This window comes from Bidens hawaiensis, unplaced genomic scaffold (assembly GCF_021521415.1).
Source record: "Bidens hawaiensis isolate Kalapana, Puna unplaced genomic scaffold, B.hawaiensis_p1.1 tig00046196_1, whole genome shotgun sequence".
Taxonomy (NCBI): Eukaryota; Viridiplantae; Streptophyta; class Magnoliopsida; order Asterales; family Asteraceae; genus Bidens; species Bidens hawaiensis.
Window position 1 is genome coordinate 1 of NW_027498243.1, and position 72,089 is coordinate 72,089.

At 39.2% G+C, this 72,089-nt stretch overlaps 2 pseudogenes across 1 annotated transcript; both read right to left on the reverse strand.

Moving 5' to 3' along the window:
- Positions 1–455: 455 nt before the first annotated feature.
- LOC143596273 (ethylene-responsive transcription factor ERF017 pseudogene) lies at positions 456–27,902 on the reverse strand (annotated as a pseudogene).
- Positions 27,903–38,714: 10,812 nt separating this feature from the next.
- On the reverse strand, positions 38,715–42,572 carry LOC143596276 (auxin response factor 19-like; annotated as a pseudogene). Its single transcript, XR_013146675.1, has 12 exons — positions 42,496–42,572; positions 42,213–42,325; positions 41,902–41,997; positions 41,761–41,817; positions 41,537–41,692; positions 41,382–41,466; positions 41,157–41,309; positions 40,924–41,113; positions 40,524–40,849; positions 39,232–40,382; positions 38,968–39,149; positions 38,715–38,886 (listed from the first exon to the last, which is right to left on the reverse strand). The product of XR_013146675.1 is annotated as an auxin response factor 19-like (transcript).
- Positions 42,573–72,089: the final 29,517 nt, after the last annotated feature.

Here is a 72,089-nt window from a genome sequence, read left to right on the forward strand (position 1 = left end):
TATCCGTATTACAAATGACAGATCCTAACATATTTAATCTGGTTCCATCCTTTGATTGATGGAACAGTTTAAATCCTCAAAATCAGTAGACAATCATTGATAGCATTTGTACATTTCATAGGATCCATTATTTCAAATAACAGATCGTTTAGAAACCAAAATCATTAATTCTCTCTCCCAAAAACATTTAAACCTTTTCCTTTTCTTGTTTTTTTCTTTTTTTTTTTTTTGGATTTTGAAAAACAAAATCTGTTTTCTAGCTCATCTAAATAGAGTTATGTTTTATATCCCATTGCGTTGATGAATAAGGAACACAAGGCAACAATCATATATCTATACTACTTATAACGACTCGATCTCGCTCTGTCCATCTCAAAATGTTTATGACCTACCCATGCAAATGCACATACAAAAAAGCACCTGCTGCATTCTTATATTATATACATATAAATATTTTAAAAACTCCACAGGAAGGACGGATCCTCTGAGTAAACCCCTTGATCATAAACCTCTTCTCCGTAATCAACCGTAAATGGCGGCTGAAGCGGCATGAAATAGTCATCAAACCCTGGAAATATCCATAATCTGGAATGTGGTTTACATGATCACCAGCATCCATGAGAAACGAGGATGGAGATGACACAACATCCATGGAGGTGGAAGCGTGTTGATTATCCGAAACTTCGGGATCTTGATCATGCAACTCGTGTGATGATGAGGATGAAGGAATGTAGGAGTTTGCGAAGCGAGCAGCGGCAGCTTGTATCTCAGAAGGGTGAAGGTCAGTGCCGCCAGGAATGTTTGGAGGTTGATGTGGGAAGTTGAAGTTGGCATTGTTTCCTCTTAGACAAAAGAGGGCGGCATCGAAAGCACGAGCGGCTTTTTCGGGTGAATCGTAGGAGCCTAACCAGATTCTTTCACGGCTGTTGGGTAGCCGGATTTCCGACACCCATTTTCCCCATTTCCTCTTCCGAACACCTCTATATTTTGCGTCATCGCTTGGGTTTCTTTTGCTTCCTTCACCCGCCCCCTGTAGCAGCTTTTTTCTCGGTGACGGACCTAGGATTTTTTTTCATGATAGACTATCGTGTTTTTTTAGCATATAAGTAAATAAGATTGCCGGTGTGGGTATGTTGTGTTTGTTTAAATGTTGTTGAGTTGGTATTTATAGTTTCCTCTTAAATTGGATACTGGATAGAAAGGTCAATGGGACGTGTTGATGGTCAATTCATCTAGAAGAACATTCAATGCCAGATGGCATATCAATTTGTGTTTAGGGTTACGCGGTGACATCATTACTAAAGAACCACCACTTTTGTTTTTACTAAATAAATTCTCACTCTAGGAGTCAATTTCAGACTTCACATCCAACATACTCCAAGTACAATCCCAACAACAAAAGCGTTATTTTTCAATAAGAGAATGTTAAAAATCTCTTTACAACGCTAAATTAAACAATGTGCATTGAGCGATAATTTAGAGCGACACGTGGGGACGTGGGCGAGAACGTCACCCCCGACGATAAGAGTGGTGACAAAGGTGGTGGGGACATGTATTTGTGCATGGTGTGTTTTTGGGTTTAATATTGTTATATTAAGTATGTGTGTAATATATGCATACATACATACATATATATATATATATATGTATACATGCATGCATGCATACATGTGTGTATGTATGTGTGTGATGGGACTACAAAACCACTACACCTCTAAATGAAAATCACCCTCTGCTAACTTGGCATCATGTATCAAAAATCGTCTTAATTTTGTAGTCCTCCACTACACATAGCCTTACTTTTATCGTTTGTGTTAAAACCCCACCACTAGTAGTCTAAATACCATTATAAGTTAGGAGTCACCTATACCTACTTTTTTAATTAAAAAAAATTACTATAACATGTCATGGATGGTTTTGAGATACATGTAAAATCTAGCTTTTATATGAACTAAAATTATTATTATTATTATTATTATTATTATTATTATAATGAGATCTTACCTATAACTATAAGACGGGATAAATGATATAAAAATGTCTTCATCTACAGGCACATAAGATGAGTTAACTAAAAGTATAAAATATGTTAGTATAAAATACTAATTGTGAGACGAAATCAAAATAAAGATAACGAGTGAATTTTAAATATTCTAAAGAATGACAATTATACTTTATATATACATTTATTAACCTTGATGTGCATAAGAGCTTGTACATCGTGAATATTTTAGATATTTTTCATTTTCTTTTTACTTGTAATCTTATACTTTTCATCTATCACTTTTAATTCTTACATTTTTCATTTTTTACAATTTTGTCAAACAAACATTTCTAATTTCTAACCCCAACACTTTTCTCGATTAATGACCCCGTCACAACGCGCTAGTCCTAAGTTGACTTAGTTAATATTTTCTACTTTTTACATTCCGGTCTAATATTTTTATATTAACGCGCCGTAAGGAATGGCTGTTGTTAAGTGTGGTTCCAACACCACCTTCAACAAGCGGTTCAATAAAGCGTCTTAACGTTACTTTCTTATTTGTTTACTAGTTTAGTATAGTAGCAATTAATATTATGATAAACATACTTATACATTATACATCATGTATTTTTAATAATAAATAATTTCTTAGTAATTAAAAAATAAATTTCTTAGTATTTTCAATTTTTATTGACAAATGTTAATATATAAATATCATAACATTTATATATTTAAAAAGGAAAATTACGTGACAATTGAAACTCAATGAGAAATATGCAAGGATGGACCTTATTAGGTGTGGGGAGGGGTCCTGTCCTCTAATTTTAGGCTTAGAACTTCTAATTTTAAGTTTTACCGATAACATGGTTGAAGTAAGGAGATATAAGTGTAGTAAGATCAATGTTGGTTTTTCTCGCCAAAAACCGATGGAGGAGGTGTTGGTCATTATCTTAGGTGAAGCTAGACAGGTCCAGCCCGGGGGGCAGGGTGGTCGACGGCCTTCGGCCCGACACCCCGTTAGGCCCGAAAATTTTTAAAAGAAATTTATATGTATTTTTAGGAATAAAAATACGTATATTCAATGTTTCAACTCAATTACATAACTACTTGCTTGCTCTAGTGGCAAATGGGTATAACTTCTAACCAAAAGGTTGTGGGTATTAGTCTCACTTGAGACATTCTTGAGCCTATTTTTATAAAAATAAAGTTTTTTTACACAACTTAAATCATAACCAAGTTAACATATTTATAAATTGAATTGTTTAGATCCAACAAAATGCTCATTTTACTTATAACCCAAAAAAAATTTCGTTTTCGGTCCAAAACTTTTTCGTCTTCTCAAAGCGGACGCTGATTTTTCTATTTCCTTGACTATACGGTGGAGAGATAAAACTAGTACAATCTAACATACTCTATCTATGTACAATAAATTTGTTCAAATCTTCATGAAACAATAATGTATTTTTAGTAAAGATTTTCTATTTTTAAAACCTTTTTGTGTTATATATAAATAATTTCTTGATATTATTTGATGATCGTTACTCTAAATTCAAGTCATTTTTACTTCTCATATACTGATATGGAAAAATTTTATTGGTGTATGGTAATGAATATAAAAATTTGCTGTTACGGCCATTCAAATGAAAACTTTTTGTTTTGTCACTGGAATCAGTCTATAATTTAAAAGTAAAGTTTCATCACTGGTAATAGACGTGTAAATCAATGAAGTCTTAATAACAACTAAAATGATATTTACTATTTTTTTAACATCCAACCAAACAAACTTTATTAATTTAATAAAATTATCGTTATAAACAAACTTAGAAGATTTACTGTGCGTTACACCGGGTTAATGTTATTGACAGTCGCACTCATACAACTTATCAAATCATTTTTCCGTTTGAGAGTCAATGTGAATTCAATCGGTGCTGGGTTACGTAACTAGTACTAACACCCCCCCCCCCCCAAAATAAATAAAGAAAAAATAACTTCGTTAACGCAAAAATGCGACAATTTAATATAACAAAACACGCGCTGTAATTACGAACCAATGACACTTCGGTTGATATATGGTTACGACGCCAAAGATAAAGCAAACCATGCATTCGTCCATACCCAAATACAACAAGTTAACAGATTTAATATATAAAAAATGTGGCGAAGAAAAAAATACGCACGTTGCACTTAAGAACTTATATCAACGGTAAAAAAAATCCCGTATTTTACGGCAGCGAATTTAACCGACGTAGATTTAAAAACGAAAAACAAATTGAAAGCAAATAAAAAGGTCGATCAACCACGTTAGGCCACGTAGACCAATCACGTGGTTGTGTCACCAAACTTCTTAAATATTACTGCATATGTCCAATTAAAAGTGTCATGATTTAAAAAATACAAAGTTTAAGGTATATTAAATGATTACTTTTTTTGCTTAACAAATAACAATAATGCCCTTGAAAATTTGGGCCATCAATATTATTTATTAAGTTTAAGGTATACTAAACATGAAAATTGGCTAATAAATTTTGAAAGTGAACAATTTGTAATGGGACAAATAAAAAAGAAAATATAGACACTTAAATGGGACGGATGGAGCATTATATATAATAATTAAGAAGTTTGGCGATGCAACAACGTGATTAGTCCACATGGCCTCACGTGGTAGATCGGCGTTTTTATTTGCTTTTAATTTTTTTTGTTTGATTTTATATTTGTGCTGGTTCGCCGTCGTAAATACGGGTTTTTCTTTACCGTTGATACCGTTAAATGATTTCGTCCAATTCGCGCCAGCTCGGGTTCGCAACCTAATGTTTTTTCTCCGTGGACGAATTCGCTTCAGGTAATGGCCACAGCGCGTGTATTGTTTTGGTTTTCGTCACGGTCTATTTTATGTATTATGTTAATTTGTTGTATTTGGAGTATGGACAAATTAACGTATTGCTTTAATTTCTGTGTCGTAACCTGATACCAGTGGAGCTCGTGTCAGTTCACCACCACAACACATGGTTTTCTGTGTACGATTTAGTGCCGACAACATTGATTCTGAATGAATTCACGTTAGTTTGCAAACACAGTGCGCGGGTTTTTGTATCACTTTTTTTCTCTTAATTCGAGAATCAATTAATTCGTATCAGTTCGCAACTGCAACGTGCGTGTTTTTTTTGTTCGCCACAATTTTTTTTGTATTTTAAATATGGTAAATTGTTGTATTTGGGTGTGGACGAATTTATGGTTTGCTTTATTTTTGGCCTCGTAACCAGATACAAACCGAAGTGTCATCGGTTCGCAACCCCAACGCATGTTTTCTTATGTTAATTTGTTGTATTTTTGTGTTAACAAAGTTTTTTTTTTGTGTGTGTGGGGGGGGGGGAGGGGTTATTACTGGTTTCGTTACCCACCCCCGATCCAATTCACCTCGACTCGAAGACGCACTACGTGATTTGATAAGGTGTACGAGTACGATTGTCAAAAAAATCAACCTGGCACAACTGCTGAGAATCTGGCGTTTTGGTGTGTTTTTTACCAGCGTTTAATACATAACATTAGTATGGCACGAATTTTGAAACCTTCTACAATTTGACAGTTGAAATCAACTGCTACATTAAATAGAAACAATTTTTTTCCTATACAATTCATCCACTCTCCAATCAAAACTCACACTTCACAAACTCTCTACAAAATCAAACCTATAGATCATCCACTTATAAATACAACCATTTTTTTGTCATCGACTGACAAGCCGATGACGACATGGAGGAAGACGCGATTACGAGTGCGGTTTTGCTAGCGACAAATTATATGGGTTCTCTTCATTCTCCTCCACTCTTGGTTAAAACACAAGCATATATTGAACGAGACCGTTTGGCCACGAACACTTGTTTGATGGAAGATTACTTCGCTGAGTCGCTGAGATACAAGAACTTTTTAGGGGTCGATTTCGGATGTCAAAACGTTTATTTTTGCATTTTTTCGAAGATTTGGAGCGCGAGCTTGATTACTATAAGAAAAAATCAGACGCTTCGAGGGACGCCTACTGAAACACGACCGACATCAACGACGAGTACTTAAAGATAGCCGATAAAACAACCCGAGACACCTTGTAGTATTTCTGCTACGATATATTTCAATTTTAAAATACATATATATCTCTTGTAGTTTTTTTTTTAAATTGACTTTAATTAATTATTTTATATATAAATAATAAAGATGTATGCTCTACATGATCTAAGAACGCCAAATTGTAACGACTTAGAACGAATTTACAAAGCGCATGCAAGAGTGTATAGTTTACCCGGCATGATCGGGAGTATAGATTGTATGCACTGGAAATAGGCTAACTGTCCAAACGCATGGCGAGGTCAGTACAAACGAGGTGACCAAAAATGATGTAACGATTCCGGCAAATCCAGCTATACCCTAACCGGAATATACTATTTACGTGTTATTTAATGATGATTATATGAGTTATAGCACATTGATACGAATATATATGGTTCACAGTATGAATCATACTCAATTATATAGTGAATCGTATTGGAATTACAATTAATCAATGATCGGTTATTGAAACCCGAACGAATCGGGAATTTCATCATAGACGAAGTATATAATGTTTAGTGATATTTACGAAGTATTAATGCTTCGGGATAGGTGAATTATAGCACAGAAAAAGGATTTCGATTTAATGGTACGTCGGTACGCTAAACGAAACCTTTAACACCAAACCAAGCAAGAGACGATCAATCAAGCCGAAAAAGATGCGTAATTATTAATAAAATGATGTTTTAATGTCATGGGCTAAGTTTTTAAAGTTTTTAAATCAGTTTTATGTAAATTTCATTTTGACCCGAAAAACAACCATTTTAGGCTCGTTTTAAGCCGAATTACGAGTTTAAACGAGAAACGAACTGAACCAGATTATCCACAACATTATCTGGATTGTGTAATCCAAATGTGTGGCTAATATTGAACTTGTGGGGCCCTCCCACCCCACCATCTTGGCCGGCCCCTTTATGCACACACAACACACACTTCTTTTCTTTTTCTAACACCAAAAAACTCACAAATTCCCTCAAATCTCTTCATATCTTTCAAGTATACAACCAAGGTCATCAAGTTTTAACCAAAATCTTCAAGGTATAACACTTGTTTTGAAGCTTGAATCTTGTTTTTAATTTCATAATTCTTGAGAAAAGGAAGTTTCATGTGAAAAATGGGTGAAAACCCGAGATGAAACCGATTCTCGTGTGATCAAAGGATGTATACAAGTTATACAAAGGATTTTGATCCAAGTAATTAGTTAAAAGTGTTTAGAATGAATTTTTACGGTTGAAATCTTGTCAAATGAGTTTTCCATGTGAAAGACGGGTGAAAACCCGAGATGAAACCGACTCTTGCATGATCAAGAGATGTATACATGTTATACAAGGGATCATGGTCCAAGAAATGAGTAAAAAGAGTCGGGAATGGATTTCTACGGTTAAAACCTTTGTTTTTACTTAAAAACCGACACTATGAAAGAAATGGTTTGATTGTTGGTATAGTTTGCTTGGTATAGTGTTATGGGGCTTGTAAGTGTTGTATCTAGTGGCTAGCAAAGGCTAGAAACCGAGATCCTTGCGATCTAAAGCTAGAAAACACAAGATAGTTCGGTTTTAGTGCGTATATGAGATTTGGACAGATTTTCGTGTGCTTAGAGTCGGGTCACGAAAATTCATAGAGATGATCTACACATGAAAATATAAGATCTGTGAATTTTTGGTAATTTTTGGATAAAAGATGAATATTTGGTGAATTTAATGCTCGGTTTTGGCCAAAAATAGTGAAAAATAGCAAAACATGATGAAAAATTCCGGAAAATTTAAGATACGCTTTTTATAACATATAAAAGTCACCCACAAAATTTGAGCTCAGTTGGAAAAGTCTAAGTAGGCTTTTCGGTGAAACGAGTTCTAGGGCTTTCTAGCTCGGTTTTGGGTGAAAATGGCTTGAAAAATAAGTTTTAAAATCTGGAAAAATTCCAGAAAGTTATGAGGATGATAGAGATCATCCCAGAAAAATTTGGGATTTTTCTAAAGTGTTTTGTTATTTTTGATATATTTAGTGTTTTAATAAGATTTAAAAATAGATAAATAAATGTAAATATAGGAAAATAAATCTGGAAAAATTCCAGGAAGTTATGAGGATGATAGAGATCATCCCAGAAAAATTTGGGATTTTTCTAAAGTGTTTTGGTATTTTTGATATATTTAGTGTTTTAATAGGATTTAAAAAAAAATAAAAAAAAATGTAAATATAAGAAAATAAATCTGGAAAAATTTTACAAAATTCCTTACTGTCAAATTAAGTTTTGTGCAAAATTTCAAGACCCGAGACTAATCGGGTAATTATTTGTGCTAAAAAGAACATAAAAACAAGTTTTTAAAGCTTAAAACGTGTAAACCGGCAAAGTTCGCATAAGCGAGCTGACTGGTACATGAAAACTCTAAAAATGGACTATTTCATAAATCTAAGTAAATTAAGTAAAAATAAATCATCCGAAAATAATTCGGATGATTTGGGTAATTTTACCCGATTTTACCGTTTCCGGCACCGAAATACCGGAAACGGGCCCCACGGCCAAACGGGGTGTCAAACCGAGCTATAATTTCATCACCTTAACTAAATTGACTGTCAAACTCTAAGCAATGTCACAATCTGAGTCCTTAGAAGTGTCACGGGGTTAACATTGTCCCCGAATCGAGTACAGTACTGGGTTAACAATGTTCCCAGATGTACCGATTGATACGTATTTAAGTTATGGGAATTATATAGTAACGACTAGATATTATATTACAGATCCAGGCACGTAGCTGTTCCTTATATTACTCACCGACTCACAAAAAAGTGAGTTTTCACGAGCCCCTTTTAATGAATTGTTTTAATTATATTTTCCCGGGGCGGAAAACATGTCTTATTTAAAGTATTTAAGTACATACCGATCGTATGGAAATACTTGTACATTTATATATATATGGTCTGATGCACAGAATATATAAAATGTTTATCATGTGTTATTGTTCTGGGGTAACATAGTTCCCAGGGGTTATTATTGTTCTGGGGTAACATAGTTCCCAGGGGTTATTATTGTTCTGGGGTAACATAGTTCCCAGGGGTTATTATTGTTCTGGGGTAACATAGTTCCCAGGGGTTGTTATTGTTCTGGGGTAACATAGTTCCCAGGGGTTGTTATTGTTCTGGGGTAACATAGTTCCCAGGGGTTGTTATTGTTCTGGGGTAACATAGCTCCCAGGGATATTTATTGTTCTGGGGTAACATAGTTCCCAGGAGTTATTATTGTTCTGGGGTAACATAGTTCCCAGGAAGTTAAATGAAATGTTCTGGGGTAACATAGTTCCCAGCATGATTATATTGTTAATAAATGATTATTAAAATGATTTGTCAGTGTTTATTTAAATTAGTGAAACTCACCAACTATTCGTAGTTGACCCCGTTTTCTTTACATGTTTTCTAGGTATGCCCAAGTTGGAATGATTGATATGTGCTTAACTATCTGTGTTACCTGTTGGAAGCTTGCTGCTCTATGTTTTGTAATGAATTTATTAATGTCTTATCGGTAAAATATGTGTGTAACACCTAGACAGTAATGAAACTCGCAACAATGTAATATGTTATAAATTAAAGTAGTGGTATTTTCCTTATAAGCAATGCTGTTGATATCAGATGTGTCTGTGGCATCCCGTGTACGTTTCCGCTGCGGTTACGGGGTGTTACAGAACTTGGTATCAGAGCCATTGGTTATAAAGAATTAGGATGTCTGAAAAAGATACCTAAAATATAACCAGTAGCTCAAGTATTATAGGATCTGAATATCAACTAATAATATATTGTGACGAGATCGGGATGAACTTGGATGGACAAGTGGGTTATTATGGTCCGGAACATAATAACAGACTTGTCTGCACGAGGGAATTCAGGGGAAGTCACGGGGAATTTAAAAAGGTAAAATTGGCAACATATGTGTAAGTATATGATAATATTATTATGTGGTAAAATTGTATAAGTAAATGCATGTTAAGTTGATTTTGAATTACACTATAAAAAGGGACTATATGTTTGTTAACTTGTGTGCAGGTAAAAATGGCAAGAACACCTAGTGTGTCGACGGAAGAGGACCCGGAAGAGGTCAGTTCCGGGGCCTCTGGAAGCCCAAGTGTAGCACCCAGCTCCGAGCCTTCGGAGGCTAGTCATAGTACTTCTAGACAGACCACCCCAGCTAGGAGTGCTAGTTTACCCTCCCCTGCTAGGGTTACCAGGTCTCCTACCCCGCCCGCACCACAGACCGCCCCGATTCCCCCCAGACACGGTCCCCGCCTCACGGCGCGGATCAGTGCCCCGTATGTTCCGCCCACCGTTACCCCACCCAGATCCACATACCACCGGGGCGAGTCTTCCCGCCCCCAACCCGAGCCTGCGACCCTACCTGTGTGGGGTCTTCCGAGGCAGGAACGGGACTTGGCGGCCTGGCTACGTGTTCTCACCGAACAGGTGAACGAGCACTCTGCCGCCCTGGTCGTGGGGGTACAGAGGCGAGCGTACCTCGGGGATAGCATACAGGACCACCAGTATGCTATTAACCAGTTAAAGAGGGAGTGCTCATACTCCCACTGGTTGATCGACCAGATGGAAACCCGAATGCGGGTTATGGTGGCGGTGTTGGTGGTGCTGGTGGCGGTGTTGGTTGGGTTGGTTTACCACCATGTGTAGATGTGTTAGATGGTAGAATCTTGAACCGCTTTTTGATACTCCGTGTAAGTAGTTAGTGGTGATACTAACACGGAGTGAATCTTGTTTAGTTATAGTACTACCACTGGCCCCTAGGGTGGGTCTCTTGTAGGGCATATCACTATAGATACTTTTGGGTATCATTCAAGCACTGACCCCTTTACGGGTTATGTCGAGATGATACCGACATAGGGCCCTTGTAATGAAACTAGTTATGTAATGTTGACTGAAAGTATGTAAATTGATGTTTGTGTAATATGAATCAATGTTTACTAATGAATGAAGTATGTATTGTGTTTTATATTTTGAGATGGTATTGATTATATATATTTCTTTGATGATTGTGTAGAATGGCACCGAAACGATCAACGAAAGTATCGGAAGTAGATGTGAGCCGTTTGATTGCTCAACAGTTGGAGGCGGCGATACCGGATATAGTATCGCGCATCGCCGCCAGTATTAATAATTCATCTAATCCAACCCCTCCGAGCAATCAAACGCCCATAAATAATGGCGGGGAACATAATGCTAATCCTCCACCTACCGATAACACGATTCCGAGTAATGACGCACCGCCTACGGTGGTCGCTACCGACAGTAATGGTCCTATACCTACTGTAGAGACCAACCGCACTGGACCATCCAGGGGTTGTTCAATCAAAGACTTTATGTTATGCAAGCCTTTAGAGTTTAACGGGTCGGAAGGACCGAATGGGTTAGTGAAATGGTTAGAGAAAATAGAGTCAGTGGTGAATATCAGCAACTGTCCCGAGGATTGTGTCGTTAAGTACGCCACCTGTACGTTCACAGACCATGCCTTGACATGGTGGAACACCATAGTACAGACTCGAGGTCAGGCGGCGACAAACCGCATGACCTGGACAGAGCTTAAGGATCTTGTTTTGAAACATTTCTGCCCAAAGAATGAATTGCAGAAACTGGAAAATGAGTTGTGGAATCTGGAGATGAAGGGGGCGGACCACTTGGGTTATACCAATAGGTTCAATGAACTGTCACGATTAGTACCATGGTTGGTCACCCCGGAGACGAAAAGGGTGGAACGTTATATTTGGGGACTTACTCCAGTAGTGAGGAGTATAGTCAACGCGGGGGGACACCGGACGTATGAAAGTGCAGTGACACAGGCTGGCATAGTCACGTATGATTTCTTGCGGAGCGGATCACTAAAGGTGACAGGAGAATCCGCTGGGGGAAAACGGGGTGCGCATGATCATAGAATCCAAGAAAAGCAGCAAAGCAAACGAGCTAGGCCCGCTGCCCAGAGCTATGCCATGACTAGTTCGGGCGGAAGGCAAGAACCGCAGAAGGGAACGTTTCCTAGGTGCGGGAAATGTGGTTACCACCATAGTGGCGTGTGCAAGGAGGTGGTGTGCCACCGGTGTGGCAGGGTTGGACACTACGCACCAAATTGTAAGACAAATCTGAACAACCTGAACCGACAACCACAACCTATTCGGGCGCAACCATTTAGAACTCAACCAGCCCGACAGCAGAACCCGCAAGGAAACCAGATGGTGACCACTAGCCGTGCTTGCTACGAATGCGGCAGCACGGATCACTTCAAAAGGAACTGCCCGAAACTGAATCAGGGAGGAAACGGGAGACAACTCGCGGGTCAGCCATCGTCGTCCAATCCGGCGCGAGGCCGAGCATTTGTGATGGGAGCGAACGAGGCGCGCCAGGACCCCAGCGTAGTGACAGGTACCTTCCTCGTCTCTGATCATTACGCTTCTGTATTATTTGATACAGGCGCCGATAGAAGTTTTGTCTCCGTTAGATTCCTTTCGATAGCAAACCTTCCTATTGGTGAAACCATAGAACCCTACACCGTAGAGGTCGCTAACGGTAAAACCATGATAGTTAATCGGATTGTTCGGAATTGCCCTTTTATTCTGAGCGAACAATCCTTCCTGATTGACTTGTTACCGGTAGAATTGGGTAGTTTTGACGTGATAGTGGGAATGGATTGGTTGGCACGTAATAGGGTAGAAATAAACTGTGAAAAGAAAACCGTCAAGATCCGGGTGTCGGATGACGAGGAGGTATTAGTGCAGGGAGAAAAATCCGGCACCATGATACCATTTGTATCCCACCTCAAGGTGTTGAAATATATACGTCAGGGATGTGTGGCGTATCTAGCGAGCCTGACGGCCGCTGATTCTGAGGAAAAACGGGTGGACGATATTCCCGTGGTACGCGAATTTCCACAAGTTTTTCCAGAGGAACTTCCTGGATTACCGCCAACCCGACAAGTCGAATTCAGAATCGACTTATTACCTCAAGCTGGCCCTGTTGCTAAGGCCCCTTACAGACTTGCACCGTCCGAGATGCAAGAACTATCCAACCAGTTGCAGGAATTGTTGGATAAGGGGTTTATACGTCCCAGTTATTCCCCGTGGGGTGCACCTGTACTATTTGTGAAAAAGAAGGACGGAAGCCTTCGAATGTGCATTGACTACAGGGAATTGAACAAATTAACCATCAAAAATAGGTATCCTCTTCCCCGAATCGATGATTTGTTCGACGAACTACAAGGTGCGAGCTATTTCTCAAAAATTGATCTTAGATCGGGATACCACCAAGTTAGAATTCAAGAGGAGGATATCCCAAAAACCGCGTTTCGAACTCGCTACGGCCACTACGAATTTCTAGTTATGCCTTTTGGGCTAACAAATGCGCCAGCGGTGTTCATGGATCTCATGAACCGAGTCTGTAAACCCTATCTCGACAAATTCGTCATTGTATTTATTGACGATATTTTGATATATTCAAAAAGTAAAGAAGAACATGAGCGACATTTGAGGTTAGTTTTGGAGCTTTTGGATCAGGAGAAGTTGTATGCAAAATTCTCCAAGTGTAACTTCTGGTTACAAGAGGTGCAATTCCTCGGTCACGTTATAAACCACCAAGGAATACACGTTGATCCGAGTAAAGTTGAAGCAATTAAGGATTGGCAAGCGCCTAAATCTCCAAAGGAAATCCGCCAATTCTTGGGCTTAGCTGGATACTATCGTCGATTTATAGAGAACTTTTCCAGCATCGCCCAACCTTTAACCCTCCTGACTCAAAAGGATCGGAAATATGAATGGGGTGAAGAGCAGGAAACGGCATTTCAAACGCTAAAGCAAAGATTGTGCCAAGCGCCAATCTTAAGTCTCCCCGACGGAGACGATGGATTTGTTGTATATTGTGACGCATCCCGTAAAGGGTTAGGATGTGTGTTGATGCAAAATAAAAAGGTCATAGCCTATGCGTCTCGACAGTTAAAATTTCATGAGAAAAACTACACTACTCATGACTTGGAACTGGGAGCAGTCATCTTTGCACTTAAAATCTGGAGACACTATCTCTACGGTACAAAGTGCACCATATTCACTGATCATAAAAGTTTGCAACACATATTCGATCAGAAAGAACTGAATATGAGGCAACGAAGATGGGTCGAGTTGCTGAGTGACTATGACTGTGACATACGATATCACCCCGGCAAGGCTAACGTTGTAGCCGATGCCTTGAGTAGAAAGGATCGAGTCAAGCCACTACGTGTGCGAGCGTTGGGGATGATAGTCCAGTCGAACCTTTCAGATTTGATTCGAGTCGCTCAACGCGAGGCGTTGAAAGAGGGCCAATTGGATAAAGAAGGACTTTACGGGAATGAGAAGAATTTCGAACATCGTGTGGACGAAATTCTTTATTTCAAAAATCGGATTTGGATCCCGACCCTCCATGACCTTCGTGATTTGATCATGGATGAAGCACATAAATCGAAATATTCCATACATCCGGGATCAGATAAAATGTACAAGGATGTGAAAGAATTTTACTGGTGGCCAGGTATGAAAAAGGATATAGCCACATACGTCGGCAAGTGTACGACGTGTGCGAGAGTTAAGGCGGAACACCAGAAACCCTCGGGAATGCTACAACAGCCGGAAATTCCCGAATGGAAGTGGGAGCAGATCACAATGGATTTTGTGACACATCTCCCCAAGACACCCCGAGGTCATGATGCGATTTGGGTAATCGTGGATCGATTAACCAAATCGGCACATTTTATTCCAATTAGGAATACTTTTAACACCGAGAGACTTGCGCAAATTTATATAAATGAAATAGTGTCTCGTCATGGCATACCCATCTCGATCATCTCCGATAGGGATAGCCATTTCACCTCCAAACTTTGGCAAGCTGTCCAAGAAGCATTGGGAACACGTATTGACCTAAGCACAGCTTACCACCCTCAGACCGATGGTCAGTCTGAGAGGACCATTCAAACTTTGGAGGATTTGCTTCGTGCTTGCGTACTGGACTTTAAGGGAAATTGGGATCAACATCTCCCACTCGTTGAATTTTCCTATAATAACAGTTATCACAGCAGTATAAAGGCAGCACCTTATGAAGCATTGTATGGGCGGAAGTGCCGATCACCACTTTGCTGGTCTGAAGTGGGTGACCCGCAGGTCATTAGATCGGATCTGGTCCAGGAGACGACCAGCAAGATTCTTGAAATTAAGAACAACCTGAAAGCCGCGCGGGATCGGCAGAAGAGTTATGCTGATACCCGTCGAAAACCGTTGTCATTTGAGAAGGGTGAAAAGGTATACTTGAAAGTATCACCCTGGAAGGGTGTGGTTAGATTTGGCAAGGCGGGGAAGTTAGCCCCGAGATATATCGGACCATTCTATATTATTGCAAAAATCGGTCCTGTAGCTTACCGATTAGAACTGCCTGATGAATTAAGTGCAGTTCATAACGTGTTTCATGTGTCGAATTTAAAAAGATGTCTGGCGGATGAGACATCGGTGTTACCCTTAGAGGGTGTTCAAATAAGTGATAGGCTCAACTTCGTAGAGGAGCCCGTCGAAATAGTGGACGGTAAAATCAAGCAACTTAGACACAATAAGATCTCGTTGGTCAAAGTTAGATGGAATTCGCAACGAGGCCCAGAATTTACTTGGGAACGAAAGGATGAATTTCGGAAGAAATACCCCCACCTATTTCCTCAAAAGGAAGTAGTTGACGCGTAAAATTTCGAGGACGAAATTTTTATAACGGGGGGAGAATGTAACGATTCCGGCAAATCCAGGTATACCCTAACCGGAATATACTATTTACGTGTTATTTAATGATGATTATATGAGTTATAGCACATTGATACGAATATATATGGTTCACAGTATGAATCATACTCAATTATATAGTGAATCGTATTGGAATTACAATTAATCAATGATCGGTTATTGAAACCCGAACGAATCGGGAATTTCATCATAGACGAAGTATATAATGTTTAGTGATATTTACGAAGTATTAATGCTTCGGGATAGGTGAATTATAGCACAGAAAAAGGATTTCGATTTAATGGTACGTCGGTACGCTAAACGAAACCTTTAACACCAAACCAAGCAAGAGACGATCAATCAAGCCGAAAAAGATGCGTAATTATTAATAAAATGATGTTTTAATGTCATGGGCTAAGTTTTTAAAGTTTTTAAATCAGTTTTATGTAAATTTCATTTTGACCCGAAAAACAACCATTTTAGGCTCGTTTTAAGCCGAATTACGAGTTTAAACGAGAAACGAACTGAACCAGATTATCCACAACATTATCCGGATTGTGTAATCCAAATGTGTGGCTAATATTGAACTTGTGGGGCCCTCCCACCCCACCATCTTGGCCGGCCCCTTTATGCACACACAACACACACTTCTTTTCTTTTTCTAACACCAAAAAACTCACAAATTCCCTCAAATCTCTTCATATCTTTCAAGTATACAACCAAGGTCATCAAGTTTTAACCAAAATCTTCAAGGTATAACACTTGTTTTGAAGCTTGAATCTTGTTTTTAATTTCATAATTCTTGAGAAAAGGAAGTTTCATGTGAAAAATGGGTGAAAACCCGAGATGAAACCGATTCTCGTGTGATCAAAGGATGTATACAAGTTATACAAAGGATTTTGATCCAAGTAATTAGTTAAAAGTGTTTAGAATGAATTTTTACGGTTGAAATCTTGTCAAATGAGTTTTCCATGTGAAAGACGGGTGAAAATCCGAGATGAAACCGACTCTTGCATGATCAAGAGATGTATACATGTTATACAAGGGATCATGGTCCAAGAAATGAGTAAAAAGAGTCGGGAATGGATTTCTACGGTTAAAACCTTTGTTTTTACTTAAAAACCGACACTATGAAAGAAATGGTTTGATTGTTGGTATAGTTTGCTTGGTATAGTGTTATGGGGCTTGTAAGTGTTGTATCTAGCGGCTAGCAAAGGCTAGAAACCGAGATCCTTGCGATCTAAAGCTAGAAAACACAAGATAGTTCGGTTTTAGTGCGTATATGAGATTTGGACAGATTTTCGTGTGCTTAGAGTCGGGTCACGAAATTTCATAGAGATGATCTACACATGAAAATATGAGATCTGTGAATTTTTGGTAATTTTTGGATAAAAGATGAATATTTGGTGAATTTAATGCTCGGTTTTGGCCAAAAATAGTGAAAAATAGCAAAACATGATGAAAAATTCCGGAAAATTTAAGATAAGCTTTTTATAACATATAAAAGTCACCCACAAAATTTGAGCTCAGTTGGAAAAGTCTAAGTAGGCTTTTCGGTGAAACGAGTTCTAGGGCTTTCTAGCTCGGTTTTGGGTGAAAATGGCTTGAAAAATAAGTTTTAAAATCTGGAAAAATTCCAGAAAGTTATGAGGATGATAGAGATCATCCCAGAAAAATTTGGGATTTTTCTAAAGTGTTTTGGTATTTTTGATATATTTAGTGTTTTAATAAGATTTAAAAATAGATAAATAAATGTAAATATAGGAAAATAAATCTGGAAAAATTCCAGGAAGTTATGAGGATGATAGAGATCATCCCAGAAAAATTTGGGATTTTTCTAAAGTGTTTTGGTATTTTTGATATATTTAGTGTTTTAATAGGATTTAAAAAAAAATAAAAAAAAAATGTAAATATAAGAAAATAAATCTGGAAAAATTTTACAAAATTCCTTACTGTCAAATTAAGTTTTGTGCAAAATTTCAAGACCCGAGACTAATCGGGTAATTATTTGTGCTAAAAAGAACATAAAAACAAGTTTTTAAAGCTTAAAACGTGTAAACCGGCAAAGTTCGCATAAGCGAGCTGACTGGTACATGAAAACTCTAAAAATGGACTATTTCATAAATCTAAGTAAATTAAGTAAAAATAAATCATCCGAAAATAATTCGGATGATTTGGGTAATTTTACCCGATTTTACCGTTTCCGGCACCGAAATACCGGAAACGGGCCCCACGGCCAAACGGGGTGTCAAACCGAGCTATAATTTCATCACCTTAACTAAATTGACTGTCAAACTCTAAGCAATGTCACAATCTGAGTCCTTAGAAGTGTCACGGGGTTAACATTGTCCCCGAATCGAGTACAGTACTGGGTTAACAATGTTCCCAGATGTACCGATTGATACGTATTTAAGTTATGGGAATTATATAGTAACGACTAGATATTATATTACAGATCCAGGCACGTAGCTGTTCCTTATATTACTCACCGACTCACAAAAAAGTGAGTTTTCACGAGCCCCTTTTAATGAATTGTTTTAATTATATTTTCCCGGGGCGGAAAACATGTCTTATTTAAAGTATTTAAGTACATACCGATCGTATGGAAATACTTGTACATTTATATATATATGGTCTGATGCACAGAATATATAAAATGTTTATCATGTGTTATTGTTCTGGGGTAACATAGTTCCCAGGGGTTATTATTGTTCTGGGGTAACATAGTTCCCAGGGGTTGTTATTGTTCTGGGGTAACATAGTTCCCAGGGGTTGTTATTGTTCTGGGGTAACATAGTTCCCAGGGGTTGTTATTGTTCTGGGGTAACATAGTTCCCAGGGGTTGTTATTGTTCTGGGGTAACATAGCTCCCAGGGATATTTATTGTTCTGGGGTAACATAGTTCCCAGGAGTTATTATTGTTCTGGGGTAACATAGTTCCCAGGAAGTTAAATGAAATGTTCTGGGGTAACATAGTTCCCAGCATGATTATATTGTTAATAAATGATTATTAAAATGATTTGTCAGTGTTTATTTAAATTAGTGAAACTCACCAACTATTCGTAGTTGACCCGTTTTCTTTACATGTTTTCTAGGTATGCCCAAGTTGGAATGATTGATATGTGCTTAACTATCTGTGTTACCTGTTGGAAGCTTGCTGCTCTATGTTTTGTAATGAATTTATTAATGTCTTATCGGTAAAATATGTGTGTAACACCTAGACAGTAATGAAACTCGCAACAATGTAATATGTTATAAATTAAAGTAGTGGTATTTTCCTTATAAGCAATGCTGTTGATATCAGATGTGTCTGTGGCATCCCGTGTACGTTTCCGCTGCGGTTACGGGGTGTTACAAATGACCAACAATCAGTCTTCATGCTATTGCTTCATATGGCCTATGGATTTGGCCGGCTTTCTTTGGTGTCACCGGTTCCAACAATGACATAACGTCTTAGAACATCCGCCTTTAATGGAGGGTTACATCTCCAATACCATTCCCGTAGCTTCGTTTTCGAAAACGATAACCACTATTGGCACGGTTACTATTTGGGTGACGAGATATATCTAGAGTATGTGATTATAGTGAAAACGTTTAGAGACCTGATCAATGAAAAAATAGATTATTTTATGAAAGTGCAAGAGTCCTTGTGAAAGGACATCGAGAGGTGTTTTGAGGTTCTTCAACAACGCTGACATTTTGTTAAAAATCCATGTCATCTATGGTCGTTGGAAATAATGAAAAACGCTATATATACGTGTACCAAATTCCATAAAATGATCATCGAAAACGACAGTCGAACAATATGTCAAATTTATATGCTAGGCGATGATCCACCACCAACGCCTGTAACTTTGAAGCAGAGACTAGAAAACGCGTATTTTGTGCGTTCAAAAGAAATACATAACTCTCTTATGGCTGTTTGGTCTAACATGCTTAGATGTTTTGACACCTACCGGGTGAAAATGAAGACGGAGACGACGACGATGCTAATGAAGACGAGGACGACGTCGACGGTGGTGCTAATGAAGACGATGACGAGGGAGCCGAGTAGTTTTTTTTTATTTTCATGTAATGTTTATTTATTTATTAAATGAAATATTATTTGGTTAGTTTTAATTATAAAATTAGAAATGCAAAAAAAATTAATAATTGCGACAGAGTTATGAGAATAGTCATGATTACACTTTATTTTTACAAAATTTTTGATAAAACTAACAAATATATGACATAAAATATCTAAAAGTAAGACATTTTAACTATACATGGTTTAATTACTAGGAGAACAAACACACACCTAATGTAGATATAAAAATTCAAGTATTAACTATAAGTACGTGGAACAATGGCTCACATTCTAAGCATGACAAAAATCTTCTTGTCTTTTCTTGCAATTTGAAACGTGAATTTATGACCGGGTGGGCCTAATGTCTTTCTATATATGTAGTCACTCTCACATTTAAATCAATCATTTTCTAAGATAATTAACTCATTCTCTTAGTGTAAAACTTCTTTATAAGTTTATTCTAACTTTGATTTTATAACATTATATATGTAGGTCATCACCGACTTTTTTACTTTTGTGATATATACTTCGTATGACGGAACTCACTTCTGCAATAGTAAATGATCGAAGAGAGGTTTGCCACACTTTTACTATATATTCAGAGATGCGTTTCCATATTCATCACCCCGACAACCTAATACCGCCACATGTGAAGGAGGAGAAGCCCCTTCCAGTCTCTCAGTATATGAGAATATATGTGCGATGACTCTCCTTGTCTTCGTTTAGTATTCGTTAGTCATGATGAGTACTATATAACGCTCATGTCACAAATTAGTAATGTGTAACCTTTTACAACTTAACTAAATATTTAAAGTATATGTTTGTAGCTACCACATTACCTCTTTGTGTTATTATAGAGGTTATATATATCGTCACTTAAAATCTATATTTGAACCGTGTGAGGTTATATATATAGTCATGACGAGGTTTTATTATCAAGCATTTCTACCACTATCATGCCTTTAAGCACCTTGGCATGAAATTTAAACTACACCGCCACACGTGTAAACTTTAAGAACTAACTACACCCATTTATCTTCGGTTCCTACCCCGAACCACGGATTTGAACATTACCTACCCAGCATATCAGGAACCCATGCCCCGGATTTTAACATTACTTACTCAGCATAGCAAGAGCTGCGTGTTAATGTCTAAGCAACCATACCTAAATACATAGTTTGCTACAAACGTGTAATTGACACCCTTGTTTTGAACCACTCTTTATGGTTTTATTTTAATAACAACTTCGAAAATTGGTCCTTGTATTTTCTTTTAAAATTTTCCCTAACAGATCGAAATGCATCAATTAATACCGTTAACTAATGCTAAGTGAGATCATAAATTATTAGCAGTCAAGTCAACCTATCAGTACACCTCTTAGAACACGAACTTCGGATTGTATTCACAGAATATTTTAGGACCAACATACTAGCACGCCTTAGGGCGTTAGATTAAGCCCCTTGTGACGCACCTTTTACACAACCAAGTTATCAAGTGACTTTTCGTTCTTAACGTTAAACTCAAGATTTATACAATTTAGCTTAATGGGTGTTTGGTTTATCACGTATAAGTGTTAAACCTTAACACCATACCACATGAATAGTTTATAGGACTCCTTTTAAAAGTCCTATGAGATTCATTGATGTCATCATAAAACCTGGACGTTTTATGTAACCCTCTTTTCACTTCCAACTCTTTTAAGAAGTCATAGGTTTCAATTGAAGGTTTTCATTTGCAATCAAAATTGTTATGCCTTATTATACATCTTGATTATCCAAACCCCCCCACCCCACCCCAACCCAACAATGTTTAATCCATGACAACGGGGCCAACATGAGGGGTGTGCGAGCCAAGGGTGCCGCAACCCATCTTTTTCACAAACACACACACACACACACACACACACATATATATATATATATATATATATAAAATAGGTATTATTAGATAAAAGCAAAAGTATTATGTTAAATGAGAGTTTGAAAAAAAAGTAGTTTGTTAAATTTTATAGAAATCTCATATATATTTCAAGTTTTGAAGTTTCTATGATAAGCAATTACATATTAATCAAATAATAATAAATATAAAAAAATTGGCTCAATCATTTATCATAGTTTTTGGAATAAGAAAAGCAAAATCATTTGAAAAAAATATATAAATTAAGGACATGGCTAATTTGTTGTTTATCTCTACCTTTTGCTAGTCGTTGTAATGAAATGAGATGCTCCATAAAAAAAGTTTTATACTTTTATCAGTTTATGTATGATGCCGTATCACTATCTGAGCATTAATAATTGTATGAATATGATAAGGGGACAAGGAGGCCAGTTGTTATCTTTGACTAATGGAATGTCTCAATACTTGTGTGAAGTAGACTACTATATACCCCACCCAGCCACCCCTAAGGCTGAGGGGTGTGGAGCGCGAGAGGGGGCGCGTGAGCCCATCCGCTCGCGCCCCGGGGCGCGAGCACCACACCACCGAGGCGCGAGAGGGGCGCGAGAGGGGCGCGAGCACGCAGACCAAGGCAGGCGCAAGAGGGCTAGCGGGTGAAAATGGGCGTAAAGTTGGCCTGGGAATGCGTGAAGAGCCGTTGGGGCTTAGAAATAGAGCCGTTGGCTCTTTATTTTTATTAAAAAAATTTTTTTTTTCTCTATAAAACCAATATCACATACCACCCAAAACCAATATCACATACCAATATCACATACCACACCCAAAACTCAAAATCACCCCATCTTCCAAACCTTTTTTTAAAAACATGGCTGGAAATTGGTACCCAAACCCAGATTCAGATTACAGTTACGACGATTTATGGTCGGCACCCGGACCAACCGATGTTTTATTCGGGGTCGCAACAATCATCCGGCTTTCAACCATCCAACATACAACCGTCTCCTAACTTTGTTGTTCCGGAGACACAAGAACCAGAAGGTGAAGGAAGGTCTTTTGGACAAAGGTTAGGGAGACGTTCTATTCGCTCGTTGGGAGTACAGAGCGGAACGCCGATATGATTTCGGGTCGGTGGACCGAAATCAGAAAATTTGTCGGCTTGTTTACTAATCTGTTCAACAGGAACGCCGGTCGTATGAGACCAAGTGGCAGTGACGATTTGGCGGTTTATAATTTCAATGTCGAAGAGTGGAAGCAGGAGTGCCTGCGGAGGTATGGGACGGTGAAGACGTGGGACGATGTAAAGGTGTGGGAGAGGTTGAGAAGGTGTTCTAAGTGGGTTGAGCTGGTGGCGCCGGACCTTGATGCGGAAGTAGGGCCGAAACGGACTAAAACTAGTTCGTCTGGAGCGTATAGCACTTCCGCCGGGTCGGATTGCCGGGTTGGATTCGACCTAAACGTTGCGGGGGAGGAAACGTCTTCACCGCCGAGGAGGCGGCCATTGGGAAGGGACGCCAGGGGGAAAAAACCGGCTGAGGGGGAAGCCGTAAACATCGCCGATCTTGTTGAATCCCTCAATAAATTCAACAAAACCATGGAGGTGGTCTCTAATGACAAAAAGGAAAAAAAAAGAATGAGAGATTTGGACTTCCTTACAAGAGACTTCAGTAACCTAAATCCGGTCGACCAAATGCTGATGGAAAAACAAAAGGAACGTATCCGGAAGAGGTTGATCGAAGAAGACCAAGCCGAAGAATAAGAATAATGTTTTTTTTTAGTACTTTAATTTTTTTTAGATATTAATGTGTTTTTTTAATTAATGTGTGTTTTTTTAAATAATTTATGAGTTTTTTTAATAATACGTTTTTTTAATACATTTATAAAAAAATAAAAAAAAAACCGCTCGCGCCCCCTCTCGCGCCCCTCCACACCAGGGCCCGGGGCGCGAGCACCACAACCAACACCCATCTTATCAAGTTTCTCTCTCTGCCATACGTCACAATATTATTGGCTGGAGCCCCCACTCGCGCCCCCTCTCGCGCCCCCCACACCCCTCAGCCTAAGAAGTCCCATAACAAAATAGTTGACCCATAACTAAATATATATTATTTTCCATACCCCATTCACATTTTTAATTTGGTAACACAATTTCATAATAATAATAATAATAATAATCAAGGTCAACCAATAATTTATAGTCTTTCTTTCCCTTGAACTATCAACACACTGCCACTACGCGATTCCTACACTTGCTTCCAGTTCCATAAATACGTACTAGGTGATGTAGTCTGAAACCAAGAAGCTAGGCAACCCACATATACATCAAACTTAATTTCAAAATCAAATTTGACGACTTTCGAGCTCAGCATGCATGCATAGCTGGTAATTGAAGGAAAAATATATGAACACATAGATATTCACATAAAGTTCCTCGCCTCCTTCTCATTATTTTCACAGTATATAGATACAATAGGATCACTAAATTAGAAGATAACATTTCTATATATGTTAAGTAATTACTTATTAATCAAATAATAATAAATATAAAAAAAAAAAATTGGCTCAATCATTTATCAAAATAAAAACCACATGATTAGTTTAATCGAGTTGTCAACTACAATGCGTTTGTGTGTTTTTGTTTAATTGATTATTACATGATAAATTGCAAGATGTTTATTGTTATTGTTTGGTGGACTCATCCCCATCCTCATCCTCATTTAGTATGATCATACGCCGTTCGGATAACAAACTTTGAGTTGGTAAAAAGACATTATTTGATAAATTGATTGCAGTAATTACCGTATCCACATTAGAATTGTTTATATATAAATATGTGCGTGTGTGTGTGTAAAAACTTGTGTTGATCACTCAACAATTTTTGTTGACAAATATATTATTTTTAGGGATAATGGTTTTTAATACTCCCAAGTTTCACTCATTGGACGATAACACTCCCAACTAACGATTTGTCTTCCACCACCCCCCAACTTGTAACATATTTTCTTATATCACTCCCGAACTTAACGGATCCTAACTCTGTTAGTATTTTTGCTGACATGACATGTTTTGCTGATGTGGCATGTTATGTAGAAAAAAACCTTATTAAAAAAAAGGAAAACCTAACAACGAATATTATATATCTATACTATATTATGATACATATAGGAATAACCCAAAACTCTTAAAATTAAGAGTTACTAATCTTAATGCACAATGTGCAACTTGGTAATGCAATCCCTTGAAAACTAGCATATCCCGCGTATGTCATAAGGGGTGATTCAAAATTCAAAAAAACCCCTAAATTTGAATCCATTTTCATGCCTCCTCAAAACCCACAGCTCATAACTCATCTGAATCTCTCTTTCAAACTCATATGATTCAGACTCTATTTGAGATAATCACAAGCATGAAGCTTCAGTTCATATCTCATTTTCCCTGCTACTCACACTCTTTTTCTTTGGTGAACCCTACACATCACACTTCATAGATTCAACCAATCTCATAAAATTTTGTTCATCTATTGGTGAATTTGTAAATTGATGGATTTAATTGAACTGCTATAGGTTTCTTTGGATCATTGGATGTGGCAACAGATTATTGTTCAAAGGCAAACAGTTCACGTTGTTCTTTTAGGTTTTTCATCGAACACCTGGTGTGCAAGTTAAAACATTTTGGGGAAGATAGAATTCTACACACCTCTTGATTACACCGCATTTCACCTGTCACCATACATTTAAGGTAAAATTGGTTTTATGGTATGGGTCATTTGTGGGGTACTTTTTTTTTTTTTTTATCTTTTATTTGTTTTTTTTTTTGTGCGGATATGAGTAGTTATTTTCCAGTAGTGGAAACATCGAAAAGTTTGTGATGCAATGCAGCGAATCATATGAGTAATATACTCTTACAAGGAAGGTGAGTGATTATGTTTTTTCATGATTGTTTTATAAATTAACGTGCTTTTTCGGTTTTGTTTGGCAATTTGAACACCAAAATTTCATATTTCTTGTAGTACATAGATGAAGAATAGGAGAAATACCGTTTGAAGATCTAAAAGGTATGGTGAATGGACTTATTTTGGTTGCATCATGTTTGGTATAAAAATTCAATTCTTTGAATATGACTGTAAGGTTGTTGACCGGTTTAAAATCTTTTCGACTTCAAGAACGGTCTCATTTTTTTGGGTCAATATATCCTCATTCCGTTCTATGTAGGGGTGTAAACAAGCCTCGACTCATTTAGCCTAACATAGCCTGACTTGAGCTTGGCTTGGCTAATTTTGTGCTTCACATCGAACGATCAGGTCCTAGGAAATTTATTTAAACTCGAGTTCGGTTCAGGCTTTTAGTTTACATAAAATAATTATTTTGTTTATATATATTATAATCTTTTATATTCAGTTTTGCATGAAACAATTTTTAAGATTTTCCATCAGTGGTCAATAAATCGAAGTCTAATACAAAGTTTTGAAATTTGAACACAGGTTGGAGCTATTGGATTGGCCTGGTGGCAACCGGATGGTGAGATGGGTGTGGAACTATAATAATCGGAACCTTCAGGTAATTACACGATCTATAATAGTTGCAGGTAGATGTGACATATATTTAATGTGTAGATTGTTTGGGAACATGTTTTTGTCTTTCTAGGTAATTGGCTCCAGGATTCTTGTTTGGGAACTATAATAATTGGAACCTTCAGGTAATTACACGACTTTGTGTCATTCATTAAAAGAGCATTCTTTTTTACTTTACTCATGCTATATAAGTTGTAATGTACAAGTCTTTGTGGCATGGCTTTAAAGTTTAAACTCCAAAGTAAATTCCAAGTTACTGAGCTCGCGCAAAAAAAAGTCAAGTTTGTTATTAGTTTGTAAGTACGAATGAATATGGTTTGTGTCAAATTGGGTAATTTTTAGTATAGGTCAAAATTGGCTTGTGTCAAAACGAGTAAGAAGTTTATATCCCCATTACATTGAGTTATGACTTACAAAGCTGTCTTTATAGTATTTAGAATTTTGGGTATCTGACATATTATTAATTTTTATTTTACTTTTATCAGGTGCAATACAAATCAAGTTATGGTTGCTAGAGCATCATATGTTTTTTTGGGAGTTGGAAGACATGTCAAGCACCTCTTTCAGCTAATTCATCTTAATTCAGATCGTATTTGAGAAGAATTGTATTTTCACAAGCTAAAGTTAGTATATAATTTGAATTATTTTGATCAAATTGACATTTGAAATTTGTAATCATTTGTGTTCAAAAGTTTCTAATGGATATTGCAAGTGAATAAAAGCTTATTTAGTTTTAAATTTTCTAGCCACAGATTTTAATTGTTAACAAAGTCAATCAATTTTGAATTAATATATATATATATATATATATATATATATATATATATATATAAAGCTGTTGACGGTAGAATTTGGTTTTTGATACATCACATTCTTTGCAAACGGCCGAAAAGAGTGTTATTGACTTATTGTCAACTGTAGGGTCAAACGCATTTGCAGCAAGGGCATCCAAATTGCAGATTTAAAAACCTTAGGGTATTTAGGGTATTTTGTTTTTGAAAGTGTAAGTGAAGATTGTTTTTTAACCAGAATGTACCTTGCAGCGAAGTACAGTAATAGGACGGATATTAACTTTCACAGCACAGCAGCGCAAAGTTTACTAGTTTAGTCATAGTCCTGTGCTTTCAGGTCAAACTTTTGCTTTTGAATCAAACCAAATAAAGATGGGCAAACCCATGAATATTGATAGTTTCACTCGTAAAAGTTGAAATTAGCAAATTAGGATTTTGTACAACGGTTGTAGTTAGCGTCGGTAACACATGTTATTGTGGCCTCCAGCGGCAACACGCGACTCCAAGTTCATACAGGTTATTAAGAGTATCGTAAATTGTTGTTGCCGCCGCATCGCGCGGGTTTTTACTAGTATATATATATTACACACACACACACACACACACAAACACCACCACTGTCTACACCATAACACCACCATCATAAACCTCCACCACTTCGGCCTCTATCGCCACCTTCACCACCACTGCCAGCCTCATTACCTTCACCACCACCGGCCTCCACCGCCTCCATCACTGTCGGTCAAAATCCCAAACTCAAATGTGGTTTCCCCCGCCTCTGCGTTTTCCTGGTGCGTTCCACCGTTAACAATAGAGCAGCAATTCGAGGTAATCATTTGCTTGCCGGAAAAACGAGATGCAGGTTTTCAGTGAGCACCAATTCCATCATTTCACCGCCCACCGTCACAACAACCACAACGCCCACCTCTCCGCCACCACCAGTGTCTCACCCAACCACCTTCTAGAATCATCTGCTCGCCGAAAAACGAGTTACAGGTTTCGGCGAGCACCATCTTCATCATCTCTCCACGGTGCACAATCTCCATGTTTATCATCGTCTTTAAACACCTCTGCACCATCTCTATTTTCAGAAAGACGAGGTAGCTGTAAAAATCAATATCTCTTATTTTTAACGCATATTGCGAGATACTTATATTGGATGATGGTTATTTTTGTTTGAATTGCTGAACGTTTGTTTGATTTGAATGGTGATGAACTTTGGTGTTTATGAATTAAAATAATTAGATATCGAAGTTTAATAATGCTAGTTTTTTATGAGCTACTCAGCAATCAATCACGATCTGGCATATTCCGTTGTCAGTTGGGGTGTGACAGAGATGACCACTTATCTCTTAAATATCCTTCCAGGTTTATAAACTTCACATCAATCACCTACCCGTCTCCTTATCACCGCTCACCCACTTATGATCACTTGCGCATGTTCAGATGTCTACGCTACCCTCTATTCCATCTACCACGATTCATAAACTAGCCAACGGATCCACCCCGTGTGTTTTCCTTGGGTTTTCAACAAATAACCAAGGATACAAGTGTCTAAACTTACAAACTAATCAAATAATTATTTCTCGTCACGTCGTCTTTGACGAAACAATCTTCCGGTTGCTAATACCACTACACCCCTACCTACCTATGAATTCCTTAGCAAGTCTTCACACCCTCTGTATGGCATCACACTCAACCCCAATCCACAACCTTATTACCTCAGCCTACTGGCAAGAACTCAAGAATTTGTCTGATCAACTAGCCAACGTAGGCATACTGATGACCGAAAAGGACTTGATAATCCAATTAATTACTATACTTAATTAAGTCAATGCCTCGTTTGCCACTATTCTCAGAATACCCAACCTTTACTCAATTTTTATGCTGCCTAATCACATTTGATACTCGAGGAAACAACCAAAGCTGCCGAAATGGCTTTGCACATTAGCACCACCAAAACATCACAATCCGGTAATGACAATTCACCCATGCCTCTGCTGATTATTATCGTGACCGTGATTGAGGTAGATCTCGTGGTCGTGGGCATGGTCAAGGCTCTTTGGGTAAGGAATGATTTTGGATACATGCGACAAGCAGGGCAAAACCCATCTCGTTGGTAACATCAGGCTCATAGTTTTGAACCAGGAGCCCGATACCTCATATGGCTCCCCTTAGCCCAATAAAAAACATGGCTCATTCCCCCCTTACCCATATCCAATGGCCCAAAACCCGTTTCCTAACCAGTCTAGTAATGGCATACTTGGGTCGAGACCAATCAAGCTCACTATATAGCTTACACCCCACCAACATCGAGTAGGCTTTATACAGATGGACACCGGAGCTACTACTCATGTAAAGCAATCCGAGAAATTTTCAATATTTTTGAATAATGACATTCTCATAATATTATCGCTGGTAATGGCTAGACCATTTGTAACATCCTACTTTTGACAATAATAAATAAAAGAATTTTGTTTAATTAATAGTGTGTTATTATATAGTTAAGTTAAATTAAAATAATAAAGTGTGGTCTTGGAAAATAAAATATGGAATAAGGGATGGTGATAGGTCTTAAGTCCATGGACTTAGGGGTACATAAACACCTTAAACCTCCCTAAAACCTTCATTTCATTCATCCAGCCTCCTCCACACACTTAAAAACACACACAAACACTCTTATTCCATTTCGGCTCAGATCCGAATCGAACTAAGAAGAGTTTGTCTTAGATCTTCGTCATACAAGCAAGAAACACATCTAGATTCACATGTTAAATCAAACCCGAAGCTTGGAGTGAACAAAAAAGGTACGTTTTAAGTTAAAGGTTAAGTTTTTGAGGTCAGTTTGCCCTAAGATTTGATACTAAGGCAAATTGGGTCTTATTATGTAAGAAAAATGTAAACTTGAACATAAACAAGTTGTTTGGAATGAAAGGGGACAAACGAGTGACGTTTGGACCGTTATGAATGAGTTAACGAAGTTGTTATGGCCTGGAACTCGTTTTATCAGTAAAACGGGCATAACTGGATGTAAGGAAGTGATTAGATTGAAAATAAACGAAAAACCATGTTTGAATCGAGTTCAGGAAGAAACTCGATTCGTTTGGAAAACGATCAAATCGAACTGGAAACGATTCGAATTGAATTGGAAGAGCGAATCGAATCGAACTGGAAAACGAATCAAATCAAATTAGAAATGAATCGAATCGAATTGAAACTCGATTCTATTGGTTTGAAAACTTGATTCGATTGGTTTGCACTTCAGTTTTCGATTAGAATTTCATACTCGAGTCGATTGGTTTGGACTTGACCCAGAATCATGGAAAGTCAGTTTTCTGATGTTTAGTAAAGGACTATTAAGGAAAATAATTTTTTTCCTCTTGGACTTGACCCTGATTTGATTGGCTCTGACCCTTGGACCCTGCTAGGGGCTGCCTCCTCTAGACCTCGCTACTAGGGGCGCTGCCCCGGAACCCCGTTAGCTAGAGGTTTCACTAACCTAGATGTATGATATAGTAGAAGTAGTTAATTTATACGTATAATTATTACACAGTTAGCCATGCACAACTAAGGAAGGGTATTACCATTAACTTAGAGAAGAACATGACACATGTTAGTTTCTAGCCCCATTTCTTTGTTATGTTTTCGGGGCTGTGTGCATACTCGATGTGATTAGTTAATACACTTACCTTAAGTGGTAAGTTATGATATGTGAATGTTTTATAAATGATGTATGGATGATATAGAAAAAGGTTAAGAGTATGTATGAAAGTATATAAATATACACACACACATATATATTTATATATATATAAAGAAAGGTATGTATGGTAAAAGGGTGACAGACCCTAATTATATTTGTGAAAGGAGGGTGACAAGCCCTAATAATATCTGTGAGGTTATAGGGCGAAAGACTCTTTAAAGTGTATAAGTATGTATATAAAAGTAAGATAAAATATGAAGGTATGAAAGTAAGAAAGAATAAAAGTATGGAAGTTAAAATGAATGTATGTACTTGTGTACGTACAAAATAAAGTAAAGCAAGTTAAGTATGAAGTATGTAAAAGTAATGTATGTTGCTTGATGAACTAGAACTCAATCAGTGTAGCTTACTTTTAATATGCACGCATGTGAGTATGATGAGACAGTTGGCTTTAAGAGAACACATGGCAAAAGAATAAAGAAGTTGGCATCTGAAGACTTAAATTTATGATGTTTAAACTTAAATACATGTTTTATATTGTTTAAATTTTAAGACTTATGTAATAAATAGTTGACCTTTTGTTTATTCCACGAAAAGTTTTAATTTACTCTTATATTTAGAACTGTGTTTATGAGTAAATTCAATGCTAAAGTAGGGCACCGGGACCGGGGCCTTACAACATTCCCATAAACAATATGGCAACCAAACCCTTTCACCGCCATTCCCTCCACTTAACCTAAATGGTTTTCTTTACGCACCTAAACTAATAAAATATCTAATTCCGCGTGTAGCCTAACAATCAGTAATTGCATTTTCAGTGAGTTTGATCATTTTGATTTCTTGTGAAGGATTACAAGATCCAGGTTCCTATCCTTCGGTGCGACAATAGCGGTGATTTATATCACCTTCTACCGTCTACAATTTCAAGCCTCGCCACTCCCTCCGTTTTTGCTGCTAGTTCACAAGATCTTTGGCATCATATTCTCGGTCATTCTGGATATGAGTTATTAAATAAGTTGAAGACCTATACTTCAATTTCATATGTTAAGAGTAACACAAACATTTGTCAATCTTGCGTTTTTTGCAAGAGTATTCTTTTACGCTTTTATGGCTCTGGTACCATGTAAAGATGGATATTCACATAAAGTTCCTTGCCTCTTTCTGATTATTTTCACAATATATAGATACAACGGGATCACTAAATTAGGAGATACTATCTCTACAATTCACATGAGATATTATCAAATTGTATTTAAATAATACACCAATCTTATACATTTATATTTAGGTCATATTAAGAGATTTGACCGATAAAATCAATATCATAATAAGCATTTACATTGGATCATGTGTAGTGGTGGTCGGGGGCGCCAATCAAACTAGGTGGGGCTAAGGTTTCTTCCAAGCAATCAAACTATCCACTCACAATATAAAAAATGTTTAATAATTATTTTTTCAGTAAAATCATTACGTGTTTTTGAGTGAAAAGTTAGTAAAAGCCCTATGCCCATGTGACAGTGACAGTGACAGTGACAGTGACATGTTATTATGTTTTTTACTTTTTAGTTAAACCACTATCCATAATATTAAGCTATCTTAAATAAACATATTCAAACATGGTCAATCAATATATGACAAATAGCAAGTGTCGCCTAAGACGGATAGAATTCAGCCTGTATTAAAACTCACTTAATACACAACATAATCCGCATGGAAGCCGATCAAAGGGCAACACCAATATCTAATGGATATATTTATCCAGCCACTCAACAGAATTAGCCACCTAGATCCAATGGCTACTGGAGTGGTAGCTTAAAACTAGTATTTTAAAACCCGGACCGGGACCCATTAAGCATGCCGGTCTGGTTTTGCAGCACTTAGCCTGTTTTCTAAAAACTCAGCCGGTTTTTGCGATTGGCAGTTGGACCGAACTCGGTGACCCTCCGATTTAACCGCTAAAACAAATTTTGTTTTTAAATTTTAATAAAAAAATAATCAAAATCCATCTAAAATCTAACCCTTAGACTCTTCGATATCTTAATCGCGCTCTCTACCTTGGATCGTTACCAAGAAATTCTTGCACATGGTGGCTGGATCTATGTGGAGGCTGATGTAAATAATAAGAAAGAATAGGTCTTGGTGGTAGTGGCTAATGGATGGGTTAAGTGGGGTGATAGTAAGTAACATAGTCAAGTTGGCTTAGCCCAATATATATATATATGTGTAAGGCTTGTTCATTTAGAACTTAAACGGATTGTTGACAACTTGCCATGAAAAAAAGGAAAGACTCTGGTATCCCTACATGCTACATACTATCAAAATGGAATATTTAACTTTAACTATTCAACTTATGACAATCGTTAAAAGATGGTTAACACAAATTCTTAATTTTTATTTACTTTTCATCTAGTACAAAGATACAATATATATTTATATTATTTTAGATGTTATCTAGGTTAATGTTCGGTCCGACCTCCCGAGCCTGTCTGACCAGTGACCCGGTATGTCGTTCGGGTCATGTCCGGTTCGGGTCTGAAAACATTGCTTAAAACAAATTGTTTATCTAACAGTCGGCGTCTATTTCCTTTCAGCCTATTTTTTATGTCGCTCATTATTTAGTTCTGACTTATAGACCATACAAGTTAAACAACAATCATCCTCTATATCCAACCAATAAAGGCTAGCCACGTGTATAGAACTGGAATGACTAGTTCTTTGCTGCTAAGAAGGCAATCAATCCATTGTGAACATCGGCTACATAGTATCATTCTAAGCTATTAAATGTTTTTACATATTTTTTCTGGATTTTAACAGTAGGTCTTCACACACACACACATCTATATAATTCTTAAGTAGTATATATTTAAACTTAATTATAATTTTTAATTAATATCAAATAGTTTCTATAAAACCAACATAGCCTCCCCTGTCTTCTAATCCCAAATTTCTCAATCAACCTATACTCTCAACACAACATCAAGCCTCTCAACTTATAAAGTCCGTCTGAATGCTTAGACAAACTATATAACCATCTACAGATGTATGTTTATGTAAAAGTTAATTTGAACATCGTTCCTACGCCCGCTTATTGATTCTAAGCTTCCTATATGACTTATACTAGTTCTTAGCATTATTTCAGCGTGATTTTGGCAAGGTTTGATTCCCGTAATCACGTTTGCAGCTTTAACGGGTGAAAAAGAACTTAACGAGCTCTAGAACATGTTGACCTTGTTGTTAAACAATCCTTGAACATAGTAACAAGTTGAGAGAGCTTCTAATACTTCTAGGATGGGTGGTCAGAGATTGCTTGTAGCTGGAGCACCTTATTGGATGAAAGATTTTAATCAAGTACACCAAGGAACTTCAAGAACACAAATTTGGAGCTTTGGGTTTGATTATGATAGATGATGATGATGATTTGTGATTAATATGGATGTTCTCATGCATGCTATTCATACCCAACATGTTCTGGATAATCAAGAATACGGGTTTAACACATTTATAGCCTAGGTGTCAAATCCTTTGATGACTCAGCAGTCATACAAACCATCATAAATTAGACGGTCAGTTTAATCAAAACTTTGCAGCTAAATTTGAAGCCCCGTCTCAAATAGTAAGGGGTAGTACGGTCCGTATGTATAAATTTCTTTAACGCATAAGTTATGCATTGTATGAACCGGATAACCTTTCATACGGTCCGTCTAATCCGAGTTTTGCTTATTTACATATTAGGCCTTGGTTGCCACAATTAAAAAATGGTCATTCACCTTTTAAACTTGTTAAATTGGACCGAAATGTTCAGGATGTTACACTTAATACAGGAACCAACACCCCAACACCTGGCTAACCTAGGGTTCATTATGATAAAAGTACCAATAACAGTTGATTTGGAATGCTAAAATGTATTAGATCCATGTGGAGCTTGTAATCCTATAAAACTAAGAAGGCTAGACGGTACAGACACACACTAAACACTTGTTGACATATAACATTCACTTATAAGGTACTTATATCACCTTCATGTCACAAGTTACTAATAATCAATCAAAGAACGAAAAGATCCCAATTATCTTTTAGACCTATTTATTCAAATATAATCCTTAGGTAGGATACTTATTTGACTAATAGTTCAATTAATTATCAAGTATTAAATCTAGTATTAGCCCTAAATTGCATGACCAAGATCATACAACTTAAGAACAATTAATCTAACCCCGGAGAGTGTGTCTACTAGCAAGATCAATTCAAATAGACAACTACAATAATAAGCATATATGAACACCATGATAATTAATAAACCAAATCAATAGTTTACTAAGGCAAAATTATGTCCTCAATCAAAAACAATTAAATCTAACTATCTATATAATTGTTTACCATGAAATCCTATGTGTCGCTCTCAGGTTGTCCCCCATATTCTCTAGAGCCACCAGATTGCTTGATTTTTAAATGGAGGCTTCTCATGCATTTGACCCGAAATCGCGGGTATGAGTCTTACCAAACCCAGATAGCCTTTAAATGGGTTATAACATCTCATTTATTTGTGAAACTCTTTCATAATTAAACAATAATTTTCGCGGGTCATGGGTCTCACCAAACCCGGATAACCCGTAAACGGGTTATAACATCTCATTTATTTGTGAAATAACCCCTTAATCATCAAAGAATAATTTCCACGGGTTATGGGTCTTACCAAACCCTAATAGCTCTCAAATATGTTATAAGATTTTATTTATTGGTAAATACTTTCATCCTCAAACCCTAATTTAATTTATCTTCTTTACATGTTCTCCATTGTTGGTCTATCATCTTCATCTCCGGTTAACTTCCAATACTACCCGCCATCGTCAACTACATCAACGTCCACTTTTTCATTAGACAAATATTTGTGTTCATGTTTGTTCATTTAAAAAAATCAACATGTTCGTGTTCGTGTATTTTTGTTCGTTAAAAATCTAAAAAATCTACACATCTCAATTGAAAATACCCAAACGCAAAAAAAATATAATAACAAACTACTATATATGTATCAAAATTAAAACTACGTTAAAAAATATAATAAATCTTCATAAAATAGCAAAATGATTAAAAATAAAAACTTAAATAAATTCCCGTAACAAGGATCAAACTAGTGTGTCATATTTGGTTAAAATTTATCTAAATCTAGATGATACACAAGTTTAGCTATTCATATTTACTTCCACAATTATGACTCGTATACTTAATCGATACTCCTTCCTTTGCTCCTAATTTCTTGAACAACACTAAACAACCTTTAATAATTGGTTAGACGACCGAGGAATCAAACTTTTTGCTTGTGGATGCTGTTTTCTTTATATAAGGAAGCTTTAGAGTTTAACATCGAGATGTAAACCTTCTCTGCCAAGACACGTGTTGCCCGGGCGAGCAATTCCTCAGGTAAAAACAAAACTGTGAGCTTCTAAATGGATAATCAAACGAGGGCAAAGTGGACAGTATTTTGGCAAGGTTAACTTGAGACCTTAGAAAAGCTTGCAAAGCTAGTGGTCATGCCGGTGTGATAGCAAGGAAGTTGGGATCCTTAAAGTTTTTTTTTTTTTTTTTTTAGGGGGGGCGGGGGGGTCTCACATTGGTTGAGAAGGAGAATGAAGTGCTCCTTGTTAGAGGCTTGAAGCCTTCTCTATCATAACTCGTTTCTGCTTAGGATAGTATTTCGTCGAGTGAAAACAAAATCATGAGTTCATGGATGGGCGACCCCTTGGAAGCAAAACGGACATTATCATGACATATTTACTTGAATTGTTACAGAGTGTATATATAGGTTTACGTGGTATTTTAAAGTATTTTATATACTTGAGTATTTTGTATTTCACCTAAGGTTTCTATTTACAAAATGTGCTTCCAACAACTTTAAATTTTGTTTAAAAAGAGAAGTAAAATCAAAACACATCTAATTATATAATAGCTAACACTTGAGCATAAGTAGATCTTAACTCCACTGATTCTAGGGGTGATTATCGAGCGTGCCGAACTAACTCTTCTTCAGTTCGGGGGTGGACTTGAAGTTAACGAGCCAGCAAGGCAGTGCTATAATTTGAGCATTAAATTGTCTTGTAAAATTGTTTTGTAAACTACAATTTATTCTTTTTTTCAAAAAAAAAATAAAATTTATTTCCATCTAAAATCCCTTAAGCTTACATTTGCAAAGATTTGTACCCACTACCACTAGACCATTAAAACATGGATTTATGCTATGATTTCATTTGGTTAACTTCCAATATAGTTCATCTAACCTTAATAACACAAAAGATATTCGGTGTTATTGAATTAGATGAAACAATATAATAATAGATTAAAAACAAAGATAAATCATCCAAAAACTTAATTTTACAATCCACTTTCTGTTGCTACCTCCAAAGTTGCAAAAAAAACCGGGTTGGGACTAACTTGATTTCGAAACTTATTTAAGAGAATCCGGTTTGTACCCGACCGGATCCGTAGGATTGACTAACCTGTATCTTAAAACGGTTTGAAACCTGGTTTCAAACCCGACTTGAACCGGTTAAAACCCGGTTTCAAACCTATCAAACCCGATCCGTTCCCCCCTAAAAGAACCTGATTGAAACCCGAACCGGTTCCATTAAGACCGTTGGACTCTCTTGGAACTTACCTAATCCCGTTTTAATCGGACATGTATGAACCAAAAACACAATTTGTGCACCGGTGGGCTGTATCTAGAGATGCACAAATCGGGTTTTTCAAATGCCCGGTTTCGGGTATGAAACTGGGTACAAGTATGACCGGGTATTGGAAAATCGAGTATTTGCAATACCCGGGCGGTTTCGGGTCCGATATTGTCTCTAAAAACCATACCCTATGTATGGGGTTCTGCTCCGGTATTCTAAAACCGGTATTTGAATACCCTATTTTCGGGTAATGAAAAATCCTTTCTTCGGGTTTTTCCTGTTTTTTTCAGGTATAGATTTGATTTTTAAGGGGTTGCACTTTTTATGGGTCAGGGTATATTTCAGGTATTTTTCGGATATAGATCGGGTATTTGAAAAAACCCGGTTTCGAGTATTGGAAACACACGATTCTGGGTATGGAACCGGTTCCGGTTTCGGTTTTCGGGTATTAATTACCTGTACAAATCGGGTCCGGTACGGGTACGAGTTTAAGTACTGAAATGCATACCCTATATGTACCTTACGGGTAGGGTCGGGTTCGGGTATTAAAAACCAGGGTATAAAGAAAACCGATTTCGGGTTTTTTTTGTGTCCGGTTCCGGGTTCGATTTTTTTGTGCACCTCTAGATATAGCTGCCTCAGTTGGATCGAAAATTAAGTAGTATTGGGCCAGAGCTGTATAGCATATTGGGCTTTTGGTTGAAATTCAAACGCCAAGACCATATTGCCTAGTGGTTAAACGAACCAAACTAGTGAGATAATCTTGACTTAAGTTGAAAAGCCTTAATGTATGCTATGTCCTTATTTACGTGTTTAAAATATAAAGTTACAAAATTCAATTATATATTAATCTTTAACCTCCTTCAGTTGAATTAAAGAATCATAAGACAATGCTAGTACGCGATTCGCATCCCATGCTATACAGTTATCAAGTGTTATGAAGATATAACCATCTTTCAGAAACAAGTTATGAGCTTGGAGCCTAACTTTCTGATGATATAAATTCTCAAGAATTAAAACATTTACAAGTGAAATGCATCACCTCTATTAGTTATGTTATACAACAACTTCTGTTTCTACACTATATTGTCAAGGAGTTATCCTCAAGCACAAACAAGCAATCGGACCTTCGAATATATTGTTGGTGACGCTATATATGCTAGCTTTTGTGTATGCAAGAATCAGATTACCTTTTAAAAGATGCAGCTCCTCTCCATGGGTTCCCACCATCAGTCCCACTCGAAGCTTGATTAGGCACGGGTACGTTACTTAAATCACCATCCAAGCTCATCTTTTGTACTTCTGAATATGACAGAATCTTTATGCTTTGCACACAGATAACAAACTCCCTGTAACAACCTCAAAGTCAACAAAAAATATATATACATATCAACTAAAACGCTAATGTTTTTGTTTGAGAAGACGCTTACTCCCATGGGTCATCACCAACTAGCAAGATGTCATTCTCATGATCAACATATACAAGTTTCCACTGCGCGTCTTCTAGCTCGCCTTCAATACCGAACATTCGAGCCAGATCTTGCCTCAGCTCGTCATAACCCTTGTAGCGTGTCACATCAATCGTTCTTCCTACTGATCCACGTTTTTGAACCTAAACATACAACGAATTGATATTATGTGCCAGACTTGTACAACAAGCTAGTCTAATGATGTATATTAAAGGGACATGTTACCTTTGTGTATGTTCTCATGCGTTGTTGAGTTTGCCTACGACACAATGCATTTCCCAAAACACCAGCATCCGCAGCAGCAACATTGTCGTTTGGTTTGAAATCCATATCAGGCATTCCAAATGACCGTGGACCAGCAGCGGAAAATTCGGTGTCATGGCCACCAGGATAATTTGACATCATGTTTTCAGAATCAAAACCACGGGACAACAAAGCATCGGGTGGCAGGCTATCAATATTAGCCCCAAAGTTTGGGATGTTGAAGTTTTGTGGCAAGGTACCAACATAGTCATCCAAACAGTATGATGTTACTGATGTGGTAAATTCAGTAGCAACGCCTTTGTCTTTAGGTTGCTCGGGTAGTTTCAAGTGCGACACCTCATACTTGATTCTTGCATCCGATTTACTTTGACTTGGAAGAAATTTGGAAGCCACGGAATCGTCGCCTAAGATAGATGGAGCTTGTTGGTTCTTGATCCGGAAATTTGTTGGAGTTAGTTGACAGTTGTTTGTTGAAGGGGATGTGGAACACGAGGGAACGTTATCATCACCGGGAGGTAGAACTCTTAGTGGTTTGTATTGACTATGTTGTTGGTTTGATTGTACAAGTGTGGATGTTGACAAGCTATTACCGCTAACTTGTTGTTTGAGTTGCTGAATTTGTGACTGTTGTATGGGCTCTAGTGATGAGAACATATGTTGTTGTTGTTGTTGTTGTACTTTTTGTAGTATCTGCAGCGTTTGTTGTTGCTCTGAGAGTGACATGTTATGTTGTAGCTGCATTTGCTGATGTTGTTGTTCCATGAACAAAGGTTGAAATGAAGTTGTACCACTAATTTGTTGCTGAGATTGTGTGCTTTGTTGCGGTTGCGGTTTTTGATGTTGTTGCTGCTTGTATATAGGTTTTCGTTGGTGTTGGTGGGGCCATGATTGAGAGAGAAGTTGGCTTGGTTTGTTGGAGTGTGATTGAAAGCTTAATAGCTTGGAGGGATCTTCAAAGGTTAGAGAATTTGAAGAAAGAATATTCGGTTGATTCTGTTGCTGCTGCATGTTCATCCATTGGACCAGACTCAACCCGTCTTTCATCCCCGTATCTTCAAGCCAAGGCATGGCCATCGTTCGTTTATAAGCATTTTCTATCTCAGCATCAATGTCTGCAAAACCATTGGATATTAGGTTTATTATTATGAGCCTACGGGACCATTAAGTATCTAAGGTTTGCATTTCGTTCTTTATATATTGTAATGCATTATTCCATAATAATTAATTCAGTATTTTACCATATTATAAATTACCTGATTGTTGATGAAACTTTTGTCTGAAAAATGGAGATGGACACATGTAAAACGGAGTCACAACGGGCTCAATTTCCCATATTGAAACACGACTAGGACGCTCATCAGCTGCTGACTCATCCCATCCCACCTGAAGACTACGCCATTGTGAGTTCTTCCACCTGGCAGGATCTAGATTGCTGATACCCGTTATTGTTCCCATGTATCTACGCACACCCGACTCTTGAGTCTCAAACATCATTCTAAACCGCATGCCCAATGAAACTTGACAATACATTGCTTTGTTGTACTTGGCTAGAGGTATCACAAACTCAGCCGGACTCGCCCTGCCAGTTTAACATTCTTACTTTTAATATTTTGTTAATAAATCAAATAATATCAAAATTTTCATCTATGATACCTAGGATTGTAATAAACGGTGAATAGGCTGCTGTTTGCCGCAGCATGAGCAGCAGCCGCAAGGATTCCAATGTGCATGCTGTCACTGGATATAACCGAAGATGAGAGAGCAGATTGTTGTCTGTTGGCACGTCGAACTCCTAACATAAGCTGTGATTTCTCGTCTCTACAATCATTCGCATCAGTTAGAACTAAGAAAACCCCTTGATCGCGTATTATGTTTTACTAATCAACTATATATTACAAAATAAAATCAAATAACATTATAGTAATAAATTGTAGTAACCAAAGTCACACCTTCGAAAACGACAGCGTCGCCAGCAAAAAGCCTTTTAGAGCTCACAAAGATGCTCCATCCTGTAGTTAGTAGATGCCTCTTGGGTTGCCCTGAAATTTAAATAACTATTTAGAGAACACACAAATATGGTAGAAGAAACTCTTGGATTTAAAACAACAAACCTCGGTAAATATGTCGGAAAGTCCAAGACTGATGATGCAAATCTCTAGCAGCCAACTCTTGAGCTGGAGGTTGCATAGAGAAATCCTACAAATTAAACGAGGTGAGCGATGTGCATATATATAGTCACGACTTATGAAACATGTGAATTAATTACCAAAGGCGGGAAAATCTTTTCAGCAGCTCGACGAGGAACAGAGAATCCACCATGGGTGCTAGTGTCACTAGCTGTAAGAGTCTTGCAGAAGAACTCAGTAGGCTGCTTGTTTTGCTTCAGACCCATATCAGAAATAAGCAAGGCTTCCTGGTCATACTGTTTCATTCATAAAAACAAAAATTCAATGTCTGCTCGCGACGTCTTAATAAATTAAAACGACTTACTTTATCGACAGGTTGAAGAGTCATCCGAGCATACACCTCATCAGTTTCAGAATCAGCCTGAAACAATGAAAGTAAGTGAGTGATGAAATAACTCTTTAATCGTTTCTACTTACTGATACAGTTACAGATTCATTTACATACATGTAGTGTGACATTATGAAGCATGCAAATGAGCTTAGAAGGAAGATTGGGATAGCTTGGTATGTTTTGTGTATCCTTGTGCATAGATGCTGCAACCTAATCACAAATAATAATAACAATAATAAGTATGAGAATGAGAACTTTAGATAGATGCTATTGACTATTATCTAGACAGTGTGTTAACGGAAAACGGCCACCAGGCGCTACTATGCTAACGCCTGTCTAGGTTGCCATCTGGTGCTGACTCAGATGATTAACGCGCCTTGGGCGATTCTGTGTTACACTTGGTCTTAAAAAGATTGGTTAATTACCTGCTCACTGTGACCTTGAGGAAAGTAGACCACCAGACTCCCGACAGGTGGCAATGAAACCAATGGACCAGCACATGCATGCCATAACTCTGAATTCATTACCTTCCTTGCACCTGAATAAAATTAAAAACTTATAAAAAATATATCATGTGGAATTCTAAATGTTTCATCACTGGAAATCTTTTCTTTGCTCCATTCAACATATTGTGCTCATAATATACCAAATAAAATGACTAGAAACAAAGAGAGTGATGAAAATTAATCAAGAAAGAATATTATTCACCTTCACCTGAAGTGGTTTCATAACCATGTCCCATTGGAGGAGCTTTCATTATCCAAAACACAAACAAGTATGAAAATGAAAAAGGTGACCAATCATCAAGGTCACATTGCCTGTGGGAAAGAAGTAGAAGAACTTCTCACAATAATGAAACCCATGTGGCTTTATAGCAAGCAAAGCAGCCTAGGCCTATTAACCTCCTATTATTTCAAATCATTTAAAATGGATTTATATATCATTACTTTGTTTTATTTTTTTCTTATTTTGTTTTACAACTATATAAAGAAAGTTATAGGGGTCATATAACATGTCACCATGTCAATAATGAGTGGACATTGTGCTAGTGATATTTGTATAACACGTCCCTTGTAATATTTTCCCTTGTCAAATTATCTGGTATATCAATATATTTATAATCAAACTTCAAGAATTGATTAATCAAAATTATTTCATACAAGGATTAATGTATGATCAAGAATATATTGTGCATCACCGACTTTACATTTGTATTGTTAGTCTCTTTTGTTATTTGTTGTACGTATTATGTAATGTTGGCATTGGGATTTGGGTATGGAGATTTTGAGAGTTTAACCTTTTAATTAGACACACAAATACATATATGGTAGACTTAACGTAAAAAATAATAATTTTGTGAGAAACTTAAAAATAGATGTAGACCTTTGGATCTAGGATCTGGTGATTGAGATAATTAGTTTCTAAAAGTTGTATAGTTTTCTATTTACATTGTATAGTGTCCTATTTATGTGGTGTACTTTATTTTAAAGTCTTCTCACACTTCTCACAAAACAGTTGTTTTTTATTTGAATAATTTTCTATATATATATATATAATAAAAAATAAAATAAAAACTTTTTCTTTGAAGAGAGCTTTTGCTTTTATTTTGAAATAGTTAAATTTGTGATCCATAAGAAATTTCTATAGTAAGAGTTGTGAAGAAACGTGGATCTACTCGCTGGTAGCAGATCTACTTTCCTCGGGTATGATTAAACTGTTTCACCGATGGTTCTTCTGGATCCGTGTTCTTCCACCTACAAAATGAACAGCGCCGTTACTTACCCCTCAGAAAGGGACAGAGGGGTCCTCTTTGGGGTAACCCTCCGGCGTGAGAATCAGTATCTTTGTGGAGAAGATAATAATGTGTGAGTCAGTGAATCTCAAGAGTATTGCTGAATCGCTGAATACTCTTGATTGTGTGACTGTGTGTTTTCTGTAACTGACTGTCAGTGAATATAATTCAATATGATTGAATGTGATATCACTGCTTGTAACTGTCAATGATTGAGTGTGTGTCCCATCAAAGTGGAGTTGATGCTGTATTTATAGTGCTAGGGTTTCCACTGGTTGGGCTCAGCCTCGTTGGCCTCCTCCAATCGCACTGCGCCACGTGTCCTCTGGGACACCTGGCGCTTTCTCGTTGGTTGTAATCATGTGGTAGCACATGTGTCATGCTGAGTTGTCGACCTTTCATTTGGCAGCTGTCAATATCAGCATATTCTTACTCCTTAAAAAGATGCCTTCTGGAAGATTGTCTGACGTGCACAATCAAGGTTGCCCTAATCCTGATTTGGATAAGGACGAGGTTGATTATGTGTACGTGTGATATGCGCCCATCCTGAGGATGCGCGAAGTCTTCTTTTTATTCTCACACGCAGATATTTCATGCGCATGTGTGATATGCGCCGCGCGCTGGTGCGCCACGCGCATATGTGACGCGCGAGCATATGTGATGTGCAAGAGCATGTGATATGCGCCGCGCGCATATGTGATGCGCGAGCATATGATGCCTGAGCATGTTTTGTATGCGCCATGCGCCTGGGTTTTGGCTTTGTGCCTTCATAATGTCTTTATCTTGTGGGTTGACCCGCCTTGCTTGGTGTTGAGGCGGGTACATACCTCTTCAAGCCCCCCCAGTCTAATGTGTGTCTTATCTTGCGCGAGCGTGGTAAGATAGATATTAGACTCACTGAATTGTCCTTTTATAGGGGGTTTTGTCGTTTTCTTGGTTGTTTCCATCGTCGCGCGAAGTTCTATCCATTTGGTTGAAAACGAAAGGTCCAAACACGTGGTTGGTTGGTGATGACGTGCGCCGTAAACGTGTCAGACGTTTCGTGTGCTCGAGGTGCTACAGTTGCCTTTCACGTCCCCTCACACAGCTGTCTTGAACACGTGTCGCACTCGCATTGGTTAGTACCTGCGAGTGGGGGCGCGTCTCTGTTCCATGGCAGGTCGGTTACATCTTTTTGTCCCCTCACACAGCTGTTAGGGACACGTGTCGCGCCTTCGTTGGGTTGCCCCTGCGAGTGGGGGCGCGTGAAATCCGATCAGCTGCCACATTTCTCTCTCCTGGGCCTATAAAAGCAGGCCCTTAGGAAATTTTTATCTTCATCTTCATTGTTGCTAAAATTCAAGTTTCTGCTTTCACATTCTGATTTGAGTGTTTACATCGATTCGAATCCTCGATTATCGGCTATTGCAGTTGTATGTCTGATAGTTCATACTCGTCTAGCCCTTCAATCACCTCCGTTGCCTCTCGAAGACGCCGTGTGAAATCTGTGGTGATGTCGACATTGAAGCAAAAGGGGAAGGGGAAGAAGGTTGTTGAGACCACATCGGAGGAAGTAGGGAGGACCAAGGCCACCAAAAGGTGGAATGAAATCCCCTGCAAATTGAAGCAGGCAGATCTCGACCACCTCATCACCTCTCAGGGCTTTCCCACCCTGTTTGGCTGCATGTTGCCTAGGTCCGGGCAAACGGCGGCGGACCCGCCTGCCGGCTATATATCCCTATATAGCCACTTTTTCACCCACTGCAACCTTCGTCTCCCGATGACAAGGTTTGTGGGTGCACTGCTGAAGTTCTATGGGATTCATATATCCCAAGTCCATCCGTTTGGACTCGTGCGCGTGACTCACTTTGAGTTCATGTGCAAATCCCAGCGCGAGGAACCCACTCCTCGGCGCTTTCAGTATTTTTATAAGGCCAAGATCCAAGACAATTGGATCTCTTTTATTCCTCGCAGTCAGAAGGTGAAGTGCTCCACTGTTTCATTCAAGAGCCTTCATGACTGGTCTGAGAGGTTTTTTTACATTAGGGCCGGTGTGATCCCCATCCGTATGACCATGCGCTCTATCACTTCTGCGCCTGCGAATGAGGGTGTCCTCAAGAACCCAACTGGCGCCTGGGTTAAGAAACTGACCGCTGAACCATCCCCCGCGAAGAAAATTTGCGAGGAGGCGCTGGTTGGGGTCGGCATGAGTAAGCTTTGGGCTGATAGCGCGCTTGAGCCCGTTATCCAAGTCGACGGGTTGTGTAAGTTTATTTCATTGGTTTATTTATTTTTCCTGCGCGAATATAATTCTTTTGCTGATATCACTTGATTTGTCTTTGCGCAGTCACCAAGGATTACATCCTTGCCGCTTATGATGAACATGTGGAGGGCGGCTCCGTCGAACTTGGCGCTGGGGAGGTTGGTTTCCCGGATCGCTTCGATGACATGTTCATCCCAGTGGATCTGGATTTTGACTTTGACGGTGACGCGCCTGGTAAGCCTTCGCACTTATGCTCATTCCTTTAGAATATCCAAGCTTATTAACAGTTCTGTTGGTTGTTTTTGTAGATGCGCTTGAAAACTACGAGCTAGAGCTCGCGGAAGAGGAGGAGGAGGAAGAGGAGGCGCCCCTACTAAAGCGCAAAGCTAAGGGGAAATCTGGCGCAGGGGCCAGTAAGAAACAGAAGAAAGATGACACCCCTGTCGCTCATCCCCATGCTCAAACGAAGGGACCAAAGGAAACCCAGGTGTTTACCACCAAGGTTTCTTTAGCTTCCTTGCCTGTGAGAGTGGGCAGGCCTCCTGTCCACTTGAGGTATGGGGGCGTCGCCTCCTCCGTTCGCGCGGCTGAAGAGAGAAGCAGTGCCGCGCCTGCAACAGGTATACTTTGCTTATCTTCATCTGGCTGAATCGTTATTAAACCTTTTCTCCTTTGAATGTTTGCAGAACCGGCGACGGTAGGAGATGAGCCACAGGCGCCACAAGATGCCGAGGCTGCATCCCCTGTTCTACCCTCTGAAAAGGGTAGAATGAATTTTATGGCGATGTTCGCCGCGCGAACAGAATTACGCCAAGGTATGTATTGCACACTTGTCTTCTTTATTTTTCCCTTTGGAGTCAGTCATAAACCATTTTTCCTTGTTTATTTGTTCATAGGAGTTGTAGCTGGCGCTACAGTTGCTGGTGATACTCCTGGCGCCGCTGCCGGCGCCGCTGGTTCTGGTCCTGCTCCTGCTAGTGCTGAGTCTCCCCTTATTGGGATTACCAAGGAGCAGGAAACCGTATTGCGCGCCGAACTGGCGGCGTCGAGACCTCCCTCGCCTCCTCCTGCACGCAGCCCTCCCCGCGAGGCTGGTTTAGAGACTTCCAGGTCGCAGGAGAAGAGGCCTGTTGAAGAAGATGAGGAGGACGAGGGGGTTCAAGCTGAAGACTCCTTGGGAGACCGCGCCAGCCCTGCGATGCCGCAAGTGTTCGCAGCGCAGACTTCTGGTGGGGCTGGCGCTGACTTTCCTGCTTCATCCCCGCAGGTATGTATTGATTTGTTGGTCCGCTGCGCGTACCTCCATATAAGCATGTTTTATGACTTAGAGCATTTCTTGTGTTTTGCAGGAAGGTGACCACGTTTACCGCCCGAGATGGAATATTAATGAAGAGAGTTCCTTTCAATCCATGGGCGTATGCGAGGACTTCTGGGCTCATGCCGTGCCTCCTACTGAAAGGAGGTATCAGGAGGAGCGCACCCGCGCGGACTTGCTGAACGACCATGTTTTCGCTGGGTCGGCTTTCTTCGCTGCTTCCCAAGAGCTTCGTCGTGATTATATTAAAGTACGCGACGCTCTTGTGGAAGCCCAGCGAGAGGCTAAGGTGGCCGCCTGGAACCTGTCTGATGCTCGCGCGCGAGCTGAGAAACTCCAGGCAGAGCTCAGTGAAAACCGAGCAAGTGCCAACACCGCATACATCAAGCGCGGGCATGAGCTCCAAGCTGCGCGGGAGAAGCAGCAGTTGGCGGAGGCCGAAGTTGCCAAGTACGCGCGCAGAGTGCGTGTCTTGGAACAGCAGGCCGAGGCGCGTGACCAAGCTATCGTCCAGAGTATCACTGAGAAATCATCACTGGAGAGCGAGGTTGCGCGCCTGAAAAGGGAATTGGCGGCCGCGCAGGCCGATAGAGATGAGGCCTTGGCGACGGCGGCGTCTAGCCAGGAAGCACTTGGTGCTGCGCAGGCGGAGAAAGAAAAAATTTTGGCGGCAGCAGCGTCTGATAAGGAGGAACTAAAAAAGACCAAGGAAACTGTTGAGTTATTAAACTCTCAGGTTCCTGCCCTCGAGACGTCTGTTGCTGGCCTCGCGCAAGATCGCCAATGGCTGGTGTCACAGGGCATGGCTCGCTGCGCTTTGGCGATGAAATATTCCGCCGAGTTTCAAGCCCTTGTGATGGACTGCAATGCCGCCGCGCGCTTGGTGGGCCGAGCTGAAGGGTTTACGGATGGGTATGACTATGGCATGTTGAAGAAGAACCCATCCGAGTACCCTTACAAGAGCGACGCGGCCTGCGCGGACATGGCCGCGGTGGGGGAAAAGTATATGAATACTCCCATCCCCATCCTTATGCAGGTACCTTGGTTTTAATGAGTTTTACTTGACTAATTTTTCCAAGTGTTTTATACTCAATGTTTTTCTAATGATTTACAGATAGCTGCGCTTGCTGACCAGCTCGACCTCGGCGCGCTAAAGAAGTTGCTTGATGATTGCGAGAGGGCTGGTGGCGATGATGGTGGCGCGGGGGATGTTGCCCCTGCCAGCGGCTCTGGCGCGGCGAAAGAATCTGCTCCTGACACCGTTGTGATCGAAGACTCCAATGAGGAGGAAGAACTTGACTATGGTCAGTTCGGGGATGAGGAGCAGACCGCGCCAGATGCTGCGGGAGATGATGAGGGTGATGAAGCGGCTGACGTCGACGTGGAGACTTGAGAAGCCCTTCATCAAATTTTGTATATTTATTTTTTATACTTGTAATTTGTAACTCATCATACTTGTAAATTTCGATCCAATGGAATGAAACTTGTTCTCTCCTTTTCATATCTTGCGCATTTCCATTCATCTCTTCATGTTTGGTTGTATAGATATAAGATATGCTTGCACGTTAAAATAAGAACAAGGTTGTAAGGAAATTATTCACTTAACCTCTGTTCTATTTTGTTTGTGGTTTTCGCAGTATCTTGCTCATGCTGACATGCGCGCTAACTTTTCGTTATTTCTTTTTCGCGCGTCGTTGTCGCGCGGTATGGAAGTATGAGTTTAGCCATTACATGTCAGCTTGTGTTACTCAGATATCCACTATGATTCCGCGCGCGGCCTCGACCTGAGACCTTAACATGATATGGCATGTACTTTGCCTTAGTTGTGTTTAAGGATTTTTATGATCAGGCTGCGCGGGATGTAAGATGGATATTTGTGAGTGTTTTGAGCTAAGGCTCTTTGTTTTGGGCTAAGGCCCTGACGTTTTTAGAGTTAAGACTCATTAACGTGTTTGAGCTAAGGCTCGTAAGTTTGGGCTAAGGCCCTGACGTTTTAGAGTTAAGACTCGTTAACGCGTTTGAGCTAAGGCTCGCGCATGTATGTTTTACTTCGCTTTATTTTGTTTTGAAGTCAATATAGTGTTGTCATATTGTTCCAATTTAATAAAGGAAGTGTGAAACATGTATGCAAAGGTAATAGAACAAATATTGAAAGATAGCGCGACAAATATTGAAAGATAGCGCGAATCATCATTCATGATGGCTTAAAAGCCTTGATTACAAATTTGAACTTTTTACATGAAGCATTTTCTAAGTTGTGCCGCGTTCCACGCTCGCGGTATCTTTTTTCCATTCAAATCTTTTAAAGCGTACGCGCCTTTCCCCAAATCTTCTGAAATTTGATAAGGTCCCTCCCAATTGGGGGACATTTTTCCTGGGGGTATTGCGCGACTAGCTTCATTGTTTCGAAGGACAAAATCATTTTTCTTGAAGTGGCACTCTTTAACGCGCTGATTATAATATTTTTCCAGCTTTTTCTTGTATCTGGCTTCATTAATGATAGCCGCTTCTCTGCGCCCTTCAAGCAAGTTAAGGTCCAATCTTCTTTCGCGCTCGTTATCAGTTTTGCTCATCATGAGTACCCTATGGGATGGGCATCCAATTTCCGCTGGGATCATAGCCTCTGTCCCATAGGTTAGGCTGAATGGGGATTCGCCATTGCTAGTTTTGCTTAATGTCCTGTGCGCCCACAGGACATTAGGTAACTCTTCGACCCAAGAATGGGATTCTCCCTCCAACCTTTTCTTCAGCCCATTTAGCAAACTTTGATTCGCGCGCTCCACTTGGCCATTCCCCTGAGGGTGGTAGACGGACGTGAAGATTTGGTTGATGTGCAATTCTTTGAGCCAGCTTGATATCTTCCTGTCAGTGAATTGTTTGCCATTGTCGCTCACAATTTCCATAGGAAGGCCAAAACGGCAAATGATGTGGCTCCAGATAAATTGCTTCATCGCCTCAGCTGTGATTTTTGCTAGTGGCTTGGCTTCAACCCATTTTGTGAAATAGTCTATCGCCACTACCAAAAATTTCACTCGCCCTTGCGCTTGCGGCAGGGGCCCCACAATATCAATGGCCCATTTGTGGAAAGGCCATGCGGAGGTGACTGGAATCAAGTTGTTCTTTGGACGCATGGTGTTTGGCGCGTAGCTCTGACATGCCTTGCATTTTTGGATTTCTTTTAGCGCATCCAAGTACATGCCTGGCCAATAGTAGCCTGAGCTCATCGCCTTGGCAACCACCATGCGCGGACCAGCGTGAATTCCACAGATTCCTTCATGAATCTCGTTAATCACATAGGTTGCTTCTTCAGCATCCAGGCATTTCATGAGCGGTCCAAGATAAGAGCGCCGATATAATGTACTATCAAGTAATTCATAGTTCTGTGCCTTGTGTCTTATCTTTCTCGCCTGTGCGCGATCATCCGGTAACTTCCCCTCCTTCAGGAATTCCATTATTGGAGTTATCCAGGATGAAGGAGTTGTATGAATTACAAGGACCGATTGCGTTTGCACTGACGGGCTGCTCATTATTTCCACCCTGACATCTTTGCCAAAGTGATCAAAATTAGTTGATGCCATTTTACTCAACGCGTCAGCGGACTTGTTTTCGCTGCGCGAGATGTGTATGATTCTGAAGAAGTCAAACTGCTCAACGAGCTTTTTTGCCTGCTCTAGATACAGAGGCATTGTGTTCTCCTTGGCGTCATATAGGCCGTTGACCTGAGCAGCTACCAAGTAAGAATCAACATGCGCCTCTAGTCTTTTAACCCCAAACTTGCGCGCGATGCGCAGACCAGCCAGCAGGGCTTCATACTCAGCCTCATTGTTGGTACTCTTGAAGTCCAACCTGATAGCATAAGTATATTCATGATTATCAGGGTCCACCAGTTTGAGGCCTACGCCGGACCCTTCGCTGTTGGAGGCTCCATCAGTGAATAGCCTCCAAACATCTTCTTCATCATTTGCTCGCGGAGGGTCTACCTCGCGCTGAGCTTCTTCAATCTTTCCCTCTGGGATTTCCGTGATGAAATCCGCCAAAACTTGACCCTTTATCGCTGGACGGGGCTTATAAGTGATCGTGTGTTCACCTAATTCCAGCGCCCACTTTGTCAGCCTTCCGGAGAGCGCAGGGCGTCGCAAGACTTGCTGGATGTTGTAGCCAGTCAGAACTTCAATAGGATGACCATTGAAGTATCTATGGAGCTTGCGCGACGCGTGTGTTAGTGACAAAACTAACTTTTCCATGATGGAATAGCGCGTCTCAGGGTCTGTGAGCACCCGACTCACATAGTATATTGGCGTTTGTATCCCCTTGCGATCCACCAATAATACTGCGCCGATCGCGCGGTCTCCAGCTGACAGGTACAATGTAAGGGTTTCGCCAGGAAGTGGAGCTGTGAGCGCTGGCAACTTTATGAGACATTCTTTTATCTCAGTGAAAGCTTGCTCAGCCTCAGGCGTCCACTTGAATTGGCTCTTCTTCAAACAGTTCCTCAAGGTGTTAACGAATGGAGTAGATTTGCTGGCGTGGTTCGCTAGGAACCTGTTGATTGACACCAATCTACCATTCAGCTTCTGAACCTCTTTCATGGTGGATGGTGAAGGCATGTCAAGGATGGCTTCCACCTTTTCAGGGTTCACCTTGAAACCATCCTTAGTGACCATTACACCAAGAAATTTTCCCTCTTCTGCGCCGAAAGTACATTTGCTCGGGTTGAGCTTCATGTTAACCTCCGTTAGGCGCTGAAGAGTTTCCTCGATGTCTTTGAGCATTTGTCTCTCCTCCCAGCTCTTGATCACCAAATCATCGACGTAGACTTCTAGATTTCTTCCGATTTGTTCACTGAAAACCGAATCCATAAGTCTCTGATAGGTTGCGCCCGCATTCTTTAAACCAAAGGGCATTTTTGTGTAACAAAAAACACCCTTGTCGGTTCTGAAGGCCGTCTTGTCTTCATCCTGTGGTGCCATTTGAATCTGGTGATAGCCTTTGTAGGCATCCAGGAAACATTTGAGCTTGAATGGCGCCACGGAGTCCACCTTTGCGTCGATGTTTGGGAGGGGGTAACAATCTTTCGGACATGCTTTGTTGAGGTCCTTGAAGTCAATACACATTCTCCATGACCCGTTGCTTTTCTTTACCATCACAGGATTGGCTACCCATGTCTGGTATCGAATCGGGCGGATGATGTTTGCGCGCAACAGGTCCTCCACTTGCTCATTCATGGCCTTCGCCTTTTCATCCCCCATGATTCTCTTTTTCTGAGCAATTGGCTCTACCGACTTAAACGTGTTAAGAGAATGTTGCGCCAAGTTTCGCGGGACCCCCGTCATATCGGAGTGTTGCCACGCGAAAACCGACGTGTATTTCGTGAGCAACTTTTTCAATCTCAATCTCGTTTCGTCTGAAATGGTAGAGCCAATTGTGACCGTTTGCTCTGGGAATTTTGGGTTTAAAATCCACTTCTCTGGCGCATTGTCAGCCATTGTAAGTTTCATTCTCCCTTCCCGCGGCGTGCTTGTCACTGCGCACAAATGATCGCGGTAAACAAATGCTACGCCTGTTGGTGTAGGGATCCCCAATGCGCCATGCGCTGGCGACGGTACAGCATTAAATTGGGCAATCGTTCCCCTACCCAGGATCATATTGTGGCATGACGTGGTGGGCAAGACCAAGAAGTTGACAACTTCGGCTCGCTTGTGCTCATCATCCCCCATAGTTAGTTCAAACTGAATCTGGCCTAGGGGATGTATGATTTCATTTGAGACACCACAGATTGGTGCGTTCACAATTTCGAGCCGCGCTTGGTCTGCCGGGTCTAACTTTCTGAAACACTGCTCATACATAATGTCAGATTCACTTCCAGTGTCCACCAGGACCTTTGACACTTCGTAATGAGCAATGTGTGTGGTGATGACGAGAGGACTGCTTATTGAAGGGCCTCCCCTGATTCTTGGGAAGATGACTTGCTGCTCGCGCCAATCTCCGTGGATTTGCGCGCTTCTCTTTCTTGACGTCTGCCCTTGTCGTCCCCCCTCAGCCACACAGATTCTTTTATACTTCTTGCTGGCAGAGGCTCCTTCCGGTTGCTCATCTTCTATTCTTTGGTTTTTTACCAAGTGAGCCAGCCTGCCCGACTTTACATCCTTCTCGATCGCATCCTTTAAATGATGGCATGCGTCGGTGTTGTGGCCCGGGGACCTGTGAAATTCACAATATTTGCCACTGTTTTGCGGTCCCTTGTAGTGTAGTTGTTTGGGGGGCTTGAATTGGACATTCTCAGTACTTAACACCTGTGAAGGTGTTTTAGTGAGGGGCGTCCATATTCTTGGCAGAGGTCTGCTAGGATCTCTGCCGCCCTCCCTCTTGTCACCCTCCCCGCGATTACGAACTTCTTTTTGGGGCTGTGGTGAGGTTGGTTGCGCTTGTTTTTCCGCGGAAGAAAAACTTGTTGGCTGCAACCTGGACCATACAGAGTTCTGTTTGGCCCTCTTATCTTTGCTGCGCGGTGATTCTGCCTGATGCGCTCTTTCTCTTGCCCTATCCTGGGCAATCTGTTTCTCATTTCTCGCGAAAACTCGCGATGCCTCCATTAACTTGGCCCACGTGGTGGGCATACCATCTTTGCTTACGAGAGCCCGGCGGAGTTGATCACTGCGCGCGCCTTGTATAAAGGCCACGCGCAGGAGCTGCTCAGTTATACCCCCGATTGCCAGGGATTCCTGATTGAAACGAGTGATGTAATCTTCAATCGTTTCATCATTCCTGCGTATGCAGTGCATGATGTCATCAGGATCGCGCGTGTGCCTGCGCTGCTGTACGAAGTGGGCTTGGAACTTTTCTAATAGTTCCTCGAACCCATCAATTTGCCCTGTCGGCAAGCTTTCGAACCATACCCGCGCGGCGCCCGTGAGGCAGCGAGCAAACATATGACACCATGTTGGCATCGTCCAGCTCTCTAGGTTTCCTGTGTTATAGAAACCTTGCAAAAAGTCATCTGGATCTGTTGTGCCATCATATTTGCCCAGACCACTTGGCATCTTTGTCTTGTGCTGGATGGGAGCCTGCGCGATGCGCGCAGTAAACTTTGAGTGCTTTACCAGGATGGCTGGTCTGTAGGGCGTGGTTACGTCCACTTGCCCTCTGATCGGTGGGCTGTATGGCATGTGCAGATCCAGATCTGCTCTGGCACCAGGCGCCATGTTCACAGGCGCGCGGAGCTGTGAGCCTCCTGCATGAGTATCCCGTGTCTTCCTCATGCTATGCACTTCTTCATCACTGAACTCAGTGTGTGCAGTGTGAACAGAATGTCCCTCTTCCGGCGCGCGCGGCCTCTTTGTAGTCTGCTTATCAAAAGCTTGCCTTTGTGTTTGGTCGGCTAGCTTCTTCTGCTTGACCATTTCGTTGTACTTTTCAATCAGACGCCGCTGCTCGTTTATGAGCCATTCATTCGGATCATTTGCTTCATCTTCTGGACCCATTGGTCCTTTCAGCTTCGCGCCGGCCATATTTTGTAACGTGTGATCGTCTGGAGGAGTTTCAGTCTGGCCGTGAGGGGTTGTGACGAAGGGACGGTTGCTGGTGGTACGCGTAGAATCACGCGGAACCCTCAGAACCTGCTGTCCGTCGTTAACACCCTCACGTTCAATATCCTCCAGAGCTTGATCAACGTTACGAACTCCAGAAACCATGGTGATTGATTTTTTGTAGATCTGGATGAGATCTGATTGCCGTTTGTAACAGTGGATGGCGCCAATGAAGAAACGTGGATCTACTCGCTGGTAGCAGATCTACTTTCCTCGGGTATGATTAAACTGTTTCACCGATGGTTCTTCTGGATCCGTGTTCTTCCACCTACAAAATGAACAGCGCCGTTACTTACCCCTCAGAAAGGGACAGAGGGGTCCTCTTTGGGGTAACCCTCCGGCGTGAGAATCAGTATCTTTGTGGAGAAGATAATAATGTGTGAGTCAGTGAATCTCAAGAGTATTGCTGAATCGCTGAATACTCTTGATTGTGTGACTGTGTGTTTTCTGTAACTGACTGTCAGTGAATATAATTCAATATGATTGAATGTGATATCACTGCTTGTAACTGTCAATGATTGAGTGTGTGTCCCATCAAAGTGGAGTTGATGCTGTATTTATAGTGCTAGGGTTTCCACTGGTTGGGCTCAGCCTCGTTGGCCTCCTCCAATCGCACTGCGCCACGTGTCCTCTGGGACACCTGGCGCTTTCTCGTTGGTTGTAATCATGTGGTAGCACATGTGTCATGCTGAGTTGTCGACCTTTCATTTGGCAGCTGTCAACATCAGCATATTCTTACTCCTTAAAAAGATGCCTTCTGGAAGATTGTCTGACGTGCACAATCAAGGTTGCCCTAATCCTGATTTGGATAAGGACGAGGTTGATTATGTGTACGTGTGATATGCGCCCATCCTGAGGATGCGCGAAGTCTTCTTTTTATTCTCACGCGCAGATATTTCATGCGCAGGTGTGATATGCGCCGCGCGCTGGTGCGCCACGCGCATATGTGACGCGCGAGCATATGTGATGTGCAAGAGCATGTGATATGCGCCGCGCGCATATGTGATGCGCGAGCATATGATGCCTGAGCATGTTTTGTATGCGCCATGCGCCCGGGTTTTGGCTTTGTGCCTTCATAATGTCTTTATCTTGTGGGTTGACCCGCCTTGCTTGGTGTTGAGGCGGGTACATACCTCTTCACGTTGGACTTGATCGATTAAATTCGGTAAATTTGTGGATGTTTTTCCTATTTAGTTGTTATTATATGTTGTTCAGTTGTTATTATATGTTGTTCATAAATTTATGGATGTTTTTACTATTTCTTCAACTATTTAGTATTTATTGATGTTTTTACAATTTCTTTATTTTATTATACCGGAATTGGTAGGTAATCGAATGGACAAAGGAATTGAACGACTCATTATCCTTTCATTGAGATGTTTTGTTACAATGTGAGAATAAAATGAATCGTTGCTTTGTGTTGTTGGGGTAGGCAAGAAATACACAGAACAAAAAAAAAAATGATAGTGACATGCGATGGTTGTGGTGGCAGTGGGCCGTGATGGTGGTTGGTGGTGGCAGCAACAGCAGTGCGCGACAATGGTGTTGGTCGATGGTGGCGATGGTGGGCGACGTACAGTCGTGGCGATGGTTGGGGGTGGTGGTGGCGGTAGGCGGTAATGGTGGTTAGTGGTGGTGATGGCATGGTTCAAGGGAAAGGTTGATGGCAGTGATGGTGCCGGTGGCGGACAATGGTGGTGGTGGTTGGCTATGGTGGTGATGGTGGGTGACGGCGGTGTGGTAGGAGGTGATGTATGGTGAAAGATGGAATGAAAAGAATATAAAAATACGAGTGATAGATGAAATAAATATTTGTAGTGTTTTAGGATGAATCGAATGGACTAGATAACGTGAGATTCCATTCTATTCTTTCATTGCACTAGTTTTAAACTTTATTACGTGATTCAAATTATTGTGAGAATCTTATAGAAACTCACAACTCAAGTGAGTTCTCAAAATATCCATATTTATATTTTAATATTTTATTGTGTCATTCATTTAGAAGAAATTAATCAAGGACCTCCGCTAAACATGGGTACGTACGTTAATTCATTTACATGAACCGACAACTTACAATCTAAATTCTAAACAAACAAAGATGTGGGGTGAGAGCAATGCTCTTATTTATACTCAGATTTCATACAATTCGTAAATACCATGACACTTCATCCAAGATATCCCCTCTATAATATACTCAATATCATATATTTCTAAATGAGTTCCTAAAAGAGGTAGCATTTTCTTCTACACAATATAAAATTTACCTTTGCTTTTCTACAACACCAACAATTAGGTAGTGTTTAGTATACGAGAATAAAAAACACTTATATTGTTCATTCTTTCTTTCAAACGTCAACATTAAAATTTAAATGATTACTTATAAATATACATAAACCGTTGAACTCGTTTGTTTATATATTTTGCTTTAATTTAAAACATCTCTACATATGTGTAGAAAATATACTTACATTGTGAGACACATAAACTACCCAGGGACGTCTCCGAAAATTTAAATACCTCGGCCGAACCGAAATAAAAAGGCCTATAAGCGTTAACGAATAACGAAATACATAAGCTAATTTTTATAAACGACGATTAGATGATAGAATATGACAATTAATCACGTTTTAATGTTTTCAAACTAGTTAAGTTAGTAAAATGCTATATATGAATCAACATCATCTCTTAATTTATGAAGACACAATAATTGTTTTCTTATAGCGTGGATTTATATGTATATACAGATCATAAATCTATGTTATTAGTTTCTTATAAATCAAGTATAAGGGTTAGTTATTATAATTATAAAACTCAAAGGTTCAAAGTGTGTTTGTTTAAACTAATATTGAAATACGTCAGGGACCATTCTTGCCATATGTCAAAATTGATTTGAATTTCAGCACATGCGTGAGCTTCGTCTCCTTCCGTCGCCGACATTATTCCTTCCGGCCAATGAACTTATTTTTCCGGCGAGTGTTAAACACCAAAATTAAAGACCAAATCGACCAATTGACGGTGTCGTTTGACTCGAGATCTTTTACCGATAAATATATATATACATATAAAAGTTTTGGCCCATTAAAATTATGTGCCCGGCAAAAAGTGCGGCTCGCACACCGCTCGGGCGGGTTAACTACCCTTACGTAGATTCTATAAATAATCGATTTTGTTTGTAAACTTTTTATATTGTCATAAGTGATGAATAAAAAAGTGCATTTAAAAAAAAGGTGGGGTTGGGTTAATATGAAACAATAATTGTATTGTTTACGTGCATGCGGGGCCTCCGAAATTTTTTATTTTATTTTTTTTGAATGACTTTCATTAAAAAGGCACAACTAACAAGATGCTAGAGGCGCAAACTACAAAACAACTATTAAAAATGAAAATTACACCAGTCGGTCCACGATAAGGACTTAAAAAAAGACCTATTTTTGATCCAAAGATACCCTAACATTTTAATGTTTTTCACCACCTCTGCAGTTGTCAAATTCCTTTCGTTAAATGGTAGCGTTTCTCGCCTTCCAGATGCACCAACAGGCCGTCATAATAATTTCGTTCAACACGTTTCTTCTTTTTTTGCAAAGCGGAACCGATAAATGTAGCGTGAGTAAGTCACGAACCGTAAACGCGTATATCAGCGGAATCTTACACCAGGAACTAATCATATTCCAAACCACATTAGCTACATGACAAGCTGTAAGAATGTGTTCCGCGTTTCCCGAACTGCTCCGACACAACCCGCACTCCACCGAAATTACCGGAATGGATCTGTACGGGAGACCTTCCTTAGTGGCCAATCTATCCATCTCCGTCTTCCACATGAAAATTTTAACTTTATGGGTGTTGCAGAAACTGCTTTGGTAGTTGGGCGATGGGTAAAACCAGTGGTGAAGCCTGGTCTAAGAAATTGGGGGGGCCGGACTCAAAATGTAAACAAAATTTCACAAATGAGAGGGGGGGGGGGGGGCTTATATTTTCGAACGAAAACGGCTAAATATACCCTGCATATAAAAATTTTCGGACGAAAACGAGTAAATTTACACTAGTACGCAGAAAAAACAAGGGGGGGGGGGGCTGGGATAATTAACCTTCGCCATTGTGTAAAACTATCAATTAATAGGGATTAATTTGATGAGAATTTATATGTAATTTCTCAAATACACGCGCGGCACTGACTAGCAATTAATCGGCGCCTAGTCAAGATTTTTACAACCATATACTCTAATATATATATGTGTATATCTTTTTTAACAACAAACTTCATTATATAGCAGAACCGAAGACTAGCAAGCCGCTAGCTGGCGTACAAGAAAGGCAATCACAAGTCAAAACATTTCCACATATTCAAATCTAGAGAGAAAGCTTTAAAATGATTGTTTATCCAAAGAAAACTCAAATATTTTATGTCACCTACTATCTTCTCTATCATAACTAACTCGTCTGAGAAGAAAAACGTATTGCGTGCTCTCCATATACCCCAGCAAGCAACCATAATCATAGCTTGTAAATCTTCCTTTAAATACCATGACGTGGGATATAATTGTATTGTAGTATATACCCTAATCCATTTATTATTTAGACTAGGTTAGATACTCGTGTGTTGCAGAGGTTGAAATATATAAATTTATTCAAACAACGACACAATATGAAATACATAAAATGTGCTAAATTTTAGAATTGGTTAGGTAAGCAGTTAGATATCATTTATCAAGTGTGCAGCTGGATATATAACTACTTCAAAAATCATTAAGCAGTTTAGCAGCAAAACCAGTATGCTTATTGGAATGAATAAAATATCCACATATGCAATTATATTCATCCTAAACTTGCAGAAAATCAAATTAATAAAGTACAAATTTGCTCATATATATCACAAAAAATAATATGAAAAGAGTAACAAATTACATTAGTTTGAAGTTTAGAGTTGATTTGAAAAGCATAGAGCTATGCAAAAGTTTTAACATATAGTGACTATAAATAGTGTCACTCGATAATATAAAATAATTCATTTTAAATTATGACAATTGACCCTTTTACTTTTGAATAGAATAATTCAAGTTAAGTTTAATTAGTTATTAGAAAAGATTTTATGTTAGATACTTTAAATTCTTGAAATGAAAGTTAAGACAAATTCTTATGGAAGAACATTAAAGATTAAACTTTTAAGAATAACCCGGCCTCAAAATGTGAAAAAATTTTACAATCTTAATAGTGGTTTAATCAATGAGAAAAGATTATTAAGAGCGGCTTTATATAATTAACTTTAGCTTGATATATCTAGATTAAAGCACACCAGCTTTAAAAGTTCCTAAATGGGTGGGGACGGGTTGACTTGGAATCATTTTTTTCTAGTTATTTATATTTATAAATAAATAATGCATCAATTTTAATTTTTAATACAAAAAAATTCAACCTTTTTGACCCATTTGAAATAAATGCAGTGATGTATAAACTTGACCGTCCGATCCAACCTAGAACCATTAAATTTATAAACTGGACTGTTCGGCCGAACCTGGAACCGCTAAAGTCACTGGTCCCATTACAAGAAAAAGAAACCAAAAAAATAAAAAAAAAACGACCGTTATACACAAACCGAAAAAAATTGTGTTGAAGCAGCAAAAAGAACCAGAAAATACCAATCTGGATAATATTAAATATATTTTAAACTGACCAACTGTACACAATAATTTATACATTTCCTAATGATAAATTTGATGTGCTACTTTTTATAATTGTTGACTTGCTCTTTAATTTCTCATTGGGTCAATGTGGGAAAAGAGATAGTTTTCTATCTATTTGAACCTTAAGGTGTCAAATGGATGAGCTTGGGACAGTACCTTTATTCGTATCCGTACCCGTACCTCATTGTACATGTATCAAAACTCAATTAAAACATGTACTAATACTCGTAACAAATTTTTCGGTATGGTACGGGGTATTTCGGTATGATACCCGTTTTTGTACCAATTTGTTTTTTTTTATTTCCAAATCTTAGACGATCTTGAAGCCGGTAATAATACGAGTAACAAACAACCTGAATTAGTCCGGGTATCGGTACTTGCACAGGTACGTGACGGGTACCAAATTAACACAAATACCAAATTAGTCAACGATTTAATGATAAGATAGTTTTGAAAAACCCTAGTTCGATCGCCGACTTTAAGTGATTTGTTTTTGGTTCGAGTCTTGGATGTTATGTTATTTAATATTGAAGAAACATATGGTACTTTTTCAATAATAACAAGGTTAGAGAATTTATTTTATATATTAAATATGAAGAATCATAATTAAACCCATATATATTCCAAACAAGTACAAAATATCAAACGTACCCGTACCCGTACTTGTACCCGATTGTACATGTACCGAAATTCAACAAAGACGAGTACAAATAGCTGCACCGAATATGCTAAATCGTTATGGGTACATATACATACACGAGTATGGTACGGTTACGAGTACAAATAATTGAGACAAAATGCTCATCCCTAATGTCAAATGGCAATAAGATTTAGATATATCAAAAATGATAGTTGACACAACTATGTTTTTGTTAATTATATTAAAATAAAAGATTTAGAAATTTTCTTTTTTCCTTATATTCTGATTCTACTATACATATTACTTGAGGTTAATTTTTCAACATATCAAAGCAATTATTTCGATTAAAAAAATTTGTCTATTGCTAAGTGCCAATGTTTAATGTCTGCTACCCAATCAAAGCTGAGATCGAGGGATATTTAACTATTTGATTGTGAGCAAATTTATTGTAACAAAAACCGATAACTGTGGATCGATGAAATGTTAAATAATTAGAATTAATGATTTACAAATCACATGCTGAATCATTCACTATTACTTTGTTGTTTTTAAAAATATTATAAAGATGGGGAATAAGCCAACAAACACCATGTGTTTTGTGTAGCCTCTCACCTTTTGTCCCCTCCTTTCTTTTTATCCCACTTATTAATAACAAGTTTTTCTTTTATAAAATGGCATCCACATAATTACTCGTGCCTTCCTTGCGTCATCCATCATACATACATTTTTTTAACACATTCCATATGAGTGACTTTTTGTCCTTGATATTATCTTTCAAAAAATTAAGTTGCAACAAGGGCAATGTACATAAAAAAAAAAGAAAAAAAGGAAACACACACACACAAAGCTAACTTATAAAGCAGATTGGAAGATGGTAACCTAAAAGTATTCCAAAGATTATAACTAAAAGCAAATCTCTTTTGAATTGATGACACTTTATGAGTCCTATAGTATCATTCCATTAATCATTCAAAAGAGTAAAACTAAAAGCATAAAGGAGAGGTAGGGGCAAAGGGAATCATTGTTACCAATACATGAACGAATGCACTAGTATCAATCATTATACTCACTCATGACCATATAAACTTTATATGTATGAATGTATGCATGTATGTACATGCATACATTAGTATCGTGACAAAATCATCAAAAAGGAAGTTTAGCCTATAGCATAATGTACATGCATAATGTATGCACATGTGATGCCGATTCCACGCTTTACTCAAATGGCTCAAGAACAATTGATCATAATCAAAATAACCCAAACCGAAATACTCGATTGACAAGCTTCACGCTTAAAATTAACTTTTATTAAACATAAACAATTGACTAAACAAAAGACCTAACAATCTTATTTATAAATAAAAATAAACATATGGGCCGGGCAGACTAATGGACTGGATGCTCCTGCATCATACTCCCGCTCTTGAAAAAAAACTCGTCCTCGTTGCCCTAAAATCAAAACCACATGGATCGAAAGAAACATCAACCCGATTCAAAATTATTATTACCATCACAACCTGAATAAAGAATTCGACTTCATGGTTCATCTCGCCCGACTTTGAACATATACCTCCTGGGTCAAAGGGAGAATCGAACCATTCCTTGTTCACTATCGAACTGACCCGCTGAGATAGTCCATCCCTAAAGACATATCCAAAGAAGAGTTGTAAACCATAGACCTTGTTGCAATTTGCTTAATGATCGGGACAGTCCCGAACTGAACATGGGATACCGATGTATGTTGGTCCTTGAGAGACAACTCATGACTTGGCCCATAACCATTTTTAAACTCCTTATTTTCTCCTGTGATGTTTCGATCTAGCATACTAAACAACCCATGAACGATGCTTATTAATTCATGTGGACCGGGACTGTTTAATGCTTGATTAGTATAAACAATCTTATCCTCATGTGTATCATGATGATGACATGAGTCATGCACGGAAGTTTTGTACATGTTATTTCCACCATGAATATCCTTTCCATTTTGCAAATTGGGAAAGTTAATATTATTTAAAGAAATAATATTCATTATTTTTGATGAGATGTCAACATCCATTGGAATTTTAATTACATGATTTCTTGGCTCCATAATCAAGTTCAAATTAGAAGCCTTGAATATAGGAGCTTCCAAGCAACATTTGTGATTCTCATCTCCATTCGTCTTCTCTCCATTAACCATCCTAAAACCATCATCTTCAACTCTTGCAGCATTACTAATCTTGGAAACAGATTCATCATGCGTTACTCCGCTAAGAATCTTTTGCACAAACAAACATTCTTCTTCATCGAAATCAATCCCGTCTTCATCTAACATGGGGTTGTCTTCCGACACATTTTCTGGATAAACTGGTTCAGAGAACCGAGGTGGGTGACTGCCAAACGGATGTTGCTCTCGGTCGTCACCTTCGTCCCAGACGAAAGTGCTCGACTCGGTTTCCGCTTTGCGCATCTCCCATTTCAACTCGAGATCCTGGATCCTCTGTTGGAGCCGCTTGATCTCTTGTTGTATTTCAAGATCTCGGACTCGTTTCCGGAGCTGTTTGATCATCTTACGATCCCGTGGATCATAATAGACTCCGTCGCTGCCTCGATCGGCGACTCTACGAGTAGGGCGTCGATATTCACCACGAGCACGTGAACCACCAATGTTCTTGTCGATGCCTCGGTCGGCAACTCTTCGAACAAGAAAACACTCGCCTTCACGTAGAGCCATTTGAACAACCAAAGCTCTGATACCAAATGATGTCGATTCCACGGCTTTACTCAAATGGCTCAAGAACAATTGATCATAATCAAAATAACCGAAACCGAAATACTCGGTTGACAAGCTTCACGCTTACAATTAACTTTTATTAAACATAAACAACTGACTAAACAAAAGACCTAACAATCTTATTTATAAATAAAAATAAACATATGGGCCAGGCTGACTAATGGACTGGGTGCTCCTGCATCAACATGCCTCCCTGCCCTTCCCTTGGGCCGGGCCTGCTAAAGGAGTTCGGGTTTTCATAATCATCAAAAAGGAATTTTAGCCTATAGCATAATTAGTATCGTGACAAAATCTTTAGCACCATCAAGTTATAAAATAAAACTTACACAAGTTTACATAAAACATCATTTACGTTTGTCTAAACTATCATTTTACATCCTAGGTGTCTAATTATGACTCTAGACACCTCTTACATTTCCTTTTGTTTTAGACCACCCACTATGGGGCGCCCTCAAGGGGGTTTTGTGGGTGACTTGGGCGCAGATCACCGCAGTGGGGCGCCATCAGATGAAGGTCGACGAAGATCCGGGCAAAGCAACGGCCGGCGCGGTTGATGGATGTGGGTGGGCCCCCTCTCAGCAGCTATCTCCATCTCTCTCTCACACACACACATACATATGCATATATATATATTAGGGGTGACCTTGGGGCATTAAACCATAGCGGAGCATCTTTGGGGTGGGGCTTCGATGCCCCCGGTACTTACATGGCGCTGACGTGGCATGGTGAAGGGGCTTCGAAAACCCCCGCCATAGAGGATGGTCTTAGTGTTCTACCTACATGACTAACTCTATTAGTTCTTTTAAGTTAAGCATTGATATGTGTGCAATACATAGAGGAAAATTACATGAATGGTCCTAGTGGTATGTTTTGCTAACCTAAAATAAATATTTTTTTTATCATTTGTTTGCTCACATAAATTTGGTAGGATAGTTAAAAGTTAACATCTTAAGACTTGCATAAGCATAAGCGGTTCGTGCATTATTTGAAGAACAAATCTTACAACTTTAGTCCGTCCGTAGATTGCTCTTCACCATCGATACGAGTATAAGTTACTATAAATTGGTTACCTAGAATTTAAAGTCCGTAATATTATTATTGACTCACCTTTGGCAAGCTCTGTTCCATATCTTGTTTTTCCTAAAAAAAATATTTTGTTATAATATCTTAATGTTCATTCTCGTGCTCATTTACTAAGTGTGTTTTCTCTGAAGAGTTGAACTTCTTCTCTGGGAAGCTTGTGACTTTGTTGACATCAGTCTCGTGATGGCGGCCATGACTATCCACGAAAGAGTGTGATGGTCGAGATTGAACCTACGAGGGAGGATACAGAAAAAATCGAGGGGATCAAGTGAGATACAATCGTTGTGTTGTGAGGGCGGCTGACAATAACGGACTTGACTGATAAAGAAGGACGAAGAACGAGAGGTAGTTGGATGACGTGCTCAAATAGTAAAGATAATATTAAACAACGCACATACTAGTTTTAAATGGTAACAAACCAAAATAATACTAAACTAAACACGTAAACAAGCAAGCATATCTATCATATGTATATCATAGTGTTGGTAAGATACCGAATATAAATTCCTGGACACAAATGCTCTTAATACTAAATCTTTTATCAATATTTAACATATTTTGAAAAAATTTCATGTTTTTTAAAAGAAACAACTAGAACATAAAAATATGTAAAATTAAATGTTGTAAAACATGTGATTAAGGAATAACCAGTTAGACAGTTGAATCCCTTTAGTTTTATGAAATGATTCAAATTTATTTATTAAAATTGTTTCAAAAGTATATTAGCATAACATGTGTGAAGTGCTAAAGGATTAGAGTCCACCAAGATTAATCATAAGAAGTTCAAAATCCATGTGCTAAGGGCACACACAAGCAAACCAATTTCAAGAAACAAGTTTAATCATTTTATCTATTACCTAATAGGGTTTCAAGCCCAAGTTAACGATCAATATATAACCAATAGATAGAATAAATCTAAATCTAACTTGCACAACTTTATCGAAAGATCAAATTCAACCACACAAACGAGCATAGATAATCAATTCATGGCATGCAATAATATACATCACAAGATCAAAGAAAAAAAGTCTTTTAAACGCACTATCATATCAAAACATCCAAAATCATAATGTTAAACTAAGATTCATCACACCTAACCGCATATAGAGCGGTTAGCCTACCATTTCAAGGTTCATTACAATAAATCCAATTAAAAACATTATAGAAAAGGTTCTGCTTACTTAGATAACAAAAGATTTTGATTTATTGACGTAGCTCTCATGTAGCTGAATGATTATATATTTGATTCTTCAGCTTCATTGGCCTTGTTTGAGGTTAATTTATGATATCAACGGCTAGGGAACAGGTTGTACGTGTTGTATGTGTAAAGGTCGTACATAAATCATTTTTCTCTTCTTTTTCAAATCTTCATCTTTAGCTCGTTATTGCCTTGATACCACGTGTTTCAAGCCTCGGGACATGCAAAAAACATAATTAACAAACGTTAGCGTATTCTAACTAGTCTTACAGTTAAACAACATAAAAAATGCGGGATTTGACATAAACAAAAACAATGTGTTCCTACAAACACATCATTAGATTATGCAATGGAGATTCAGTGATGTATACTCTACGACATTCGTCAATTTCGATTTAATTGTTTGTAACGTTTACCGACCCGGGATTATATTCGGATTCTTATTGTTAATAAAATTGAGTGAGTATTAGTATTTTATGGTGTTTAATTTATTTTATATTGTTTGGTTATTTAAACATGTTAAAACAATGTTAAAAACGCTTAAATCGAGCTTAAAACGCATTTCTAGAAACTATAGGGTCCAAATATGACAAAAAAGGAAGTTTGCTGGAAACCAACTTGTCGCATAGTGTCACACCCCGACTTAGGACTTAGGCGTGTGACCAATAGTTAGTACATGTTTTGTAAATACATCAGAGTTGCGGGTTTTATTTTAGCGGAAGTCTTTAATTAAATATTATTATATTGAAAACTCGGGTTTAAATACCCATTTGATATTTTTAAATACATTTCTTTTAGAAAACATAAATCTTTATAATATTTTGAAATAAAATATCTGAGCCACCAGATAGCATCGAATGACTATAACTCCAATATTCTAATCCTTCTTGCTTGTCAATTTTAGCACACAGATGGTGAATGACGCTGACTCTTAAAAATATTTTTAATACCTTTGTGAAACCAAACATAATACCTTTGTATGACAAACTGAAAATTTTTCTTACTTTTTCAGACACTCATCACGACTTGACTCAAATTTTCGGGACGAAAATTCTTTAACATGGGAATGATGTGACAATCGTCAATTTCAGGTTAACTCCGTTAACTCAACTCCGTCAATTCAAACTTTAGATCACTGAATCTATAACGCACACCTCATTACATTTAAACTAGGGTTTAAATGACGCTTGACACTTACTACATGTGTAGTCTTTCGGGAATTGCACCGAAACGCAAATGAGTTGACGCAAACGATTGGTGAATAAACAAGAAACGTCAAAACAATAATTATGTGATAATTATGTGTTAGGATTATGTGTTATGTGATAACATGTTATATAATGTTAACTCAATGTGCAAAACTAAGTTAATTAAGCTAGAGATGTAACATTTGGAAGTTTAGGGACTAAAGTGTAACATGTTATTATTATATAATATTATCAAACCCTAGCTCCCTCTCCCACTTCTCCCAAACCCGACGGCAACTCTAGACCCCCCCTTGCGATCGGCCTCATATACACACATACAATCAATTATTCAAGCTTTTGATTGGAGATTAAGGTGCTAGGAAGGTATAAACGACTATCCCTTGCATCCTTTAAACTTAATTTCGGTTTTTAATGGGTTAATTGAAAACCCTAGGGGCCGATTTTTGTATGTATGGTGTTCATATGATTGTTGTTGATTTGATGATGTATTGATGATGATTTGATAACTAGTTTTGATATTATTGCATGTTAATTGTTGTGTCTTTGAGTTTGAGATCAAATAAAACCCTAACTATGTTGTATGGTGTAATTGATATGCATGGATAGTAGTTATGGTATCTAGAATGTTATATGAATGATTTGTGGTCCATAGATAGTTAAATTGTTGAGTTTGGATGCAAACAGTTTCTGGACAGATTGTGTTGTTGATGTTTGATTGACTGTAACGGGGTGTAAAAGTGAAAATTGATTGAGATAATTGATACTACAGTAAACTAGGTTGAGTCTAGTTTCTAAAGAATGTAAATTTGCAATTTTTGGACGTGTAAAAGTTAACCTTTATGATTTTACAAAAACGTTGTGCAAAGCTGAGTTGTTAGACCTGCTGTTGGGTTGTTTTATAAATGTTATATCTCATGAAATACGAGACCAATTGGGTTGGTTCCACTTCTGGAAGTTGACTTATTGAGTTAGAAACCTAACCCAAGTGGTCTTGCAATTATTGGATTTTTCGTTTAACGGGAATTTCAAATAACATTCTGTTGCGCATGAATTTGACTGTTATGAGTTTGCTGTAATGATTTGATTATTGTGAGAAACCTATGTGGAATAAAAATATATATATGCTTTTGTGATGATTTTTGGTAAATTAATTGTGATGCTATGATCGGTGGGATAGACTAGTTTTACAAGTAGAATTCTGTTGTTAAGAAACTAGTTGCTGAAATTTGTGAAAGTTGCATGAAACAACGTGATTGCTAATTTATTATCGTGTTTTGACCAAAATGCCCTTGCGGGGAATAATTGCTAATTGATTGTCATGATTTGACCAAATTGCCCTCGTGGGGAATAATTGCTAGTTAATTGTTATGTGTTGACCAAATTGCCCTTACGGGGAGTAATTGCTAGTGATGTACATTATGAATACATGACACGTAAATAATTGCTCACACATGTAACGTATCACAAATACACTTGTTAAAGTCACACACGATTCACAAACGAAACACGAAACATGCTGTGTGCATAGGTATTATGTGCCGGGTCTAGAGACTCGATAATATTCCGACACTTAGAAAAATCTCTTTGTTGTTTTAGAACGCTAGAGAGAGTTTTCTGTGACGCGCATCTTGGTGAATTATTTTGGGAATACTTCGCAAACAGTGAGTTCACTTACCCCTTTTAAACTGTTTTCAAACGCTTTTCTCTTGGGGGAGATAACATACTCCGAAAACGCATTTAAGATTTTGTTAATATAGATTATATATCACTTGTAAAGACTAAGTGGCAAACACGTTAACTAAAGTCCTTCATTCACATCGAACCGTTTAATATTGGATAATAGCGAGTCATTGTTGAGTAGTACTACTGGGTTTGACAAACCCCACCCAACGCTAAACTCGACTGGAGGTCGAGTGGGTGTAATCTTGGCTAAACACATACCATGGTCGGGATAGACCTGGTGGCAAGGCAAATGATAAACAGTCAGCTTCGGTGTCGAACACTTAGTAATACTTGTTTTATAGGCTAGCTACCTATAGATATATAATTGACATAACACTATCTGGTAACGCAAAACGCTTAACGCAAAACGCTGAACGCAAAACGCTGAACGCAAACGCTAACGCTTTATTTTATTTGAACTCGTGAACTCACCAACCCTGTGTTGACACTTTTAGTATGTTATTCTCAGGTAGCCGAGCCGGGCGCGCGGTTTAGGATCATGCATTGCTTGAAACACTTTTAATTATGCAAACTTATTTTAAACTGTTATCATTGGGTTTTAAGTCGTCTTGCGTGGCGCAACGTTGGTTTCATGGTTTTACGCTTCCGCATTTAATTACTCGTAAACGTTTTCATGGTTTTAAAACTTTGTTTTATGGTTTGATTATAACTAATGATTCCGATCCTGTTAGTTCACACCCTCTGACGGTAAAACTTCGTTAGTGGATTTTGAGGGTGTGACAGATTGGTATCAGAGCCATTGGTTATAGCGAACTAGAAGCTGCATGCATACTAGACTATAACCGCGACGACCCATTAGTTATAATGATACGCACTGCATAGATTTGTGTAGTCTTTGTTATCTTATCTCTTTACCTCTTTCACTCATACGCACGCATACACGGCTTACCTGTAGGGATGTCGACGCCACCCTCATCATCATCCGATCCGATGACTCATGCTCACGGGAAGGAACCGCAGTTACCTACCGCATTGCCACCCCGAGTAGTCCCGGAACTCAAAGCTCCTGCACCGAAGAGGTACCGCTTATCAGGAGGCATGTACGAAACGAAGTTAGCTGGGATTGGTACCCTAATATGATCAGGCGTATGGTCTACCATGAACAAGTTCCCCCGCTACCTCACCCGAACCACCCTGCTTACCCCAACACCCTACCACCCATAACTGAACCTGTAGAGCGAGTTCTCGCAGCTGTTGTTTCTTGTTTGGAGCGTGACGTGGGTTACATGCGCTATACGAGAGCGAACGTTTCCGGACTGTTAAAAGATGGAACCGAGACTTAGGAGGAAATTTCCCGCATGACAGCGGCCAGGAAGGAAATGCAAGAGGCTAGTGATCAACAGATGAAGATTATGAGAAAGATGCAAGCCGAGATGATAGACTTGCAAGAGCAACTCCAAGAGGCAAGGACCCGAACCGGGATAGCTCTAGCGCGTTGCGATGTCTAACAAACGCAAATTGCTCAGAACGCAGCGGAACCTGAGGCAGAGCCTGAAGGGGAAACCGAGGAAAATCCCGAAGAGGAACCGGAGGAAGAACCGGCTGAGCCAGGGGCACACTCGAACGTGTCCTCAGGCGACGACATCTCGGGATGATAATACCTAGATGGCTGGAAGAAACGCTGGACACGGACGTGGTAACATCAACCTGACTGCAGCAGAACTCCAAACTCTGCTGAACGACCACACGGCAGCCGCTCTAGCCGCACATGTACAGAACCAAGCTGGAGGTCAAATTGGAACGTGTACCTTCAAGAATTACCTTGACTGCAAGCCCAGTACGTTTAAGGGCACTGAGGGAGCTATAGGCTTCCTGCGTTGGGCTGAGAAGGCCGAATTGGCGTTTGAGATGTGTACTTGTCCCCCTGCCAGTAGGGTCAAATTCGCTGCTGGAACACTTGAGGATTCTGCCCTCACTTGGTGGAATTCGAACGTACAGATTCTTGGATTGGAACTGGCTAACGCAATGAACTGGGAGGAGTTCAAAAACATGATGCGAGAAGAGTACTGTCCGAGAGAGGAGATTGCAAAGTTGGAGTCAGAATTTTGGTCATTGAAGATGGTGGGTTCAGAAATCGAAGCCTACACTACCCGTTCTCACGAGTTAGCTGTGATGTGTCCGCGGATGGTAGACCCGCCGAGTAAGAGAATTGAAATGTATATTGATGGGTTAGCACCGCAAATTCAAGGCATGGTAACGTCTTCCAGACCAGCCACGATTCAACAAGCGATTCGGTTAGCTCACAAACTAACGGATCAAGCAGTGACCCAAGGTGCGCTACCACCTAGGGGTTCAACCACTAAAGCCCGTGACAACCCGAGTACTGACAACAGCAGCAACAACAACCAGAGCTATGGAAAGAGAAAGTTTGACAACACCAGATCCTCATCCTCGAACCCCCCCACAGCAGCAACACTACCGAAAGCCCGAATTCACCCGGAGCTTCAACAATCAGGGTCACAATAACAATAACAACGGTGGCGGGCAGGGTTCGAGCGGATATGCTGGGAAATATCCGAAGTGCAACAGGTGCAACTATCATCATGCTGGCCCGTGTGACCGTGTCAAGTGTCAGAGATGCGGAAAGATGGGTCACCAAGCAAAGGAATGTAGAGGAGACCTTGCGGAAAAGGGTGCTCCTAAACCACCCATGACAACCAAGGGATGTTTTGAGTGTGGACAAGAGGGACATTTTAAGAAGGACTGCCCTAAGCTGAAACAGAACGACAACAATGGAGGTAATGGAAGTGGCAGTGGTGGTGGAAACAATGGTAAAGGAAGAGCTTTTGTTATTGGGTCGGGTCAAGCCCGCAATGATCCGTACGTGGTGACTGGTAAGTTCCTTGTGAACGATTGTTTTGCTTCTGTATTGTTTGACACTGGAGCTGATAGGAGTTTTGTGTCGAACGCCTTTATTCAACTCTTAGACTTAACTCCAACCCCGTTAGATGCTAAGTTTCCTGTTGAATTAGCTGACGGTAAGACTATAGTAATGACTCATGTACTTGCGGGATGTAAGTTAAAACTGTCAGGTC